The sequence below is a fragment of the Leptonychotes weddellii genome, chromosome 6 (assembly GCF_054177405.1).
Source record: "Leptonychotes weddellii isolate Sample4059 chromosome 6, ASM5417740v2, whole genome shotgun sequence".
Lineage (NCBI taxonomy): Eukaryota > Metazoa > Chordata > Mammalia > Carnivora > Phocidae > Leptonychotes > Leptonychotes weddellii.
In genome coordinates this window covers 37391628-37456855 of record NC_138374.1, presented here as the reverse complement: position 1 = coordinate 37456855, position 65228 = coordinate 37391628, and the positions used below count along the sequence as shown (strand labels likewise).

General features: G+C 51.6%; 2 protein-coding genes across 2 annotated transcripts; both read right to left on the bottom strand.

Annotated features, from left to right (window-relative positions):
• Positions 1–8449: 8449 nt before the first annotated feature.
• GDF2 (growth differentiation factor 2) lies at positions 8450–13917 on the bottom strand. Its single transcript, XM_081823937.1, has 2 exons — positions 13328–13917; positions 8450–10564 (listed from the first exon to the last, which is right to left on the bottom strand). Exons 1-2 carry the CDS (start codon positions 13671–13673, stop codon positions 9621–9623), a joined length of 1290 nt encoding a protein of 429 aa, XP_081680063.1. The 5' UTR covers positions 13674–13917; the 3' UTR covers positions 8450–9620.
• An 8374-nt stretch (positions 13918–22291) lies between these two features.
• Positions 22292–36030, bottom strand: GDF10 (growth differentiation factor 10). The gene is made up of 3 exons (XM_081823936.1): positions 35444–36030; positions 25310–26235; positions 22292–23274 (listed from the first exon to the last, which is right to left on the bottom strand). The coding sequence occupies exons 1-3, from the start codon at positions 35757–35759 to the stop codon at positions 23083–23085; spliced, it is 1434 nt and encodes a 477-aa protein (XP_081680062.1). The 5' UTR covers positions 35760–36030; the 3' UTR covers positions 22292–23082.
• Between the last annotated feature and the right edge of the window lie 29198 nt (positions 36031–65228).

Sequence of the window (65228 nt, the reverse complement as noted above, 5' to 3'; positions counted from 1 at the left end):
TCCCCTTGCAGTTGCACCATTTTGCATTCCTGCCACCACGTATGATGTTTTTGATTTCTCCACATCCTCATCAACACTCGTTATCATCTGGCTTTTTGATACTAGCCATACTAATGAGTGTGAAGTAGCTTTGATTTGCATTTCCCTAGTGACTAGCAATGCCAGCTGTTTTTTTATGTGCTTATTGGCCATTTGCAGTCCTCCCTAGTGAACTATCTATTCAGGTTCTTTGCACCATTTTTAAATTAGGTCATTGGCCTCTTTATTATTGAGTTATAAGCATTTTTTGTATGTTCTAGGAAAAAGTCCTTTATCAGATACATGATTTGCAAATATTCCCTCCTATTCTGTGGGTTATCTTTTTTAACTCTTGGTTTCAGCTCAGGTCATGATCTCAGGGTCTTGAGATTGAGCCCCATGTCAGGCTCTGCACTGGGCATGGAACCTGCTTAAGAGGCTCTCTCTCCTTCTCCCTGGGCCCCTTCCTGCCTCCCTGCTCACATGTGCTCTCTCTCTCTCTCTTTTTTTAAATTTTGTTGATGACCAGTTTACCTAGTTTTTCTTTTGTTGCTCTTGATTTTGATGTCATACCTAAGAATCCTTTGCCAAACCCAAGGTCATGAAGACTTATCTTTATGTTTTCTTTAAGAGTTTTATAGTTTAACTCCTATATTGAGGTCTTTGATCCATTCTGAGTTAATCTTTATATATGATGTGAGGTAGGGGTACATTCATTCTTTTGCTTGTGAAAATCCAGGAGTCCCAGCACTTTCTCATTTGATCTTCAGTAGTGAACCCAAGGAACAAGATACAGAGTTGATGATAGATAGATAGATAGATAGATAGATAGATAATAAAGATGATTTATTTTTAGGAAATTGGCTGGCTCACACAATTGTGTGGGATCACAAGTCTGGAATTTGTAGTGCCAGCCCCAGCAGGCTGGAAACTCAGGCATGATTTCTATGTTGCAGTCTTGAGGCAGACTTTCTTTTTCCTCAGGAAACCTCAGTCTTTCCTCTTAAAGCCTTCAACTCATTGGATGAGGCCTATTCACATTATAGAGGATAATCTGCTTTACCTTAAGTCAACTGATAGTAAATGTTAATCACATTCACTAATACCTCCACAGCAACATCTAAACTAGTGTTTGACCAAACAACTTGCACCAAGCTTTCTTGACATAAAAATTAACCATCACAGGTAATATTGTTCCCATTTTATAGGTGAAGAAACTGAGTCCTGGAGAGGTCAGAATTCTCCTCCAAGGGCACAGTAAGTAGCCAAGTGAAAACTTGAACTGAAAATTAGCTCCAAAAAGGCATTCAGTCCTCACATCCACATGAAGCCTTTCTGTTTGTTCTGGGAACAGTCTAGGCTCAGAGAACGCTTGAGTATTCTGCAAACAGGTTTCAGAAAAAAATAGTTTCATTGACCACAAATTCATGCTGCAAATGACTTGAATTTCTCTAAAACATAAATTCCTCAACCCATTGTCCCTGAATTTTTAGCCCCCACACTGCCTTATGTCTCACCAAACGTGAAGTTAGACACAGACTTTCTCAGCCCACTTTCTCCAGATGTCCAGAATGGTTTGGACTCACTCCTCCATCTGCTCTGCCATGGCCTCCAAGAACTGTGCTTGGGTTAGCACAGCCTCCCCTCTTTGGTGATCCTGTGAGGGTTTGCTTCATCATCTTCTATCCTCAGCTTTTAATAATGTACTGTGCTGTCTGTCCTCTTTCTGTAGGACTCGACAATTCTGGGGTTTGGCCCAGAGCATGAGCTAGGCTAACTAGTGAGGATGGCCCATCTCTGCTGGGCATTGTGGGTGTATGTGTGTGTACATGGATATGCACGTGTGTGCACACGGATATGTGCGTACATTTGTGTGCTCACATTTGTGTGCATTTCAGATCACACTGTGTTTTTGAGCCCATACTCCCTGCTTAGGAGCATACTCAGCCCTGCAACCTGACTGCATGGCCTGGGAACAAGCAGGAAGCAAGTCCACACAAATCTAGTCCACAAGGCCACCAGGGCAGGGCCACACACTGTATTGGTTTTCTGTGTCCTGTCACAAATGACCACAAACTGCGTGGCTTAAAACAAACAAAATTTACTCCCTCTCAGTTGTGGAGGCCAGAAGTCTGACATAAAAGTGTTGAGAGGGCCGCATTCCCTCTGGGGCCTCTAGGGGACAATGTGTCCTTCACCTTTTCCGGCATCTGGGGGCTGCACCATTCCAATCTCTGTCTCTGTAGTCACATGGCCTCCTCTTCTTTTGTCAATCCTCTTCCTTATCTCATTAGGATACACATGATTGCATTTAGGGCCCACCTGGATAATGCAGAGTATGGTCCTCCTTTCAAAATCCTTCATCACATCTTCTGCCACTAAAGTGACAGTCACTCTTCGTGCCATATGAGGCTACACTCAGGTTCTGGGGATTAGGTCGTGGCCATGTTTTGGGGTCCATACCCACCACAGGGCTGAGCTAGGCTTGAGATCCTGTTAAATGATGCCAACAGCCCTTATGCCCTGTGTCCTCTGGGTCCGGACAAGGTGTCTCACTGAAGTCCTGGGTCTGTCTAAAGGACCCCTCTGCCTTCCATCCTCTATCGGCCCCGGCTGCTGCAGTCTCCTGGGTGATGCCACTTGCCTCCTCCAAATCCCCTGTCTTTTTACATTTAATTTAAATCTCCCCAAACAAATGATGCTTACTGTAAAACAAAGAGAGAGGGAAAGACAGAAATGGTCAGAGGCAGAACATGGGAAGTGAAGAATTCAAAAGCAGCTCACATTCTGCCTTAATGGCAGCACAGTTAACAAGAATGAGGGTCGTTGTTGCCTGCAGCTGGAGGGTAATTTTGCAGATCTGATGAGCAAATTCATAGTCTGAAGAAAGAATGCTTGGTGGATCTTCATGGAGACTGACTACCAGTGTTATGACCATGCATTCCCTGGGTGGTCTGGCAGAACGAGAAACTTCTAACGTGGGAACCCCCTCGGGGGACTGGAAGCTGGCTCTTCTGCCTGTGTCTGCAATTTCAGACCAACAGATTTTTTTCCAGTGTAGCCAACATGCTGTGCATAATCCGTCCTGCATCTTAGGAGGGCCCCAGGACTGCCCCTGGACAGACTGCGTAGCGTAGTAACTCTCACAGGCCCTTCCCCTCTGGGATCCTGGGTTGGTGGGTGGCCCTGGGGCCCCACCCTCAGGGCCAGCAATGCTGTGGCTGCTGGACATATGTTTGGCATTTAGCTGGTAAGTTGGGACATATGCTTGTTTCAGTTTATTCTCTGCTTCCCGCTATTTGTGTGGCATGTATCTGTCAGTAGTTCCCCATGTAGAACACTGTTCACTGATGCTAGTTCACAATTTCCAAGAGAGGAGGTCGTGGTCAAATATGTTGTTAGAGTCTTGCCATGTCTTTTCAATACCTCTTCAAGGGAACAAGCTGTGGAAGGTTATCCTGCCGTTGTGTGTGTGTATGTGTGTGTGTGTGTGTGTGTGTTTGTGTGTGACAGCTTCTCCCAGTGGCACTGAGACACCACCCTGCTCAGTCCTGGGTTCCTGTCAGAGCCCCCCCACCCCCAACCCACATGCCAGCCCCCTGAGCTGCTGCCTGGCCGGAGCCTTGTCCAGCAAAGGAAGGAGAGTCCAGCATTGACATGGAAGACCCTAAAGGCTCTGGGAGGTGGGGCCCAGCACTGCCTCCAGAATGTGAGCATGACACTGGAGTCCTGCGACGGCCACAGAGCTCACACACTCACCGTCCCACTCTGCAGACCCAGGAATGCTCTCTGGCTCCCACGGGGAGGTCTCACCTCGGATGTTGTATTTGAACCACCCTAAACCAACACTCTCAACTCTGGTTTATTTACTGCCTTTCTTGTTCCTATTTATGTATCTTTTTAAAAAAATCACAGAAGGAAAAAAAGACCTTTATGGATAAAGCAAGATGTCTTTTTGATACTCCTCACCTTCCTGCTATTTGCCGTATGTCCTCCTCGCCCTTTTATAAACTACTTCCGTGTGTGTCTGCATGTCCCTAGGTGGGTTTTTGTTGACGTAACTAGTATCACCCTGCACATCTCACTCTGCAGCTTGCTCTTTTCCACTGCATGGTATTTTTGATATCTAGCCATCCCGGCGCACATCAACTAGTTGGCTTTTTAATTGCCCTACCTCATTTCACCATATGCGTGTGCCATCCCTTTGTCGATGATTCCCCACTGATGGATATTTGTTCTGTTGCAGGTCAGGTTCCCGGAGAAACAGAATGAGCAGGAGGCACACGGGTAGGAGCTGTGCCTGTCAGGGAGCGGAGGATGTTGGACTGGACAGAGAGAGAAGTTGAATGTGATACAGCTGTCATGGGGACCTCAGCCAACTTCGAGGGGCTCTGGAGTGGGGATGGCCCTTTAAGAATTACCCCAAAGTGGGGGTGCCTGGGTGGCTCAGCGGTTGAGTGTCCGACTCTTGATCTCAGCTCAAGTCTCGATCTCAGGGTTGTGAGTTCGAGCTCCACATTGGGCTCCATGCTGGGCGTGGAGCCTACTTAAAAAAATAAGAGTTACCGCACATCGAAGCCAGGGGCCAGACCTTCATACCCCACACAATCAGTCATTGGATGAAGGTTGTCCGTGAGGAGGGAACATAATCTGGGCGAGTTATTCCTTGTAGGCAGCCAAGAACAACTCCTGGGAAGAGGTGAGCTGTCAGCTGATGGTCCTGAAGGGGTCTGTGGTGCACAGGTGTTAGGAGCTGGTGTACAAAGCCTAGAGTTTGCAAACTCCAGTCTCCACATTAAGGCAAGTCTGGGAAAAGCCAGACCCCTTCGTGTCAGGCTGCTCTAAACCTTCTCAGCAACCTTGGTCCCCCAAGGAGTTGCCATAATGATATAATAGGCTTGCCTTTGAGAGCCTTTGGTCACAAGCTGGAGAGGCTTTTGGGCCTCCTCAGTGTGCACCAGGGAGAAGGGGGCATGGCCGGTCCTTTCACTCAGACCCCAGGGCAAGCTCTCAGCTGCAAAGCTCAGACTCCTTGGCACACTGGGATCACATCAATGTTGAGGCCTGAAGTAGCCTCCAGGGGGGCCCTGGGACTTGGGAAACCAAGATGCTGACTGCACACATGCATTCAGTGTCAGCTACACTGATGTGTGAGGCCAAACGCAGAATGAAAATGCAGGATCCTTGTTCAAAAATTATTGTGAATTTCAAGATGGCGACGGCAGAACATGAAACCAAGTGGGCCCCATGCTACTGCCCAGGCCACGCCGCACACCTGTGTGCCTTCTAGAGAGCAGGCAGTGCAGGTTCCCTGTAGGGAAGAGGCCAGTAGGGACCTCTCCTCATGTTGCTCAGTGCCAGCTAAAGGCTGGAGTCTGCTGAGGGCAGCACCCACGGAGGTAGGCTCACCCCGGACTCCTCACTACGCCCTGGGGAGGAACTGATGTCCAGGACAGAGGGCGCTGATCAGACAAGGTAGATATGTAATCACAGCCTTCGAACATGGGAAAGAAGATGTGACCTCCCATACCCGCCTATATTGGCCCCGCTCACATGGGAATTCAGCTGGGCTTGGAAAGAGAAAGCTGCAAGGAAGGATTGACCCAGGGATTCCTGCTTTCTCCCAATTTTGATAGAATTCTGGAAGAGGTACAAGCCACAGTGTTTCTGTTACCAGTAGGAGAGTCTGTGTTGTGTGAATGGAGGTCTCAGTTCTTGGATTTGCCATGAAAGATTTACATGAGGATCCGTGCTCCAGTAAGGACAGCCAGAAGGGAAGGAGCAAGCACAAAGCAGTTTAGTAAGGATAATACACCCTTAAGGTGGGAGAGTGGGCAGGCCCAGAGGTGGCATCTACCCTGAGGCTACAGGGGTCCTTTCTTTTTTGTGTGAGCTGGGTCTTGGGTCATGGACAGACAGGGTGGTCTCTAATGGAGGATGCTTCTAATCATTTGGGAAACTCCTCCAACAGGTTGGGAGGGGGTTTTTGACCCTACAAGGTTTGTACCAGAACTGTCGTGACAGCCTTCCACATGGGGGAGGGGGCTAAAACCGCAATGCAAATACATAATAATGAGTCTAGGGGTTACCCTGGGGCAGAGGTGGAAGAGGAGAGTGCCTATTACGCACCTGTGGCTCTTGGTCTGTCAGCCCCCGGGGTCCTGGGAGCCACGAGGGGTCTTGGAGGCCACAGTGTCAGGATGTTGTGTGTGGAGGCATCTAATGTGTGAACTATTTATCACTGTCCTTGCCTCCAGCTCAGGCCTAACTAATTGCCTACTTTATCACTTCGTGACCTTGCCAATAGAACGTTAATCAAAGGGGAGAAGGGTGTCCTTCTCCACCTTCTCCTGTGAATTGGTGTCTGGCTGACCAGAGATGTGACCTCCCACACCTGCCTAAGTGGGGCAAGAGAGGCAGTGACCAAGGAGGGCAGAGTCCACAGGAAGGTGGCACTTGCCCAAGAGAGCACAGGCTTTGTCTTTAATTCTTCCTGCTCATGTGTCTTTACCTTGAAGAAGGTCATCAGGACAGAGGCCAGTGCAGCAGAGAGAACTTGGGGTTAGCATCACAACCGGGGTTCAAATCCTGGCTCCAGCAGTTCCTGGCTAGTGGCTCTGAGCAAAGTGTGAAGCCTCCAAAAGCCTCCATCTCCTCTTCATTTGCAAAAGTCAGGATAAAAATGTCTTTTATTCTATGGTTGTTGTTTGAGCTAGCGAGTGCAAGTTCCCAGTCTGTCCTGCTGCTCGGGGAGCCCCCCAGCTTTCCTCCCTGGCTCTTCTCATGATCTCTCCACACCAACCCCATCTCACTGTCTCTCTGTGACTGCCTGTGGCTTTCTGCTTGCCATCCCTGAGCCTTTCACTCTCCTCTTGCTCCTCGCCCAGAAGGGAGGTCACATGAAGAACAGGGGACAGCCGATCCGCCCTACCAAACTGGTCACTTTGCTGGGCTTTAGCTTCTTCATACGTGTGATAGTGATAATATCACCGCCCTGATATGACAAAAATGATACGCTCTAGGAAATGTTACACGCGCCGCAGTAAAATCGGTCATTAGGCAGAGGGCTAACTAGCCACGTAATAGAGTGTCCAGAGGATGGCGCTGTTGCATTTCGTTCTGGGGGTGAAAAGCTTTGGGGAACCTGGTGGGAAGAATAACCAGTGAAATGGAAGCCAGACAGCATTTTTGGGGGTGCTCCTTGCAAGTTCATTTCCCAGCACATCTGTCCAAGTCAGTCTGCCCTGAACCACAGCCCATGGCAGCCTTCTGAGAGTGACCCAGGCCAGAGGCTCTCAGGCCCTGTCCCCAGAGGACGTGGCACCGCAGGAGGCTTAGGACAAGAGACGACCAGGTCCCTATGCCGAGCCCATAGCAGCCACAAGACAGAAGCACTGTAGTGCTCCTCAGAGTGGGAAGATCAGAGCCGGCGCATCAGGAGAGGGGCCGGAGGGGGTGGCGCTCGAGTCGGGCCTTCACAGAAGGTGACTTGGGCTGTACAGCTGGGAGTGGGGTGGCCAGGGCAGTCGCCTGAGACTGAGGGGGTGGCCCTGAGGCTGGAGCTGGGCCTTGAGTGGGAGTGTAGTGGGAGCTGGTGCTGGAATAGTGGAGCAGGCCCCAGGCCATTGGGCAGGGGTGACTCATGACCCAGACCTCCCTCCCCTGGCATGAGGGAGGTCAGGGAAGGCATGGGGCTGACTGTGGCCTGAGGGGAGGGGTAGGCAGGCTGCCGCATTGAGGGGCCATCAGGCCCAGAGCTGACGTTCAGGAGAAGTCCACAGTTTAGACATTTGACTTTATTTCCCAATGAAACTTTGATGCAGGCACAGAAGTACACCACCAGGACTAAAAGAGGTTCCCCGTCCATCTTTATGATTGAGCGACATTGTTGTACCAGGAATTTGCATTTTCTACAACTCCATTAATTAATTGTATTTAAATTAATTAATTTGTATTAATTGTGTTAAAGCTGGTTCATTGGTTCCATGTAAACATTTAACACAAACCATTGTTTAAAAAAATATATACTGGGAGCTTCAACCAGTGGGAAAGGTCCGGGTCTCTCTAGGCCTCTCAGAGGCTCTGCTCTGGCCAGTGGTCAGAAAGGCCATGGAGTGGAATTTTCACCACTTCCAGACTCTTCCTCATAACCCCACCCCATTCCATGTGTGGCTTCTAGAGTCAGAGGAGGAATGGAACGCAGAGGAAATGGAAACTGTCCTCTCTTGAGGTCAGTGGGGGCTGAATCCAATCCTGAGGCCCAAACCCAGGACAAAGCTGAACACACACAGCTCAAGAAAGTCAGCAGGTGTGGGCAGAGCTGGCCGTGGCCAGTAAGGCCCTGAGCTCCTCAGGGATGGGGAACCCTTACCCAGGAAGGCTGGACGTCATCACTAGAGTCACCAAGGAGTAAAAATAGGGACATAGCAAATACCAAAGCAAGAACACATTTATTCCAACAAAGTCAAATCCAGGTCCTGTCTCCCATGGAGTCCTGGTGGGAGGGAAGCCCACGGACGTGTTATGTGGGTGAGCTGGTTATGCTGAGTCAATTAGCGCAGCCATGCGAGCTGTAGGCTGCCCCATCCCTCAGGGGAGATTGTGCCTGCTCTTCCCAAACTGTCTCAGAGTTTGCGGCCACGGGCAGCTGGTGGCCCCGTGTGAGCCACCGGTGGGACAAGCACTGCACCAGCGGGTCCAAGTACCTCCAGCCCCAGCGCATACTGCAAGCCGAGGGCTCCCGTCACGCACTCTCTCCATCCTGCAATCCTGCAGTTTGTTTGGGGGGTAGTTTTTCAAGAGTCGAACATCATCTTAAAAAGCACTAGGCCACTGAAGCAGCACAGGCACTGAGCAATCAGATTGTGCCCTGGATGCTCCAAGCAGCCCAGTCATACTGGTGGGTACTGGCCAGGGCTGAGTCCAGCTTGCCCCACGCTCCCCGCCTCCCAGAATCTAACTGTTCTTTCACTGCAAGGTGACCTGATAAACTTGGATGGGGTATTTGAGAAGCTCCTGGGCTTTGGTGGTCGACGGACCTATGCAGACCTATTGGCTGGAATCATGCTGCTGACTGGTGTTACTTGAACTGCCTGCGTTTTGGTTTCTGCATGTGTAAATTGGGACTCATAACACCCATCTCAATGGGTTGTGGGAATCCGTGAAATGATGGGTGTAGAGCACATGGCTGTCCCTGTCCCCTTCACTCCCTGAGGTTACTGGAATGTGCCCCGTCCTTCCCGCCTCCTTTAATTCCCATAAATCTCTGCACCTCATTTGTCCTTACTCCCCTGCCTCGTTTCTGCTATTTTCTCCTGACTCTGGATTATTTTTCTCTTGTCCTCTTTTCATTGTCACCCCTTGCACCCCAACAATCCTCCTAGGCTTTCCTCTTCTCCCCAGTCCCCACCCCCCACCCCCAGCCGTTGCCTTCCCCTATGGTTGGACCCAGTGGTGTATGCTCGGGGCGGGCAGGCCTTTACCTCCAGGACGTGGCAACTCCTTTCCTCCTCCAGGCTGGCATGCAGGCAGACTTAGTCCCCGTCATACCCAGAGGGACACAGGAGCCCTCCACCCTGTTTCCCCCTGCCCGCAGGCCGGCACTACCTGCACCCACACTCTGCCACGCTCATCCCTTCATAATGGTACTTGAGGGTGGGGACCCCCATGTCATCCTTGTAGAGGATGGAGATGGGGCTCAGTTTGGTGGGCACGCAGCAGGCCTTGCCCACCTTCATGGGGAACTTGAGATGCACCAGGGTCTGCACAATGGCGTGCTTCGTTGGCGTCACGTCATCAGCCAGGGGGAAGAAGCAGCCGCCTTTACATTCGAAAGCATCGTACTCCTTGGGTGCGATGATCCAGCTGTCCCAGCCGATGTCCTCGAAGTTCACCCGCAGGGAGGTCTTCTGACAGTGGTTGTTGGCCCCAGCACTCCTCTTCCGTCTGGCTAAAGATGACCCTGTGGCCGTGTGACCTTCCCCATCCTCCTCATCCTTGTTTTCACCTGCCTCTGCTGGACCATTCTTGGACAACTTCTTGAGCATACTGTCCTGTTCATGGCTGATCATCTCCCGGAGCTCCAGCCTCGTCTCCTTGGTCCCATTGCTGCGGTCATTGGAGAAGACAACGAAGAAGGGCAGGTTTTTGGAGCCTGGGGGGACACTGATATCCAGCTTGTCACAGCCCTTCCTGTGACTCTCCACAGTCACTTCCAGTTTATTTTTGCTCTTGGTGGAGTCTGCTCTGACCCACCGCTTCACAGCACTGGAGACCTCAAAGGTCTCCCAGCCCTCATCCAAAATGTCCTGGGACACAAGGAATGTCTTGGTTCCTGCAGAAGCATCCCAGGCATCTGCTCCATCCAGAACATCATAAATGGCCATGTTGCCTCTCAGCTCATGGGAAGCGTCTACATGACTTTGGCAGGAGACATAGAGTCGGAGCTCGGCCCTGGTGATCTGCTCATGCCTAGGAATGGAGATGTTGAAGAGCAAGATGTGCTTCTGGAAGGGGAAGTCCTCTGTGGCTGTGATAGAGACAGCATCTGAAATGCAAGTACATAGTGATGGTCATCTTTCATGATACCAAAACTGGGACTCATGACTTGGGTCAGAGGGCATCCAGGATGACATTGACCTACTCTATCAAGTCTTTACTTGGTTTCACTTAAGCCCTTAATGTAGAAGAGAATTTCGGAAGGTATATTTGGGATCCTCCAAAGAAAAACAGAGGCAAGAGATGCCTTGCTTTGGAGTTGTCAGGCCCAGCTCTTTAGTGAGCATCTACTCTGCCCAGTATTGCACTAGAAGCTTTGCATTCTGTATTTCACTTTGTTCTTCACAGTGGCCCCGGGAGGATCTAATTATTATTCCACTTTTACAGGTGTGGAGATGGAATTTAGGCTGTTTAACTGCCAAGTGCACACATCCTATAAAGCTCTTCACATAAAAAAAAAAAAAGAGTCAAATAAACAACATAGCAAAGCATATTGTCAGCCTCAGAGTGTAGATCTTGAGTGTGTGATGTTAAAGCAGATACCCTGGGAGGGGATGGTGCATGTCCAACATTAAGACAATGTTAAAAATCGGGGCGCCTGGGTGGCTTAGTCGTTAAGCGTCTGCCTTCAGCTCAGGTCATGATCCCGGGGTCCTGGGATCGAGCCCCGCATCGGGCTCCCTGCTCCGCGGGAAGCCTGCTTCTCCCTCTCTCACTTCCCCTGCTTGTGTTCCCTCTCTCACTGTGTCTCTCTCTGTCAAAAAAAAAAAAAGACAATGTTAAAAATCTCAGCAACTTAAAGGGCATAGAAATCATTCAGAATCCTTATTTCTGAGTGAAGTGAAAGTGGATTTTTTTTTAATGTTTGAGGAAAAGAATAAAACAGATTAGCCTTGATTGCTTTGTCATGTTAGGCAAAAATGGGGCTTAGCTTTTAGCTACACAATTTTCTCAGTTTCCAACTTCTCCTGGCCGGCACACAGCCGTCAGGACATCTCTGTTACGCCATGGCTTTGTCACAATTACGAAGTCACAACATGAGGGGAGTCTGCGTGCTGCTGTGAAATCCAGCAGTGTCTGACAGACTGCAGTGCTAATCTGGACTCGGCCCCTTCCTAGGCTTGTGACCTTGGAGAAGTCCTGAGTCTCTCCTTGCCTCAGTTTCCTCATCTGTAGAATGGGGCTCATCCTACCTGCCTTCCAGGGTTAGTGTGAGACTTCCACAAGGTGCCATACAGAACTTACTAACACTGTCCCTGGCTCATAGTTGATGCTCAATCAATATTTCTGTGTTCTCTCCAGGCCCTCCTCCCCAACATGCATGCCCCCCTCAAAGCACATGGCCCTCACCCAGCACGGATGTGCCTGCCATTCTAGCTCCAGCAGAACATGTGTGCATAGTGAATGGGGTCCATGAGCATTAATGGCCTACTGTGCTCTTACTGTGCCATGCTTTGAAAATCGCTGTGGGACCACATCCCACATCTAGAAAGCAAACAGCCTCCCTACCTGAGCTGCACTTGGACCATCTATGGAGGGAAGCACAAACTGGCCATCACAAGAGTGCAGGTCACAGGCAGAGCTAGGATTGAGTCAGAAAACTTGTTCTGGGGATATGGACAATGCTGGGCAAGGGAGGGGATGATCATTGAGATGGCACCAAACGCTGGACTCCCAGACTATGGGATTTGGTGAGTAGGTCCAGACAATGAAGCTCAGCCTTTTCCTAAAGCACAGGCTACAGTCATGCCCTGTGGGCATGGTGAGATGTTGGCAGCATCTGGGTAATCTGCAGATTGCATTTTTTAAAATTAAGCTCATATTTTACAAATCAGGCAAGTTCACATAAAATCCAGAGAAATCTGGATTTTTCTTCTTCTTCTGGGCAATCAGAAAATTCAGCACTGCTGGGCATCCATCATGACTATGGCATCCTTCAGACGGGGCATGTGCTCTGCAGGCTGGGCAGGTCTGGCCTGCGGTGGCACTGAGCCAGGCCTGTTAGGGGTTTGCAGGTGTCAAGCCCAGGAGGAAAGAGGCCCCATGTGCCTGGGTGTTCAGAGGGACAGCAGCAGCAGGAAAAGCCCGAGCTTTGTAGGCATGTGGGGCCTGTGTCGGAATCCAACTGCCGAACCACTGTGTGACCTGGGCAAGTTCCCTCAGCATCTGCAAGGCTTGGCTGCCATGCTTACAAAATCATTTCACCTACGTCGTGTGAGTTAGAGGACGTAAGCCCTAAATCGATGTTTGTTGTCTTCCAGCCCTTTCAAATCAGGTAAATCATTTTATATTTAGAAAATCACTAAGTTGTCCTCCACTGTTTCTGTCTCAGAAAAATTTATCAGACTTGTAGATACTTTCTGATGGGGGAGAAACAGACATTCTTTCAAAGTTAAAAAATACACCAATTGATTGAAAGCTAAATTAGTTGTCTGTTTCAAAGTAGGGAAGGGGACGAAGAGAAGGGATGGACGAAAGGGAGCTGGCATTCTTGTGGCTCCTAATGTGTAAAATTGGCACTGGGCCCAGGGCAGGAGAACCTTCTACAGCAGAGCTGTCCAGTAGAACTTTCTGCCATGATGGAAATGTGCTATACTCCGCACCATCCGGTAAGGTAGCCATTAGCCACACATGACCATGAGCACCTGAACCCAAGCCAGTGAACTAAGTTATTAATTTTATTTCATTTTAATTCATTTAAATTAAAACTTAAAGGGCCTCATACGTGCAGTGGCTACCGGACAGGGCAGCGCAGCCCTGAGCCCTGTGCCCCCCACCCCACCCGGGGGTGCCCTGACGGAGCCGACTCTACCTTCCACGCTGAAGCTGCGCACGATGTTGGACGCGGGCGTCGTGGACTTGTCGGTGGTGTATCTGTTGTACAGGTCGATCATGTACTGGGGTGGCTCCGCTCGGGTTTTGTCCTGGGAAGGGACACCGCTGAGATTGAGGCTGCGCAGGAAATCCACCTTCATGTTCTCCAGGAACATCCTCAGGTCGAAGGTGCCCCCCTCCCGCTCACCTCCGGGCCCCCCGAGCAAGCGGTGGGCATCTCCCCCCGCCGACGCCCGCCCCCGGCTCTCCAGGGGCTTCCCTGGTGCACAGCCTGCCAGCAGAGAGAGCACAGGCAGGGCCACCCAGAGCGCCCTGCAGCACATCTTGGGACGGCGCCGTCGCCCTGGACAGGAGACTGCGGGTGGCGGCCGCGGGTGTGTTAGCGGGCGCAGGGAGGAGCCCGGAAGGAGCGGGCCCGCATTTTCCTGCCCATGGCTCTGCACGAGCCCCCGGGCCAGTTCACAGGCTCTCACCCGCAGTCCCCGGAGTGGCCTCCCCTTGCTCTTATCTGGCTCTCGATGCCGTGCTCCCACCTCTTATCTAAGGGAGCTCTCCGTTAATGAATGCTCTATAAACATCTGACAAACACACAGGGCTTGTGGGAAGGACACAGCCTGCTGCAGAGAATCTGAATTTCTCTGTGGGGTTATCACCCCCTAATTAGGATCCTCTCTCATTTCCTTGCCAGCTCCGTTCTGAAGAATCTTAAAGACAGGGTGACACATGCTCTTATCTCCAGGGCCATACAAACAGAGAATCCAGGAAACAGACAAGACCAAAAAGTCCTCCAAATATAGAGACAACACAAAACTCTCAGGAGACCGTGGCAAACGGTGGGTGGGGTGGGTGACGGGCAGGGTCCCCTGGGGTGAGTAGGAGGCCTGAGAGGAGGGTTCAAATCCTGGCTCCCTCATCTACTGCCCACAAGTGTCGTTTCACCTCTCTGAGTTTCGGGTTTGGCAAAGACATGTGAGAAATCAAAGATGATTGTGTGCTAAACATCATGGCAGTCTCCACAAGCCTGGGTCAGCTGGGCAGGCGCATTCTGGCTGTACCCTGCGCCTCCCCAGCCCGCTCTCCAGGGGACACCACACCCACCCTGAGACCTGCTGCCCGGTCCCCAGAAGAGCTCTGTCCCTCGTGTCAGCTGGGTGGCTGCTTGGGCCACACTCGTCAGCCAGGAGAAGCAAGCAGTCTGGGGAAAGGAAGGAAGGGGAACGGGGAAGCCCTGAGACCAGCACATGTCCAGGAGCTGTCCCCCTAGCTCAGGGAGGCTGACAAGCTGCAGCGCAGTAGGGGTCTGTGAGGTCCCGGGGTCTGTGTTATGCTAAGGGCATCGTGCCCACACGTAGACTCTGTCCATTCCCATTCTGTGTGGGTTTGACCGAGCTAAAGAAAATGGGGATAGTTACAAATGTCAGGGGGTCTACTCAGAGGAGGATTTGAACATGAAGCTTTTCTGTGCTGGCAGGCCTCCCGGGGAAAGGGAGCACTGAGCCGAGCAGCTTCAGGAAGATGGAGGAGAGGCCACGTCAGGCCAGGGGGCAGAGGTCAGGGATCCCAGTGTGTGCCCAGCATTCTTCCCACCCCTCATGGGGGAAGGGTGAAACCAGGAGCCTCAGCGTTGCAGGGCCTGGACAGAACTTGCTGTCCCCATTCTTTGGGGACACTGTCGAGGGAGGGTGGATGGGAAGGGATGCAGCTTAGAAGTGCTGCTTGGATAGGGGGCAGGAAGCCTGCTGGGCGTTGAGCCAGCTCAGTGCAAGAACTTGCTAGGGCAGGAAAAGGATGAAGGGGTGCAGAGCCTAGAAATGGAGCTGCAGTATGCATCAAGGAGGGCCTGGGAGGAGCTAGAGAGCCAAGCCGGCATCCCCCATGGTGCTCCAGTTCCTGGGGGCAGCCCAGAAACAGGCCACATTCAAGAGGTGGAGCCAAGGGATACATGGGGGTGGCTGAATGTGGTCAGGGGAGCGTAAGGGACTGCTACCTGATGTTTTCTTAAAAATATGGTAGATCTTATTTTCTGATTGTAACAGTAGTATATAGTGCAGATGATCTGGGAAATGCAAAACATTATAAAGAAGGAAATAAAAATAACCTAGTCTCACCAGTGACGCCCACAGTTAATATTTTGAAATCCAGTGTATGCACCTCCGCAATCCCCTATTTACAACCCTTTTGTCCAGGAGTATTTTGAGATTCAGAAATTTGCAGATCTTGGAAATTTGGTATGGCATATATGCTGTAATATTCCCAGTGGGGTTGGGGACAATACCTTATAACCAAATACATTGATGTTTCTGCAGGGAAACAAATAAAAACACAAATACCCATTCGGATCAAGTTTTGCCATGAAAGGAGTCAAAAGGAACTTCAGGTTTTCCGATAGTTTTGGATATGAGATCTCGAATAAAGTTCCGTGGACCTGTTTAGATGTGGGGTCACCACATTTGGCTGTGGAGGCTGCACATGAGCCCTGCCAGGAGGCATTGGTCACGTAGACTATAATGTGGGTGATGCCCCCAGGGCTGTGTACTTCTGGAGTTATCTGCCCAATAAGCTCAGGGTATCAATACATCCACCTGTCCTTCCTTTACTATTTTTGACTAATTGCATCAGGCCTCCTGATCCATATTATCAGGAAGTCTGATCCGTTTCCTACACTGTCCAAGTGCCCTACAGGTTTATTTAGTCCAAAAGAGGTGGAGGTGGGATGGTATCAGTCCAGCTTCTTAATGCTAGAAGTGGTGAGGAAGAAAGGGGTTCTAGCAGGTCCCACCTGCTGTTGCTTCTTAATGACACTTGGTTTTGCTGTTGGACATGGGTCCCGCACATCTAACAGCTGCTTGAGAACAGCTGCTGGGATGCCCTGGCTTCTTCAAGTTTCTTCCCAGGTCTCCATAACGTCCCGCACTTTGGGCACCGAGATAACAGATTTCTTAGGCACACTCCCAGGCTTACCATTCTTCAAAAGGCGGGTAGCTGGGGCGAGAGAAGCCATCTGCAGCCACATTCTGATCCCATTCTGCCCTTTCTCACAAACCTCTCGGTTCTTGTAGGGAGCCTGTGCTGCCAGCTCAGACTCCCACTCTCCTCAAAGTGGTGTGATTTCAGAGACCTTGTTCCGAGGGGGAGTGGGTACAGAATTCTAGGTTTGCGAGATGGAAGGACGCTGCAGAGGGATGGCGGTGGTGGTTACGTAACCGTGTGAATGTGCCAAATGCCACTGAGCTGCAGATGGTAAATTTTATGATGTGTATATTTTACCACAATTTAAAAAAATAATTTTAAAAAAGTATATCATTTAGAGTTCTTTTTGTGGTAGATTGCAGAAAAGCAGAATCCAGACGGTTTTAAGCAAAGTGGATTATGGCTAACTAATGAAAGCTGCAAAGTCCAGGGAAGGTTTGCCTGTAGCACAGCCTGGTCCAGAGTCCAGGCAAAATTGTAGTGATGTTTTCTCCACGCCCAGAGCCGCCTTCACTGTGTGGTCTTCACGCTCCGCCTCCCTGTTTTGGCAAGATGGCGGCAGCAGGGCCACACTACATCCCGTTCACACGGGGACGGGGGCGGGGGCCTGGGGTGGGGGGCCGGGAGCAAAAGCCTCCTCTCCAGGAAGATCCCGTTAGTCTCAGAGTGGCTTCTTGGTCCTGATTGGGTGATCCGCCCATGCCCTAGCCAATCACGGTGAACGAGGGGAATACAATGTGCTGATTGGCTTAGACGGGGGTGATGGCGCTAGCCGCAAGGAATGAGAATCGGCTGGGATAATCCCCGAGAGGGGTCTAGATCTGGTCCCCGGCAGAAACCACTGCTAAAGGATGGTGTATCTTCCCATGCCATGAAAAATTTTCATATGCTTCATTTTTTTTTTAATTTTATTTATTTATTTTGACAGAGAGAGAGCGAGAGAGGGAACACAAGCAGGGGGGAATGGAAGAGGGTGAAGCAGGCTTCCCGCCGAGCAGAGAGCCCGATCCCAGGACCCTGGGATCATGACCTGAGCCGAAGGCAGACGCTTAACGACTGAGCCACCCAGGCGCCCCCATATGCTTCATTTTTAATGACTGAATAATATCCAGCAGTATGGACCTATCCTAATGTATCCAACATTCTCCAACTGCAGGACAATTAGGCTATTTATTAAGATAATGTTGCAAGGCACATTGTTATAGGCTATATTTTATATTATTTTCTTAAGACGGTTCATCAGAAGAGGGATGTCTAAGTCAAAGTGTATGCAAACGACTTCAAAGCTCCTGGTAAACACCGCAAGTTGCTTTCCAGAAATGCTCTTTTATTATTCACTTCCACTAGCAGAGCCTAAGCACCTGTCTTCCCACCCTCAGTGGTTGTTCTTACTAGTCTTTAGTAATGTGATGAACAAAAAATGTTAATTTGCCTTGCTAGCTGAGCTGGACTCTATTTTCTCCATGTTTTGATGAGCCATACCAGAGCCTGGACTTCAGCTTTCTGGAAGGTACAGTGGTAGCTGCCTCGTACCCACATCTGTCCAGGGCCGTGCTCAGGAATCATGTTTGGTTTTGTGCTGTGTGTCCAGAAGAGGGCCAGAGTGATCCACAGAGGCCTGGGTGCTCCTCAGGAACGCCGAGTGCCCTTATTACGGAGCCTGACACACAGTGAGCATTCAGCAAGCACTTATTCTTGCTCTTGTCTATACACTGTCTGATCTTCCACCCCTGTCTTTGTTACCGCTGGAGTGGCTCTGCCCTTCCCTTCTGCAGAGCTCCTGCTTTGGGTGTGCTTTCAGTTTGGAATGCTCTTCCCCACTGCCCTCCACCTGGGCCAGTCCCCCCTGCCTTTCAGTGCCTGCTCAGGACTGCCCTCCACCACACAGCCTCTGTGTTCTGAGTGACAGCACTCAGACGTTTGGATTCATCTGACAACCACTATGACGGGCCGTGGGACCCCTGTCGGCTGTTGGCTTGAGCTGGCACATCCTTCCTGCAATTTGACATCGTCAGAGAGCAGGCCCTGTGTCCATGGTGGATTGGATGCCTCCTCTGGGCAGGCCTCCATGCTCGTCTCTGCACATGTCCTTGAACACCTCAGGGTACTCCAGGCATTGTGTTGGTCAGGCTGGCTCTGCCCCAGTGGTTGCTGACCCAGCCTTGTCTTCCTGTCCGTAACTGATGCCCAGATAGTTTGGCATTACTATGCTATGGTCATGTTTAACCAAAGCCCCTGTAGTACCATCTCTCCCACGACTTGTGAATCACAGAAATAGAGTCATCACATGCAATTGCTGTGGAAGTCCAATTCAATGAATAAGAGAGGCACACCTGACTCATCCATTTATTTCAAGGACCGCTGAAGCTCATCTCTCCAGCAGACAGACTTCAGCCTTCATTTATGGAGGCGGGACAGGATCAGCCTGAATTTCTGTGTTACAGCTGCCTCCAGGGGGTCAGGAGCCCCTCTGGCCCAGAAGGTATGCCAGGAAGACACCTGTTTCTGTGAGCTGCTCAAACTCCACACTCACCCACACATTGCCCAGAGAATGAAAACTGGACCCACCTTGAGGCTGTAAGGAGAGAGAATGAGTCAGGCAGAGCAGGGGCTAGGTCCCTTCCCAGCTCTGAACGTAGCCTCTGTGAGACCCTGCTCACATCTGGCACAGACGGCATCAGTCTCAGGACTGTGCCCAGCTGGTCAGCACATTTACTGGAACAGTGGTTCTTAAAGTGTGGTTCCTGGCCCTCCAGCAGCAGCACCTGAAAACTGGTTAGAAATACAAAATCTTAGCCTGGGTCAGCAACTCTAGAAGCAGGGCCCAGCAACCTGGTCAAGCCCTCCATCTGATTCTGATGCACATTCAAATCTGCACATTGGATGTGATAAAAGAGGAAATGTGTACAAGCCTTCCAAGAGATAAAGTATGTCTACACTGCCTAGTACGGGATGGGGCACACAGTAGCCGCTAAATACTTGAACAAACAGGTGCGTTCCCCGCTCACCCCTACTCATACAGACAGGACTGCTGGCACAGACCGAAGGATTTAGGGTGGGGTTAGAATGGAGAGGGAAGGAAAAATACTGGAAAGCTGGAATGAGCATCATTCTCTCTGAGAGTAAGAGAGAGAAAGGGAATAAAAATCTCAGGGGCACCAGTTTATCAGTGAAGGATTTTATGCTTCCAGCTTTTGGTAAAAGGAAATAGCCTTGAACAGCCAGGGCCGGCAAGCTGGTCCTGTCCTGCTGGTCCTCTACCCAGAATCCTGTCCAGTCCCTAAATGCATTTTGCACAAGCTGGCACCTACATTGTCTTTATGCCACCAGCCAGTCCAGCTCTCCCATCCTGCTGGAATCAACTCCATTCCTCTCCCGCTGGAGCCCCCTCCTCATACCCGCCCACCCCCACCCCAGACTTCTGCAGACTCTTCCAGCCTGGGCCTGCATGCATCCTGGCCACGGAAGAAGCATTAGTTACAGGCTACGGCTCGTGTGGCATTTTATGAGTGACTTAGACATACAGAGGCACCTGGTGGAATGCCTCAGGCTAGACACTTGGTAGCCCCTCGACTCAGTTTCCCCATTTGTTAGGAAAAAAGATTACATCAGAAGTTTTCCAAAGTTTCCCCCCTGCCTTAAAGTTCCTGGCTTTCAGTTGTCCTGTCTCTATTTGTCACATGAATTAATCTACGAGACCCTACCCTTTCAGAGCATATAAACAGTCCAGAATCGGGCTCACTGGCAAGCCCCCACACAGCTTCCTCCAAACTGACACAGATGAAGTTGGGTGATCTCAGGGACCCATGCACGTCTAGGCTGTGTGCTGGAGCCTTTTGCTTTTATGACAATGTGATGCTGCTATTTGGCTTTTAAGAGGAAGAAAAAATTATTTCATACAAACATTTCTTTCTAAACCTTGCTTTACTATAAGGTCACTCAGTGCCGTTGGGAAAACCCTAATTGGCTGGTGGCGGAGGGGGATGGTCACTGTCTGGGAAGCTGGGGAGCAGCTCCAGCCATATAGGCCTTGAATCAGGCAGCCTTGGGTGTCAAAGCTGACATGGCCCACGGTCTTGGTAAGACATTGGTGGTGGCCATATTATTTACCTGTCCTGAGCTGTTTTTCTGTGGCACCAATTGGGTAGTTAAGTTGCAAGGTTGCTGCGAGCCTAAACAAGATGCCGTATCTAAACTGCATGGCGCTTTATAAAGGTCAGTGGTCACCGAAGACACCAGTTCCTTCCAGCACACTCCAAAGTCATCACCGCTGGGTAACATCCATCCTGGCACAACCGTGGAGCCCCTGCATGGCTGGACACAGGGGTGATCCTCCCAGCCCATCCCCCATCCTTGTAAACCAGAAATGAAGACTCTCAGAAGCCGTAGGATTTTGTGGTGACCCAGATCTCCCAGAAACTGCGAAGGCCAGAAAGAATAAGACAGAACTCTTATAGGACCACCCCAGCTTCATCAAGAAATGGAAGGGGAGCACTGTATGAGAAAAAAATGAGGGGGGCAAGGAAAAAGGAAGAATCTATATTGAGAAGAAAGGTATTGGGACCCTTATCAAGTCGCAATATTTTTATTCATTTTGCTATTAATTTATATCTTGTTATGTTCCAAAAAGGATTAGATGTGGCGAGCCAGACGCTCCATATGCAGATCAGTTTGAGACACCCCAGCATCCAGAGAACGGATCCTGTAGGCCCAGCCCAGTCCCTGCAGGAATAAGGCCGCGTGTGTGCTAAGGACCACCCCCTTGCCTCACCTGTGTCCGCCTGGGCGGGGCCGCTGTCCCCACACATGTCCCAGGATCAGCTGGAGCGCCTCGGAGGAGACACTGAGCAGACTCTGCTGGGCTCCGCTTGGTGCCCTGAGGACCCCCTCCCCACACCTACCTGTTCTGTATACTCCTTCCAGTGTCTGTTGTTCTGCCTCCGGCTGCAGCCACCACAGCCTTCTTCAGAGGCCACCTGGGCTTCTGGAGCTCCCATGAAGAGAGCCAGAGAACTGGGAGTTTCCATCTCCCCACCTGGGAGCAATCTGGAAAAGAGATCTGAATGTCCAGCTCCCTTGCTTCAAGGCTGGGTGAACCCTGAGCTATAATTAAGCTCCAGAGCTCCCCACAAGATCCAGGATCTGGGATGCCTGGCTTCTTGGCCTCCCGACCAGCTTTTCCCCTTGCCTGTTTTTCCTGGGAGCACTTCCTCATCTATCCCTTGCCCAGGCACGCTCGGCTCAGGAGCCTGACTTAAGATAGACATCATGGGCTTCTTTTCTCCTCCTAAGTTCCCTCTCAGAGGACTGCTCATGGCTTCTCAATCTCCTCCAAGTAAGACTTGGGGCTCTATCATTCTCTCAGGTCCCACCTGAAGGGCTGTTATACACCTGCCCCAAATCGGAGCCAGATTCTTCTTCAGAAATGCTGGTCGATCAGCTTCAGGCACTAGAGTTGATGCCTGCTTGGGGTGATGTCAGCTCGGGGGTAAGGGAACCATTTACGGGAAACTTTTTGGGGCTGGGGCTGCTGACAAGGAAGCAGAAGCCCCTGGACCTCAGGAGACACCCCTGACTGCTTCCCATTGAATCTCTTGCTTGAACTACCCCAAGTAAGAGGTCTCTACCCAGGGCACCACAGATGTTCCTTTAAATGTCCCAGACACCTTTCCATCGCTCAATGTCCCCTCTGAAGCTAAGGATGTGAAGAAGCTCTGTGAGACCACTGTGCCTGCCTGGGGCCCTCTGCTGCCTGGATGAGCCCAGGATGGCACCTACACAGCAAAGCGGGCGTGGGCCGGATGCTGGAAGGCATAGGACTAGCTGGTTTCTGGAGCTTAGGATAGAGACAGGTGTGAAGAGGCCTAGGGGGGCTCTGCTCCTAACGGAGGCCCAGCGGCCACCAAGACGTCATATTTGTAGGTGGGGCTCTATCCATATTTTGGAATGGTTGACATTCAGTTTTTCAAGATACCACTGTACCTTTAATTTATTAGCTTTCCATAAAAACACATAACATACACAATCTACAGGATAGAAAGTATAATTTACAAAAATATAAAAATCTTGGTTATTTTTTAGTATTCCAACATATTACTGCATGTGTTATTTCAATAAACATGTTTAAACAATGCACACTTAACCAGCCTGATTACCTCTGTGGGGAATGGTGTCCACTCCCTCCTCTTTGTTTTAAAATAAAATATATATTAAGAAAAAGAAACCACGATTGGTTATATGTGCATACTGTATGTGTGAAAGCTTTTGCAGCGGAGTTTCAAAGTTCATGCCATTATTTAGGTGCTGCGTTTCAGTATCAATATGTGGCCCAACGTGTTTTCAACGGACTGTTTAGACAGAGGTTCTTCCCTTGTGAAGAGAGCAGGTCCCCTCACATCTTCAGCCTTCTTTCCCGGTGATGAGAGGATGGGTCACAAAAGCCAACATGGTGGACCCGTTCGGCTTTCAGGTCTTCAGAGCAGAAGGGATGGACAATGAGCAGCCTTCAGGTGAGGGATAATTCCCGGATTCCTTCAGGAGATTCAGACTGGCGTGTAGGGGGCTAAGTCATCAGCAATGAGAGACCCCGGGATGGGCCCCGGGGGGACAGATCTTTCTGGGACCCGGCAAGGGTGCCTGTGAGCTCTGCTCGCATATGCAGCTGTACCCCTCACGAAGCCCTCATCCCAGAAGGCCCTGAGGATGCTGCCCTGCTGGGTGTGGAGCGGGACGGAGTTTCCTTCCATCCCGGAGTGGCTGGTCTTACCGGCAGGCACAGGTCTCCACAGACATGTTGGGGTACACCTTCAGAACCACGTTCCGGTTCTCATCCAGGAAGAGGACCCCAAGAGAGTTCATCTTGTCGGGAACACAACAAGGCTCTGGGATGCCCGGGACAATGCCCACAGCCCTGACGATGCTCTGGATGGTGGCGTGATTGGATGGGCGGACAATCTGCAAGACAAGAAAGGAGCACGGTCACCTAGGCGCTCTGCCCTCACCCACCCACTGTGCTACCTGCATGTCCTCGAGGAGGCCACAGAAAAGGTGTTGACCTAGGAGAAAAGGTGAGATTCCAGGGCTGGGCACACACTTCCTCTGAAGTCAGCCACAGACTGAGTCCCAGGGAGGTGTGCAAAAGCCTCAGGCCTTCCTGCCCTTTGGATCTCCCGGAGGGAAGTTACATCCCTACATGATTGGCCACTTGGGGGCACCTGTGCATCACTCATCCCCAAGGCGTCCCTGGACCTGGGCAGGAACTGTGCAGAGGGCGATGCCCAGTTGTTCTGCCCGGGCCACAGCTGCCCACATTTCCCAGTCCCGGGAGTTCCGACGCGCTTCCCGTGTGAACGTGTCCTTAGCACTGGAGGGCAAGGCCCACAGGTGTGTGTGCACCAGCATGATGGGGCTGGACTGCTCATTTCCCAGATGGGTCTGACTGTGGGGTGTCAGGGGCTGCTTCACCTCACCACCCCATCTTGTCATAGTATCAGTCGTATGGGGTGGGATTACCTTTATTTTACTGGTGAAGAAGTGGAGGCTTAAAATGTCTAAGTAACTGGACCAAGACCCCTCAGTTAGGAAGCAGCCCAAAGTCATGGCAAGTTGGAGACCATGCTCGCAGGGGCCGTGCGGGCTTTCTTTCCCTCCCCAGGCAGGCTTGCACACCCAGAGGAGTCAGGATCCCACCACAAACACAGAGAATGCTGTTCTCAAGCACCTCCAACAAGAGAAACAGGTCCAAGCCACAGGAGTTACCCCTCATCGCGGGCCAAAGGAAGTTTTATATGTAGTGCGTTGCTGAGAAAGGCCCCTTGCATGGGGAGGTGGGGAGGACAGCAAGGTAGGGGCATCTGATTTGCGGGCTCAGCCCGCTGTCAAGGAAGGCGGCAGGCTGTCAGCCAGAATGGTAAGGTAAGCTCTGGGTCAGCCGGCTGGAGCCTGCTCACTGCTCATCCGGCATCTGCCCAGGCCTGTGCTAGGCTCTGCCGGCCCACACCTGTCACTCTGTCGGGCACCTCCCTTCCTCTCTCGCACATGCAAGAAAAGCCCCTTAATTCCCAAGCAGGTTAATGCTGCCCCAGGTCTGTGGCTGGGAAATCCCAGCCGACTGATTTATTTACATTCAAATTGGATTTATGCACAGACTCCCTTTCTTGAAGGGGAAAGAATGACCTGAAACTCAGCAGAGGAGCTAAGCAGGAGGGAAGCGTGTGCTCTGTGGGGAGGGCCGACCTCGCCTGGCAGCCAGCCCACCGCAGCCTGGCCTTGGGGAGATGGACAATCAGAGCCACAACCCAGCCCGCAGGGAAGGGGAGACTCTGCAAACCCTGGGGCCAGCACGGCGGATAGAACAGCTGCATGCTGTCTTTCCTGCAGACTCATGCACGGTGAGAGCTAGTCGCCCCGTGGATCCCTGTCCTGTGTGGGAGACAGGGGCGGGCGGGGGTGGGGAGGAGTCCCTAGGAAGCCACTGAGGCCAGCTCTGTACTGGTCACAGACCCCGGGGTCCTGAGGTCCAGACCAGGAATAGAAACGAGAGCCTCGGTGAGGAAGGGGCTTTAGAGGCCTGTCTTGCCTTCCGGGGGGCCGGGGGGGCAGCATGTAGTCCAGCTCTGTAAGGCAGCTGCTATGTGGGAACACACACCTAAGGAGATGGATTCTCCTACTCTGGTTTCTCTTCAGATCGCATAAATCTCCTGCTTTTCAAAAGAAGACATGTTCGGATTTAAAATTCAAACTCAGCTAAGTCAGCCCTTTCAAAAGCCCAGCCAAACCACGTCCATCTGTGGGCTGTATTCCCCTGACAGGCTGCCACTCTAGGACCTCTGCCTACTCATCCCCACCTTGAATAGATGGGAGGTGTTCTAATCCCCAGTTCACAGCCGGGAAATAGGTCACAAGGCAGAGGGACTTGCCAGTAAGGGCAGAGCTGGGACTCGCAGCCAGACAAGGGGCTGAACGCAGCGCTGCTGCTCAGCCAGCCTACCTTGGGCATGGGGAACTCGCACACCCCCGCACAGTAGTAGGCGTCGAAGGATTTGGGCAAGATGATCCATTCATTCCACCCGATGTCTGCGAAGTCCACCTTCAGATACCTGCGGGAGCAGACCCTTGGCTCGGCCCACTGCTTCCTCCGGGCTTTCTGCATCGTCTTCTCGTCAAAGTCCAGCACCCTTGAGGAGGCCGTGAACATATCTTGGCCCTTCTTCCTGCGGTCCTTGCGCCCTGGCCGTGGCTTCAGGGCCCGGAAGGGGCCAGGCCACAGTTCGTGTTTGTGGTAGTGCTGGGCGTGGGGGGCGTGCGCCGGCCTCTCGTCCAGACCTGGCAGCTCATTGTCCTGGAGGGGCCCGGTGGCCTGCGTGGCCCGGCGGACCCGGGGGTCTGCTGAGCTGTTGGGGGCTGCGCCAGGCTCCGGGTCTCCAGCCTGGAAGGGGTCATATCTCTGCAGCGTCACTGCCACACTATTGGGCTCTGAGATGGCCAGGTCATCAGCGTAGATGAGGATGTAAGGTGCGTGGGGGCTTGGCCTGGACACCCTTGGGGCCTTCTCCCCAGGATCCAGCTGGGCAGAGAGGAGCAGCTCGCCATCCTGGCGGGCTGCCTTGATGATGGGGGAGATGTCCTTGGCCTGCCACAGGCCCCGTGGCGGGGGCGCCAGGGCCATGGCCCCGCGGAGCAGGCCCTGCGTGGCTGTGTTCTGCGAGAGACTGCGGAAGAGCAGGTGTTGGTGTGCGGGCAGGCCCGGGGGCAGGAGGCGGCAGGGTGCGTTCTTGGCCCGCTGCTTGCATGGCACCTCTCGTGCCCGGGGCCACCGAGGTTCTGAGTAGAAGTGGAATGTGGCCGAGAGGATCATTTCTGAATCCTGCATAGAAGTCAGGTTGAAGAAATACACAGCCTTCTGGTCGACCACTTCTGTGAGGGCAGGACAGACCACAACAGGTTAGGTTCTTTCTTAGATCGGTCCCGGTGCTCACAGGATCTCCCACTCAGGGTTGGGATGATGAATGCCCATTTAGGGAGCCCCTCCAGGCCAGCCAGGCTTTCCTCATCTTGGCTCATCCTCACAGTAAACTGAGGAGGGCCCCCTTACTTATCCTCAATGAACAGATGAGGAATTGAGGTCAGAGAGGCTGGGGATTGTCAATACCCCATTACAAAAAGGAAGAGGTAGCAGACGGGGAGGTGGGTACTCAGGCACCTCCCTGTGTCCTCTCCCTGCACTCCAGGGTCCTCAATGCACAAATGCACAAATACCACTGTACATCTCCATGGAGAAGATAAGGTAGAATCAGGCTTGGGGGATGCTTTGAGTCAGGCGCAAGCCCTGTGAGAACGCCCTCCTGTATGTACCCAGCCCTCTACTTCACAGATACTAAATGCAGTCGTTCTTCCAAACAAGGTGAACGAAGCAGAGCGCCCCTGACTCCCCTGTGTTCCGAGTGCCTTCTGAGGGAAACTGGACTTGAGGGCACAGCTGTCTGGGCATCAGCTACATGTTTTGCCCAAGGGCCTGCTCCCGCAGGTATCTCTTATAAAGCCTTGTTTGACAAAGGAAGAGCAATATCAGGGTTGCACAAGGCCACTCAACAAAATCTACAAAGACCAGGTTGCTCTCTAGAGGCCCAAATCATGAGAAGGACTGGCATTCCTCAATCAACCCATCTGCAGCTCGAGAATGCTCTGGCCCCTGCATTCCTGGGGCTGTCAAGCACCTCTTCCTTCTTGCCTGGCTCTACCAGGTGTATCCCAGGGCCACGGGGCCGAGCATCCTCATCTGTGGCCCTAGGAAGCTGCCCCGAGCCCAGGCAGCATGAGTTCTCTGAATGGCCAAGTCCTCCAGAGGGTCCGGGTGGGAGGGACGAGTTGTTCCCCAGGCCTCCCTGTGATACTGCAGGCTGGCGGGAGACCAGAGCTGCCAGGCTGGTTGCCTCCTTCCTACTGCTCCCCTTCCTGAGGCCAGGTGTCTGCATGCTGGTACAGACCGCTGGGCACAGTTGCCAGAGGCACAGAGCTCCGAAGCACAGCACTGTGCATGTGTGCAGGGACGCTGTGCCCAAAGGGCATGGGCCAGGCTCTTAGCTTCCCTGACACCTGGACCCACAGAGGCAGCTGGGATTTGTTTTTGTTTGTTTTTGTTTTGTTTTTGTTTTTTTAATCAAAATCTCCCTTTTAAGGATATTCCCTTCTATTGGGAAGAAGGCATAATGCGATTAGGAACTGTCATGTCCTCTCAAGGGACCATGAAAGAGAGCAAGGAAGGAAAAAGCATATCCACAGAGGGCCTGATGAATGTCAGGCAAGATTTAGATGACACTCTAAAGACCCTGCCTTATCTGACCCTCAGAGCAAACCCAAGGAGAAGAGCGGCAGCCCCTCAGCGTGTTCCACACATAAGGGATAGGGCAGGGCCCTGAAGGCCAGTTAAACTTGGCTTCTGCAGACACTGCAGCTTTTGGTGTCCTGGGCTCAAGAGCTGCATATCCCCAACTTCCTGCTCTCTGCCTTCCTCCCCTGGAGATGCTGATTCAGAGGGTCTGTGACAATGGGGCCAAGGGATCTGTTTCACCAGTATCCTAGAGGACTCTAAGCACCGGGCAAGTTTGTGTATCTAGGGTTGATGTGCGGATGGGGCGCAAGCTCACCAGCACTGCAGCCCCCCGTCCTCCAAGCTAGACAGGGCCCTAAGAACCAGGTCCCCAGGCCGCATCAGGACCACACTGAGCTCATCTGCCTCAGGCGGACAGTGAGGGTCTCTATTTCACATGATTGTTTGCAGGATTAAATAAATAGCATATGTAGTGTGCTGGGCACCAAGGAGGAGCCCCTAAATGTGGTTCCCTGCCACTTCCACCTAAAGGACCAAGGCTGGCAGAGCAAGCAAGCTCTTCCTACACCGACTCGGTATCCTTCCAGTGATCCAAATTATCTGAGTTGTAACCCAGCTAACAAGGCAGATAAAGTGTTTTTTTCTTTTATCCAATTGAAGTCCACCGTTCTTCTACAGATTCCTTGCTAGGAAATGCGCTAGGAGGCTCTAGGACAGACATTTCTGACACTTTCCAAAGAGTTGGCCCACTGCGGCAGGATGCAGGCATCTCTGGCCTAGGAACTTACAGCCTTTGGTGAGGAAGGACACAGCAGACTGGGGCAACAGAGATAGGCCTCCCCAGAGGAAAGGCACCTCAGCCTCCCTCCCAGTGATGAGCTAACGGACCAGAGGATCTCTGAAGAAGGACGACTGTGACCACCATGCCAGGGACAGCAGCCTGAGGCAGGTGTGGCCCAAGGAAGGCGCTGGGAGGCCTGCCCTCAAGGAGCAAGAAGTGCCTGAGAGGAGGACTGACCTTCCCTGAAGGTTATTCCTGCACAGGATGCAGGAGAGGGACAGCAAATATTGCTCCTCTTCAGACAGAGAACCACAGAGAGTGTGTTCTGAGACTGACGCCCAGCCTGATCAATCCCACTCAGGACAGGAGTCCTTCCTCTGTGTGGCTTCAACACCTTTAGCCATAGGGAGCTTGTCCCTCATGAGGCAGCCTGCTGCCTGAAGACCCTCTCTGGGGGAATTGTGGGGTGGTGATGGGCCACCCCCATCCGCAGCATGTGAAGGGCCACAGGGTAGCTCTGCTCTCTGTGTCTACATGCATGCAGTGCAGGGGGCTCCAGGCTGTGACGAGAGAAGGGGAACCTGCAGGAAGTCTCCCGGCTTGCATGAGCCCAGGCCTCAAGAGAGAAACCCCTAAGAGAAGTCCCTATTTCCTATTTCCCATGTCTCATGGTCAACAAGAAAAGATCCTCCCACCCTCCTTCCCTCCCCCCACCCTCCCTCCTGTCTTTTTCCTTTCTCTTTTTCTTCCTTCTCTCCCTGCCTCCCTCCCTTTCTCACTAAACATTAGGTAAACTCCTACTCTGGGCTCAGTGTTGTGCTGACTGGGGTCCTGGAAAAGGTGACCAGAGGGGCTCCGCCCAGGGATGAGACAGATGGGCCATCGTGATGACGCCCTTCTGCTGCCCTGTCACTGCTTTACAGAGCACTGTCCAAGTGAGGCCCGGGGGTGCTGGGTGCATTCACTCACAGGCCACTGCCCTGCTCACAGCTCTCCATTGCCCCGAAAGCAAAACGGAACCCCTTGCAGAGGCCCTGCTTGACCTGGCCTGCCTCCCTGCCCGCCCGCATCTCTGCCCCAGCCACCCTGGCTTCTGGTCCCTCCAACACGAAGCTTCCCCGCTCAGGGCTCTGCCTCCGCTGTCCCTTCTGTCGCTGCCCCTCCTCCTCCAGGCCCCGCCCCCTCCCCTTCGCTCTCTGCTCTCCGCTCAAAGGACATCTCAAATACAGGGCACCCTTGGCTCCTGTGGCCGGAAGAGAAACCCCGTCACTCTGTCCCCTGCTTCATTTGTCTTCGTGTCACTTCCCAACTTCCTGATCCGTATTTCTTTGTTATTATTTCTCTTCCCCCCGCTAGAACACCAACTCCAAGGGAGTGGAGCTCTGGCAGCTCTGTGCACTGCTGCATCCCTAGATCCTAGCCCAAAGCCCGAGTGAGAGGTGGTGCCCGGAAGTAAGTGGTGAATGATGGGGGAAGCGTGGGGTCTTTGCTAGATCTGTCTGCTTCAGTTAACGAAGGGGGATCCCTGACCTGCTGCCCTCGGGCTCAGCAAACACATCCTGAAAGTCCAGAAAGCCTCATTCTTTGGGAAGATGAAGCTCATGATACACATCCAACTGGAGACACTGGGCAGCAGGATCTTTGTCCAGTTACTTCTGCTTGAGCCTCAGTTTCCTTGTCTTTAAAATGGGAATAATATCGTTTACCAGTGATGGAGATCCAAGCCCCAAACATGTATGTGTGCTTGATTCCCCAAATTCACAAAGAGGAGAGCAGATGTGTCATTCATTCTCTGGGAGAAGATGGAGCTTCAGAAAGGGTATCTAACTTGCCTAAAGTCACCCAGGTGGTTAGGGGCAGGGCCAGGGCGTACACCCAGGGCTGTCTGACCCCAAGGCCATGCTCCCCTGTGTACTTGGATTAGAATGGTGATCTACCTAACAGCAAATGTCACAAAGACCATGTGCTGCGAAGCGCAAAACATTTTGCAAACACAAGTCATTACGTGGATGTTTTAGAGTTCTAACTCTCCGAGAAAGAAAGGACTAACTTTATTTAGATGAGCCATTCTTTCTTTGGATTTTTGGAAATCTCAGAATCCTAACTGGGTTCACTCTGTGGGCACTCAGCCTCCTTCTTGAGGGTAATGGGGATGGGACTGGGTGGGGGGGGGAGGGAAGAGGTGGCTCTAGCCCAAGGGTCCCTCCAGGCACCTTGCTGACCAACCTTCAGGCCAAGAGGACTCTCAGAACAGAACCTAAGCCACATGGAGATTTGTCCCTTCATCCACTGCCCTGGAAACAGCCATCAGGGGGACCAAAGATTGAACTAAAAGGACTAAAGCCCACACCAGAGTGGGGCTAAAGATTCAAGCACCAATGGAAGGTGGAGGAAGGGAGCCATGGGCCACCAGGGGTATTGCACAGAAGGGAAGAGAATGAATATGTATCAAGCGTCTATTTTCAGGCAGGTCCCAGAGGAAATCCTGCTTGCATCACTTACTAGCTGTGGAGCCTTAGGCAAATCATGGAGCCTCAGTTTCCACATCTGTAAGCTGCGCAGAGTTTTTTGTAGGCATTTCCTAAAGTTGTCGGATCATCTCTGCAGAGCTCACGCCATGGTGTCTGGTACCCAACACATGCTCAGAACATACTGGCCATGCGGTGTCACCAGCTACTACGACACTCAGGGCACCATGTCCTTGTCGCCTGTTCTCATACCCAGCGGGAGGCATCGGCACCTGTCCACCCCTCCAGCAGGAGCCAGAGGGTCCCACGGCCTCTCCCCTCCTGCATCTAACCAATCCCAGTTCCTGCTGGCTTCGCATCCTGTTTCTTCACAACCATCTTGAACTCTGCATCCCTCCACCACTGTCTTCACTCATGGCCCGACCTCCACTGCCACCATGACATGAGGAAATCATCTATTATAGATGAAGAGTCAATATCCTTACTATACAGAAAACCTCTACCAGTCGGTAAGAAGTCAAGACCACAAGGAGGAAGCCATTTCCACAGGAAAAGTTGCAACTGGCTAAAAGGCATGAAAAACAGTTCAGGATGACCAGTAATGGGAAAAAGAAGTAACTTTAAATGAGGATATAGCAAATTTTACCTTCCCATTAAAGATATGCTCCTCCTAGGGTAAAAAATGATATATATATCTAACATATAATATATATACTATATACAGAATATGGTAATATATTTATATAACCTATAATATATATTATATATATTCCACTAAACTATTAAGTCTAGTTACATTTGGGTTTGTAATTAAGAATGACTTCTTTTCTCTACGGTGATTTTCTATGGTTTCCAGAGAAGTACGAATTTATTTCATACTCTCTTCTCTCTCCACCTCCTGCATCTCTCCTTCCCTCTTTCTCTCCCCTCCCTCTTCCCTTTCCCTCGCCCTCTACCTCCACCACTGTCTGCACACCGTATACTGCCCACAGCTGCGGCCAAACTCAGGCCCCTCAAGGCGCTTATGGCCTGGTTGGGCCTGCTGGTCCACCTCTAGCTCCTGCCTCTCTTCTCTCATTGTTTCCTCACAGAAACCACAGTGCTCACAGTCCCCAGCACACAGTAGGCTGCTTCACTTCTACACCTGGCCAAACACCACCTGCCCTTCAGAGTCTATCTGGAGCCTTACCTTCTCTGCGAAGGCTTCGCTGGCCCTTCCCCACCGGCCCTCCCCGTGCCGGGACAGTGTCAACCCTTGGCTCCCAAGCATACACACAGCCCCTCCCCATGGCATTGTGCCCCCTGTTCTGCTGCCCATACTCTTCCGCTTACTTCTCCCTTCCCCCCAGGTCATGCACTTTTCTGGGCAGGGCCAAGAGTATGCATCTGTGGGTCCTCTGAGCTTACAGCACCTGCCACCTAATGAGGTGCTCAGGAAATACTTGGGGAACTGAAACGAACGTGGCCTTTGGCCTTGTTGGCAGATAAGTATGTATTATTACTCTCATTTAGAGATGAAGACATCAAGCTCAGAGAGGTTAAGTAAATTGCCCAATTTCACACAGGTCAGTGGAAAAGCTTAGAGTTAAACACAATTGTTTAGGACGGGGGAAGGTTTAACCTTAAGCCTCAGGGTCAGGCTCGGAAGTGTCCTCCTCTGCTGTAGACTTAATAGGTACCAAGACACACTTCAGGAAGCAATGGAAGGGAGGGAAGAAGGGTGGCTAAAATAATAGTAATAGCATCTAATAAATTACTGAACCCATGCCCAAGGCACTGTCTTAAACACTTGATATATCTCAGTTCATTTTAAAAACCCTATAAGGAAGGGAGCATTACTAGCCCCATTTTAGAAGTGAAGAAAAAAAGGGCGCCTGGGTGGCTCAGTTGGTTGAGCGACTGCCTTCGGCTCAGGTCATGATCCTGGAGTCCCTGGGTCGAGTCCCGCATCGGGCTCCCTGCTTGGCAGGGAGTCTGCTTCTCCCTCTGACCCTCCCGACCCTCCCCCCTCTCATGTGCTCTCTCTCTCTCAAATAAATAAATAAAAAAAAAAAAAAAAAAAAAGAAGTGAAGGGAAAAAAAAAAAACACTGAGTCCTGGACAAGTTTAGTCCCTTGCCCTGGTCATTGACTCTGCATCTGGACCTCAGCAGTCTGGCTCACAGCCCACACTCAGAACTTAAGCCATGTTGCCTGGTGGCAGGGACTACCCCACTGAGGCTGCAGAGGCCACTGTCATGCCACAGGATGGTACTAGTATGTTCCAGGACCGGAGCTAAAGTCCCCACATTGGTGCCTCCTCCATAAGATGAGGGGTCCCTGCCCAGGCTCACAGCTCCTCACAGCTGGGTCGCTGGCTCACAAAGCAGGCATCTCTGAGGGCTGACGAGGGGCTGGGTGGGAGCCACTTAATAATGTGAATCAAGGGAGGAGGTGAGAAACCAAACCGCCTGGGCCGATGCTGTGTCAGGCAAAAACCCACCGCATCCTGCTGAACCACACTCTGCGCTGTGTGCACAGAAACCCATGCTCAGAGAGGGAAAGCTGGTGGGGCTGGGCCTTGGACCCAAGGCTGTCAAATGGTTCCAAGTAAGTCGCAGACTGGTCCGGAATAATCCTGATCTCTCGGAGAATGGTCTGCTCTATCCTCTGTCTCCTAAGCCCTGGGCTGAGTTCTGATGGAGGTGGGGAGAGATGCTAGCAGTAGGAACAGCACTGGCTTGGCACATGGGAGGTGCCAGCCCCTGCCACTGTGAATGGCCCCCTACCCCAGCCTCAGTTTTCTTATCCATAAAATTAGATGGCTGGATGTGAAGTACTGTCCTCAGCTCCTTTTCAGGGCTAACACCCTATGCATCAATGTTATTTGTGCTACCCCTGTTCTGTGCAAATGGAAAGACAAGACCAAGCACCTCCATGCCGGGGGCTGCAGCAGTGAATGTGCTCAGTGGCCATGCTCGCCCCTGTTGCAGGATGGACCTTGCTGACCTTGCTTTCCTCAAAGACAAGGCTCTGAGGACTGAGTTAATGGATGCAAAGTCAAGTGTACACCTATACGAACACAAATGCTTTGTATTTCCATGGGAACAACATGCACCAACACCTAATCTGGCCAGTGTTAGGCTCTGGGCAACCCCACAGGAAAGATACTGGTAAGACCTGCCCATTTTGTAGATGAGTACAGTAAAGTCCACAGAGGTTTAGTGATTTGCCCAAGGTCATGTTCATGCTAGATGATTCTTGACTGGCTTAATTTAATAATGATGTTCCAGAAATGGACTCCATGTGATGAATCAAAATTACCAGGGAGGTATGGAGTTAGGCCCAGTTGGCATGGAGCCCCGGAACAGTACCAAGTGGTCTGCTCAGTGGAGGATGGGGGCCCAGGCCTCTCTGTGGCAGTTATTCCTCAGTACACCGTTATGCAAGGCCAAGCTTCCCAGGTAACAGGTGTTACCTTGAGTCACACAACCAGCAGTCAACAGGTGGCCGACCTGATCCCAGACTGTCTGGCCCCAATGTTGGGCTTGCTCCTCTCCACCTCAGGAGGGGTCGGTCCCTAGAGACCAACAGTTTTTGTTTTTGTTTTCTCCTGATGAATGGCCTTTTCCCCCACTGGGGCTGCTGTGGACCCCTACCCACACTTTCTAGAACGGCATTCTGTGACCACGGGTGGTCTCCATGACAACCAGGGTTTTCCGCCACCCCTGCCACCAGTCTGCGCCTCCTCTCTGCTCGCCCGGGGCCCCCAGGGGTAGGCCAGCGGGGCTGGCAGGTAGCTGAGGCTGCAGGATGGAAGTGCTCTCAGAGCAGGGCGGGGAGGTGCTCTAAGTGACCTCTGTACAGCTCCATCCAAGGTGTGAGGACAGGGGAAAGGATCTGCCCGGGGGGGGGGGCAAGGGTGGGAGGGGAGTATGATGCCCCCACTGCCCAAGCTTCTGGACCCTTCCTCAAACCCCCATGGTCTGAACATTTCATGTTAGTGCCTTGCAGGCCTCAGTTGTGTGTACCCAAGACCAGACACCGGAGGCCCTTCTCAGTTCACTCTGTTTGCCCAGCCCTGGAACCTACTAAGTGCCCCCAGCTAGAGGTTCATGCCCCCTGCCTGGGTCGGTATCTGGCACTTTTATCCCGGCTGTCTTATGCCCACCTGACTGTTCCCACTCAGTGCCCTTCTCATCTGTCAAGAGCCAACACAACTGAGTCCTATGACATGCATACCACTGGTCAGGAGCTTCCCCAGTCCAGGACCATCTCCACCCTGTGCTTAAAGCCTTGTGTATGGGGTGGTCTAGACCAGCCAGTGTGGCACCCTCCCAGTCTTGGGAGCACCCTAGGGGCAGGAACTCTGGGTCACTGCCACTCTGGTGTCCCCACTGGAGGTTCAGGGCCTGGCATAGAGTGCTTGGTGAATAGTGAATGAATGAACGAATGAATGAGTCTATGAATAGAAGGAAGAGAAGAAGTGGGTGCAGTGGTGGGGAGGATGAACAAGTGAGGAAGGGGGAGAAGGAAAAGGGGGGTGTCTGGGACCCCCTCTACTTACCTAGCCGGGCGCGGAAGCTTCGAACCGTGTTGCCCCCTCCCGGCCTCGCGCCCCTCCGACTGTATTTCTCATAAAGCCGGAGCATGTGGACAGCGACCATGTCTTGGGCGCCGGGGCCCAGAGTGGCGGCAGCCTCCCCCGGGGACCGCCAGGGGTCTTTGATCCCAGCCAGGCCATCAGCGGCTGCAGGCGGGGCGGACCGGGCGGGCGCCTGGGGGCTGCCGCCTGCGTCCCGGAGCAACAGCAGAAGCAGAGGCAGCAGCGCGAGCAGTTGGGGCCCCGGTCCCGGGCTCGTCCGAACAGGGCCACGGGCCATGGTGGGTGGCGGCGGCGATGGGTCGAAGCCGGGGAGCAGGAGAGAACGCGCGGGCGCACCGGAGGGCGCGAGGGCGCTGGGTGCCGAGATCCGCGCGGGGCGCGGAGTGGAGGCGGGCGGGAGCCGAGCGCTCAGCGCCGCCCGAGCCCCGGGCCAGCGGTCACGGCCGTCCGGAGCCCGGTGGAGCCGAGCCAAGCCCGAGCCGACGCGACGCCCCAGCGGACTCGCGCAGCGAAACTTTGCAGCCCACAGCTGGGCCCGCTCGGCGGGTTCGAGGGGCGGGGCGGGGCGGGGCGGCCGGCGGCGCCCTCGGGGGGACCGGCTGTGCGCCCCGGAGCACGCGGGGCCGCCGCCGACAAGGCAGTGCCTGGCCCGGCTGCGGTGTGCATGCGCCCGTGTGTGGCGGCGGCGGCGCGCGCGCGCAAGGGTGTGCGCCCGAGTGTGCGCCCAGGAGTGTGGGGGGGCGTGGGCGTGGGCGAGCGCGCTCCCCGCTCCCCTCGGAGAGACGGAGACCCAGGACCCGGCCGGCTCCTGTGTGTCGGCGCCGCAGCCTGGCCAGGGTTGCGCGGGGGCTGGGGCGGCCTTGGGAGGGGGGCCCGCCTGCCGGGTTGCCCCTGTAATGGCATGTGATGACTATGTGGTTGCAAGATGACAGCTCCCCCGTGAGGACCCGAAAGGGGATGTGTGTGCGCCCGGTTGCCTCTGCGCCGGCATCCAAAATGCAAGAGTGAGGGGAACACGGACCGTCCCTGGGCAGCCTCTGAAAAGAGAAATCCTAACCCCAAAGTTCAACCAACCCAGGGCAACTGGAACAAGATCTACATTAAAATTCAGAATTAGCCCATTAACTGACCCTGTATTTGGCAACAATGATCCCAGTCGTTGAAGAAGCACATCAAATGTCTGTATTAATCTTTGGACATGTAGCCACCAGGATTGTCCGGGGTGGCGGGGAGGGGGGGGGGAAGGGTGTGGTTTCAAATTGCCTTACAAAACCTTTCCAAAGCGTCAGGATAGAAGAAGAGAAAGCAGTAGTAGCTTTTCCGAGGTTTCACAACAAAGTGAGGGTACAGTGAATCCCTGGCCCACTTCCCCTCTGCTTAGCCCTGGGGCAGGAGGTCCTGAACTTCATCATGCCTTTAGTGCGGTTTCTTGTCCATGGATAGAATTTCAGGGGTTCTGCGAACTTGGATGGGGAAAATTTACATTTTTATTTTCAATAACCTGTAACTGAAACTTAGCATTTCCTAATATTAGAAATGCAGGCAACCAACCACAGGGGTATTAACTATGCCTGTGACTTCCATGAATTAATAAAAAGGCAGATATATTGCTATGTTGCAAAGTTATTTTTCACAATATTTGGATAAGTTTATTTTAATGTAATTGGCTTTCTTGGTAATATTGTATATTAAAAACATTCTTTTGAAAGGGGGTCCACAGGTTTCATCAGACTGAGAAAGGGGTCCAAGGGCCACACGAGATATTTACAAATCCTTGTGAGGGAAGGAAAGGACCTCTTCAAACCCATGTTCCTCCAGAACTATCTAGGATACTGCCTATGCTACATTTCAAAGGACTGTTTGCAAACTTGTGAACACCCTGTTCCCTTTACTTGGTAACTCTGGGCTCGGTGAGCCAGAATCGTTACTTTTCTTGGAGGGCTCACAATGCAATAATTGAAAAATTGCTGGAAAAAGCTTCTGTTGGTGTGTAAAATACAACCTATTTTTAATTCTTTTTAAATCTTGCAGTGTCCAATTAGAGGTTATCCTATTGAGAGCCTCTGAACCTCAGGCCTGTCTCATTTGGAAAACTATAGAGAAGCATTTTATTTATTTCGATAATTATCTCACATGGCATTCAACTTCCCGTTAATGTATATCCCATTTGTTCTGTGAAACAGCTCTCAAAACTGCTTGCCTGGAGGTGAGATGATCAAGTCACAGTCTTAGACTTGATGAATCTGTCCTTATAAATGATCCGCACCGACTTTTACTGCTCCCTTTCCCCCACCCCCACGCCCACTCCCCTCCTTCTCCATGTGCCCCTCACTTCCCCTCTCCCCTCCTCTCCCCTTCTCCCCCAGAATGCCTCTGACCTGTACCGGCTGGGGGTAACCTCTGCTCATGGGTAGTTTTGTCTCTGCTGGGGCCATACACAATCGAGGCCTGTGAAAAGGAGGGTTAGTCTGCAGGAGGCCGGGACAAGCTGGGCTATTCGGGATCTGTGTCCATTAAAGCCTTCTTGCTCTCCTTAACTCATTCCCCCTCCATTCAAGCCAGCCTGAGGGTCAGGCTTTAGCCAGCCCTAAAACCTGTAGGGTACAGATTCCCTGAATTGTTGGGAAAGAATTAAGGCATCAGCCAGGGACGGCTAATATTTCTTGCCTCATTTTATTGCTGAACAGCGGGACTGTAAAGTCTTGAACACTGGAGCACTATGGTCCCCTTTCATGTAGCCGAGATGATGGGATAAAAATGTGTTTGGTGAAGCAATTCAGATTACCACCGGGTCACATCCTCGCTGGCTCCCAGCACGGCCTGCAAACAGCATCACCGAGACAAGAAGCAATCGCTGTGCAATTCAGCTCATGCAGAACAGTGTTTCTAGCGTGGAAATGAGGCTAATTGTGGAGCTTGCCAATGAGAATGTTTTGTTTTTAATAGCTCAGGCTGTAGCTCAAAATACGAGTTGAGATGGCGGACTCAGGACACAGTCCTGAGAGCTGTGAGTTCTGACAGCTTCCTCCTAAAATGATCGGGGTCCTGGGAGTGTCATACACTATTCTTACCAGGAGCACTGGGGTCTTGGACTTGCCAACTGGGACAGGAAGGGCTCTCTCCAGAGAGGTGAGGGGTTGTTTGGGGGGCCTTTAGTCTTCCAGGTCTCCCTGCTGCACACCCTGGGTTCCTTACACTCAGAAAACCCCAAGGAAGAAGTGAAGAAGCTCAATCGTTAGGAAGCCCCATGCCTGGACAGTTCTGAGAAGCATGCTCATTTGCTTTCCTCCGAACCTCTCCCCAAATAAACACCCCATGAAATGTTCCTGAGCAACTGTCTCATGATATTGTCCAGGTAACTTGGGGTAGAGTCAGTTTTCAGCTCTCGCTAGCTCTGCCACCAGCCCCATTGCCTCTTTGGAACCCCAGCAGCTTCCCGTTTACATGAGAAGGCTGAGCCCTGGGCTCTGTTTCATCTCCAACACTGTATACCTGGGTCTGTGGCCTCATGTCAACCCATTCCTGGAAGTGAGAGAGTCAATGTGACCCTTTGGAGTCAATTGGGACTAGGTTTGTGTGCCTGTCTTCACCACTACCTAGCTGTATGGGGACAAGAGCAAGATATTCTGAGGATCATTAGTAAGGGTTTAGCATGAGATTGTACTAAATAGCATTGCTCCTTGTGACTACTCTTTTATTTCTTGTGTGTTCAAAAGAGATTGTAGCCTATTTGAAGTGGACCCAGACTCTGGGAGATTTGGTGAGAGGTTCAGCCCAGCCTTGCTCTGCAGAGGAAATGCATTTCTTAGTGCATAGTGCCAAGAGTTAAAAAGAAAGGAAGGAGAATGTTTCCATGATTGGGAAGTCATAGACCTCTACCTGCGGTATCTGTGGGTCCCTGTCCAGAGGTTGGGGTGGGGGGGGAGATGACTGACAGCCCTTCATCTAGGCTTCCAAAGCTCTTGGCCCTCAAGGACAAAAGAGATGTGAGCGAGTCCCTGTTCCCATTTGGGGTATGAGCTGTGAAAAAGCAGCTGAAGGGTTTGCAGGGGCACTGGAGACAAGAATCCCAGGGCCTCCCCAGGCCGCCGGGCCCGAGCGTAATAAATCTGCGAAATAACAAGCACAAAGGACTTTATAATCAATGACAGATTTTATTTTTGCTCTGGCAAAATCCATCCGTGGAGCTAACATTTTATAGGGAAATAACTACCCACTTTGTGACTCCTTCTCGGCCCATATTCTCTTTCTTAAAGTCGGGAAAAGCTCGGAGAATCAAAGTCAGCTCCTCCGAGAACTGTGGCAGGAGAAAGCATGCCTTACCCTGGGCGGGAACCCAACCCTCCCGTTACTTCCTAGGGTGGCTCGGGCCATTCATTTCTGTTTTGCTAAAATACCCGTGACATGTGAATAAACCAGGATTACAGAACATTGTCTCGGTCAGTAATCTGAGCCGGCATGGGCTCTGGTTTGATGAAATATGGTGCTCTCTGAGCAAACATGGGAATTGGTATTACTTCTCGTTAAAGCTGAACAGTGGGACTATTTAGAACTGTTGCATGAATGCTGCACTGTGGGGAGTGACAATTTGAAGGGAGCCGATTTGGGGGAGGGGGCCGTGGTGTGTGTGAGTTGGCCAGAGCAAGGCAGTTAGGAGACGTCTGCGGGGGAGGCAGCCAAAGAGACACTTGGGAATTAGGACCCCCTTCGGGGCTGCCTGGGCTCCTGACAACCCCAAAATAATCCTTCTTAGAACCTTTGCAGGAGGGACAGAGCCTTACATCCTTGTCCTAGCATTCGAGCCCTTCTGGTCTGGCCTGACTGTCCCCTCGGTCTTGGTGGACGTCTCTCCAGTCTCTTCCCACCAGTTCTCTCGTGCCCCGGATTCAGAAGGACCCGCAGTCTCTCCATACAACTGCTAACCGCCTCTGGAGTGGCACTGTGCTGACCACCTAGCACCCCTTCCATGACCTGGGTGCTCGTTCCTCTGGCTGCCAGGATAGTGGTCTGCTGCTGGCCCACTGCTGAGAACGTCTCCAGGGCCTGCCTCACCCAGAGCTGTCCCCTTCCCTGGGACAGCCCCAGTGCAGCCACTAGGCCCTGAAGGGTGGGGAGGCCTGATCCCCTAGCCCCAAGGCAGGACGGCTCTGAAATCTCCTTAGCTCCAGGATTTGCTGTGGGCTCTGCCGGGGTCCCTGTCGCAGCCATATCACATTTGCCTTCCTGGTCTGATGAATCCCAGTTTCCACAAGCACATTCCCACGAACCTCTGCATGCACAGTTCTATCTCAGAGTCTGTTTCCCGAGACACCTGACCTATGATAGTCGGTGCCAGGAGAGATCTGAAGAAGTGGGCTCTAATATGAGACGCGGGAGCAGAGCTCTCTACTGCCTGATGGCAAAGAGGACTCTCTTATGGCAAAGAGGACTCTCTCTGACTGGTGTGGCTAGAGTCCGGATAGCCCTTGGCGTGCATAGTGGGGAACCCCAGGGTTTAGCAGCTTAGCTATTGAAGGTTCGGGGAAAGTGATCATTATAAAGACAATGGAAAGGGTTGGCTCCTGCTGAGTGAGACGGATTCATGGGAGATAGATAATGAAAGCTTGAGGGTGATCAATCACTAATTTAAGCCAAAGTGTGCAAATCAGAGAGCCTTCCCAGCAGCGCATAAAGAGCCCCTTGCAGCTGGTGCGGCTGAAGATCAGGCCCAGGACTTAAAAAATGAAGGTAGCAGAGCTCAAGTGATGGTTGAATTTTCAACCCCAGCAAGTCTGTTATGCCAAAGTCCGGGTCCTAGTTGGGAAGGAGTGGGACCCTGAGACTTGGGATGGGGGCATCTTGGTTGATGCACTCGAGAACCTTAAAACTCTACCCCTTCTCGCATGCTCTGGGCCTGAGGAAGTAGCTCACACTCCCCTTGCTTGAAGAAGATGCAGATATAACATGTGTCCCTTTCGTAATCTACCCATACCTCCCTTCCTGGCTGCCGGATGAATACTGGTGTCATGTCACCACATGTCACCACATGTCACTCAGCCAGGAGAGTGCTGGGAGCACCGACAGGGAAAGGTACTATAGATTGGAGTGTTTTAGTACAGAGTCAACATGCACCAATAGAACATGATTGGAACTGGATCTTGGGGGTGCTGCATCAAGGGGGAATATAGAGTTGGATAGGGGAGTGTTTCTCATTACAGAAGCACTATCCCATGCTACAGGATTTACACCATGGCAAGGGCCCCAGTAGATGGGGCTAACATACTTCTGGGTTGACTCTTGGATGCTTGGGCAAAGCAATGGCATGCACTAAGTGAAGTACCAGAGACAAGTTGCCATAGTAAATGATGGGGGAACAGAGGCCGCAGTAGAAGTATATAAGGCTAGAAAACCACAAGCTTAAGTGTTCCAGAGAAGGGCTCGGAGGGCTCTGCATTTCCCAAAGTGACAAGGAATTCTGCAGTGAGAAGAGCACCAAATCATGAAAAAGCTCAGTGATGGCTGTTCTCTGTGGGCTAGGGCTCAGGGCAGTAGATGGCTCTTAATGAACTAAGGTCTCTAGCAGAAGTGGGACAAAAGGATCCCCAAATAAGGGAATGCTTAACTGTCCAAACTGAAGTGAACACAATTTTCAAAACAAAAGGCATGTTTGGCATATTGTTGGAGTGCTTAACTTACCCGGAGCTATGAAGTACTTACTAAAACACGGAGGCCCTGGGGGGACAGATAGATGGACAGCGAACCCCAGTATAGCTTACTTGTTCAATCAATTTGTACAGTCAAAACTAAATCAAGGATGGATGAATGAGGCTGAGGGCAGCTACCCCAATAAAAGTCACACTCCCTTGCCTAATTTCTGGACGTAGACCAATTTTTAGGCCACTTTGATGAGAGAGGCTGGGTCTCCGGGAAGAAGGAACCTGCAACAGCACAAGGATGAATGGTGATGATTTCTCATCCTTCCCCAGAGGGACCTATGGCCATTTACTCAGGGAACAACTATACATGGGGGAAGGGAAGCATCCAGACACTTCAAGGATGGATGGACACAAGGTCCAAGTTGACATTGATACTGGGTGCCCAAAGCATAATTAGCCCTCTGTTAGAGTAGAGTTTTATGGGGCCTAGGCAGGAAATGGATCCTGGTCCAGCCCACCTCACTGGGCCCATGGTCTTATGCAGTAGCCACCTACCCAAACCTCAAATACATAGCTGGAATGAACATCCTTGGTAGCTGCCAGAATCACATTGGTTTCTTAGTCTGTAGCGTAAAAGACATGGTAGTGGGGAGGCAAGTGAAAGTTTACAGTAGAGAAGCCCAAGTGGGGGCCCCTGAAATTGTTCCCTCACTCCCGCCCTGGCCAGATTAAAAAATCAAAATCAGTATTGTGTCCCAAAGATTAGTATCCTTCTTAAAAACATCAAGGATGATTCTTCGCCAGATTGGTCCCTATAGAAACCAGACAGATGCTGGAGAATGACAGCGGACAGCCACAAACTCAGTCAAGTGCAGTGTTAATCACCCCAACTGCAGCAATGATGTCTCAGCCGTATAGCTCAGCTAGAACAGATCAACGTGGCCTTGTGTACAGGGTACGCAGCCTTTGATCTGGTGAGTTTGCTCCTTTCCATCTCCTTCAAGAACGACTTAGAAGCAGTTTGTATTTATGTAGGGAAGGCACCAGTATACATTTACTGGTATGTGTATTTCTTTCTTTAGGGCCATGTTAACTCTACTGTCTCTGTCACAATAGATCAAATGGACCTGGATCATCTAGATATTCCACTGAGCATCCCATTGGTCCTTTGTATTGATGACATAGTGTTAATCAGATTGAATCAGTGAGAAGTGGCAAGTACTTTGGAGACCTTGTGCTCCAGAGGGTGGGATATAAACCCCATGAAGATTTAGGGGTCTGCAACATCAATGAGACTATTAGGTAATAGTGGTTTGAGCATGCTGGGACATCCCCTCCAAAGTAAATGACCCATTATTGTATCTTGCACTGCCTATCTCTGAGAAGGCAACTCAACTCCTGGTAAGCCTTTTGGGTTCTGGAGACTACAAATTCAACTACTTTGACCCAGAGGGACACAGAAAACTTTCAGCCTTGAGTGGGACCCGGAGCGGAAAAGTTTTCCGTAGCCCTACTGCTTAGAACGTGTGACCTATCAGGGCCTGTGGCATTAGAGGGAACTAGAGGAAAAACACCGTGTGGAACTGAGGGCAAACCCCAAGAAAAGCAATGTTTTGGAGCAAGGGTCAGCCATCTGCAGCCAAGAATTATCGGCCATTTGAACAGCTGCTCCTGATTTGTTGCTGCCCATGGGTAAGGGATAGAAAGCCTAACCATGCGACATTGGGTGATCATACAACTACAAGTGTCCATCATGAGCTACGTTCTCTAACCTCCACCAAATCATGCGTTTGGGTGGGTGCAGGAGGAATTCTTCAAAGATGGAAGCGGTCCATCTGAGATTGGGCCCGAGTACTGAGTAGTGCCAAGGGTTCGACAAAGCTGCGTGAGCAGGTGGCTCAGACCTCCGTGCCACCCACCACCGTTGCACTGGTCTCTCTCTTTCAGTTCGCACCTGTGACCACTTGGAGTGATCAGCTGATGGAGAAGGAAAATGCCTGGGCTTCGTCCATGGCTGCGTAGGCTTGGGTTGTGGGTACCAACTGATAATGGATTCGAGCTGCCCTGCAGCCTCACTCAGGGCTGGCCCTGAAGGCCAGGAATGAGAGGGAGTCCTCCTTATGGGCAGGGCTTTAGGGGTCCCAGCTGGTCACCACCTTGTGCAGAGGAAAAGTGACCTAAGGTAAGACTGTAGGTAGATTTGTGGGTGGTGACAGATGGCTTGGTTGGTCAATTGGGGACCTGAAGAAAACAGACTGAAATATCAGGCATAAAGAGGCCCGAGGAAGAGACATGTGGATAATGTACAGGAGGGGGCAGGAAGTGAGAAGACCTTCGCACTGTGTGTCAGCGTCCACCAGAGAACAGTCACTGTGGAAGAGGCACGAAACAGCCAAGGAGACAGAACGGCTTGGTCACTCAACATCAGCTGGCCTCTGTCATCAGGCACCCCAGTGCTGGAAAGTGGGTGCATGGACAGCGTAGCCAGGGCAGCAGTGGGGGCTCTGTACACCGCAAGAGCCTGAGTGCCCACTGGCCACAGCCCGTGGCCCACTAGGACACACGGTGCTCCTGAACCCTTAGCTCTGGAGGTCCTGGCACCCAGGGGAGGATCTCTTCTACTAGGGCCACATAGCAGGATTCCCTTTCCATAGCCAGCGACAGGTGCTACCCAATCCCTCCCAGCTTCTGTGCTTAGAGGCCAGTGGGGAAGGATAGGAGTCACCATCCTGCACAGGTAATCGGTCCTGTGCTGTCACACACTGGGGCAGAGGGGCTCTGTTCAGCGCGCAGGTGGCCCAGTGGGACAGCTCCTGGTAGTCCCTGCCCAATTCCGATGGCAAATAGCCACTGGCAGGAGCCACAGCTTGAGAAGGACATGGTGGTCTCCTAGGGTGAGCATCTGGGTCACCCCGCCAGGCAAGGCCCTAGCCCAGCAGAGGTGCTAGCTGGGGTGCGAAATCACGTAGAATGTGTAGTAGGGGAGGAAGATGATGATTACCAGTGGTCCTAAGCCAAGCTAACTTTCCTTATCCCTGTATCCTTCTTACAAGGTTTCCCAGGACAGGAGACCACACAAAATCCTGGGAGCAGTTCCCAGATAGGGTAGAATTATGCTAAGAAGCAAATGGACGCAAGCTCCTGAGAAGGCCGACTGTAGATGCTGTCGTGCTGCCCAGACCCCCCTTCAGGACCCAGCTCCTTATTCCTCCTGCTCTCCGGAGCGCCGTCCGCTGCTGGCTCACTGCTGACACGCTCCCCAGGAATCGCCCCAGTGGCCTGAAGAGCTGTCCCGCCCCTGGTTATGCCTCTTTATCCCCAGGACCACCTGTGTCCTTTGGCTGGTCCACGTGATGCTACGAAGGCCTGGGTTCCCTTATCTTCACCTGGGACCCTTTCGAGGGGCCATCCCAGCTCCAGAGGCCCCCATGGGAGCAACGGCAGCCCCCACTGTATGGGCTTCCCGCTCACCTTCGCGCTCTGGCCAGCCCGTCTCCTCACCCCTCGCAGGCCGTGTCCCCGAGTGCCTACTGCACTAGCATCCAGCTCTGCGCCTGGTTCCTGGGTGGCTGGACAAGACACCACCATCCTCAGGCGTCCACAGTGGCGTCGTGGGTCCCCGTACATAACAACGGCTCGCTTTTCATTCCCTTTCAGCCCTTAGAGGAAAAATATTTTTCCTCTCTTATTTCCTTAGCGCCTCTCGCAGACAGACTCACTAATTCCTCTTTTTAACAGAGAAGAGCAGGCCACAGGTTCAGATCTGGGAAGGTATAAGCCCAGGTAGCTTTTATTTATTTTTATGGTTTACTTCTATTTATAATAAGGAATGCAGATTTTCTACTTATACTTGAGACAGAAAAGTTCTGTTTAAAGTAAATTTAAGTCAAAAGGAGTGAGTTGGTTTGAAGAAAAAAATACTAAGTAAATGATAGTTGTGGCAGGAGCGGGGAAGGTGGTTTGTTGAAGGTAGAAACGTGGTAAACACCTGCTTCTGTGGCGTCTCGTGCATGGGGGGCCACCCCTCTGCGTCCGGTGAGTAAGGGCCCCACAAGAGCCAGCCCCACGACTCCATTCTTTGTGAAGTCCTCGGGCCCTGCATTAGCAGAGATGCTGTGTGGAATGACCTGCCTCCATGTCTGATTCTGCAGCTGGTCAACAAGGGCCTCGAGCGCCGGGTCTCTCTCTTATTCCCTGTCCTCACGCCAGCACCCAGCGTGGGCTGAGACCCCGGGTAGGTGTGGTGGGCAGAATTCTAAGAGGGTCCCAGAATTCACCTCCTGTGTGCATGTCCTTTATAATCTCACCTTTTGGGTGGGGGTAGGGCCTTTGGAGGAGGCATGTAATTCCTATAATTAGCTTTCATTATATGGCAAAGCTAAAGAGATTTTGCATATGTAGCAAAGGCCCCAGTCATTTGATTTTGAGATGATTGACAGGGAGATTATCCCAAGTGGGCCTGCCTTAATCAGGTGAAAGCCCTTTTAAAAAAGCCCTGGGCCCAGGGTGCCTCGGTGGCTCAGTTAGTTAAATGTTTGACTCTTGATTTTGGCTCAGGTCATGATCTCAAGGTTTTGAGATGGAGCCTCAAGTCGGGCTCCACACTGGGTGTGGAGCCCACTTAAGATTCTCTTTTTCGGTCTCCTTCTGCCCCTCCTGCCACCCCTTCCCCCCACCGCCCTGTGCTCTCTCTCCCTCTCGCTCTCAAAAAAAAAAAAAAAAAAATTAATTAAATTAAATTTAAAAGGCCTGGGCCCTTTGCAGAGAGAGCGCGCCTTCTGCTGGCCTTGAAGAAGCAAGAGGCCATGTTGTGAGGAGGGCTGTGAGGGAACCAAGGGGAAGCTCAAGGAGCCAGGGGCAGCCTGGTTGACAGCCAGCAAAAGAGCCGGGAACTCAGTCTCCCACCACAAGAGGATGGGAAGAGGCCTTCAAGGTCCAGAAAGGGCTGCAGCCTGGCCAGCACCCATGCGGCCACCCCAGAGACCCCGACTGGAGGACCCAGTGGAGCCATGCCAGACTCTGGACCCGTGCTAAAGCCGTGAGATCATAAATGTGTGTTACTTTAAGCCACTGCATTTATGGAAATGCAACCATAGCAAGCCAGCCCAGCAAGCAGCCTTGGGAAACAGTGGCTGCATGAGCAGAGGAACTGGGCAAGTCTCTGCTCACCAGCCTCCGGTCTGTCTTCGGATTGCTGGGCTTTTCCCACCAGGGGAAACGGGGTAGGTGAGAAGGGAAGGTTAGTGTCTGCAGTATCCTGTGAATTGCCCCCTGAGCTTGCTTGGTGTAGATGAGGAACGGGCCCGAGCATTGCTCTCCATCATTTCAGAAGGGGCCCTCTTAGCCCCACCCTTGGGCACTGGCCCGTGTGCCCACTCCATGGCTCTTTCTGGGGAAGACATCCCAATCCCATCTCTCCCCCTGGCCTGCCCCCCTCCCCTTAAGGTCTGGGCTGGGAGTGGAATGTGCTCACCACCACTCTTGTGGACCCTCCGAGGCTGGAGGGCCTCTCCCTCACTGTGCCAGCCAGCCCTTCACCCTTGACCTTCAATTTGAGCACCCAGGATGGTCTGGCCTCTCTGGGACGGTCCCACCCTCCACCATCTACCCTGCCTCCAGCCAGCAGCACTGGACCTGCCCCAGGCCACCTGCCAGTCCCCCCCTGGGTTTCTCAGAGCCCCACACCAGGCCCGGGCCACTGGCTCCTAAGCCCGCCAGCCTCACCCCAGCATCTCCTCTCTGCTCGTCCCAGCAGGTCTCACCCCTTCTGCATGTCCTCCAGCTCCACAGCTGCCCAGCCTCCCTTTCCCGAATGGGAAACATGGCTGTTGCTGCCATTTTCGCTGTCACAGAGAGACGCCCGTCTCTAACAGAGGAGACCCGTGCCGGCTGAGGGAGGAGGAGGTGGAGAGGGCAGAGATGAAGACAGGAGGGGAGGGGAGGAAAGTGATCTATTCCTGCGTGACAAATTACACCCAAACTTACAGTGGCTTAAAACAGTACACACTTAGCTCAGAGTTTCTGTGGGTCGGTCATCTGAATGTGGCTTAGTCCAGAGTCTTTCTCGAGGCTGCGCTCAAGGTGTTGGCTGGACCACAGTCATCTCGAGGCAAGTAGGGCAGGATCTGCTTCAAAACTCCCTTGTGAGGCCCTTGGCAGGACTTAGCTCCTCGTGGGCTGTTGAGCCGAGCGCCTCTGGTTCTTGCTAGAGGCCAAGCTCATGCTTCTCTGGCGTTCCTCTACTTCTCTTTCTGGATGCCTCTGACCATTCCCATCCTGCATGTCCACCCAGACCTAGGTCTGGATCTCACGTCACCTCTTGCTTCTTGTCCCCATCCCGGCCTTACCCCTTTCACTCCCCTCCTCCTGGACAACACAGTAATCCTCCTCATGTCAGATTTGACCCCGTCACTCTCCTATTTATAAAGCATTCCTTGTTCCCCTCACCCCTGGCACAACAGACCCTCCCAGGCTAGTCCTTCCACACCTCCCGCTTTCCTCCACACCCTCTCTTCTTGGCACCCTGGTTTTGCTTCTCACCCTTGCCTATGCCCTTCATTCTCCCAAGCAAGACTTCCCTCAACCTAAAACATCTTCCTGCTCCAGACCCACCTGTGCAATCTTCTTCCACCTTCAACATTCATGGTTAAGTTCCATGTTGCCCCGGAAGCCCTCCCAGAGCCTTCCAAGCCTCAAAAGCCCTCTCTTCACCCTCAGAATAGGACTTGCTCCAGATGGCTCTGTAAAGAGGGGTTTGTGCTTGTGCCCTGTACACTAGGGGCTCCTGGGGAGACAGTGGCTGCCAAGAGTCCATCCTATGGAGGAGATCAGGGGCAAAGATGGGTTTGCTCCAGGGCTCTGGGAGGGGAGAGGGAGACCCAGAGGCCTGGGGGTGATGCTTCTCCAGTCACTCATAGCTCCCTGCCCCCTGCTTCCCTCTTGCCTCCCCTCTGAGCCCTTGAACACAAAGTAGGAAGGAAGAAGAGTAAGGGAACAGAGCTTCTCAGCTCTGAGCATGTTGGTAGTTTCCTCTGGTTCTAGAAGGGGTGCTAGTCCTCCATGATTAACATTCTGGTTACCATCTGAACAAAGGGTAGGCAATTTTTTTTCTGTAAGGGTCCAGATAGTAAATATTTTAGGCTTTGTGAGCTGTATGATCTACTCTGCCCACGGAAACAGTCATAGACAATATATAAGTGAATGGGCATGGCTGTGTGTCGATAAAACTTTATTTATAGAAATAAGTGATGGGCCGAATTTGGCCTATAAGTTGTAGTTTGCCAACTCCTGGTGTGGACATTTTCTTTCTGGCTCAGATATCAGCTCATTCTCTCCTATGCCAGAATAATGCAGGGGAGGGGGTGGGAGTGGAGGGGTCATGGGTCCAGCAGCGGAGCTTATGGCCTCTCTCCTCCATAGCTTATGGCCAATGAGGAAAGGCACGACTCTCTACCAGCCCAGTTTGAAAATATTGGTGGAGGACTTTGGTTTGGCTTGTCAGTTGCCCAGCTCTGGAGCAATCTCAAGAGAGACCTGTAGGAGGGGTTATCTGACTGCTTCCTGGTGGTGGGGTGAGGTACCATGTCTTAGATGAAAGTATATAAAATGCTTTGTTTGAGATATATAAAATAATCAATGTTCAGTACATTCTATATCCCTCGAACATAGGTCAGCTTTTGTGAAACCAGTCTTGATTATTACTATGACATGATTTTAAAAACCCAGATTTTTTTCACCTGTCATGTCCCATCATCTATGTTTTCCTCCTAAGAGTTTAGTTGGTCCCCTGACTACTTTCCACCTTTGTAAATACACCTCAGGCTATAGTATGTTTCTCCCAGTTGGTATTCTTTCATCCAGATGGACTCATAATATTGGTTTCCTGAGGCCTACTTGGTTTCTTATTGACATTTCTTCCTTTTCCCCTAGCCTTTCTCCAGGTCCCAATTCCTGCCTTTAATAGGTCAGGTTCTAGGGGACATGAGGAGGCTCCTGTCCAGTCAGACCCTACAATGGCCAAAGATGTGCTCTGTGACCTTCCTGTTTCTGACCCTGATAGTAGACTCCCCAACCCTCACCCCCACCTGTGGAGCTAGTGCAGCCCAGTGCAGATGTGGGCATCTGTCCTGGCCCAGGCGAGCAATGCTGTGGATTGAAGCTGTTGGTTGAGCCCCTTGGCACCTTAGAGTCCCAGGAGGAGACCCTACCCTGTGTCTCCTTCCCTGGCTGCCTGAGGTCCCCATGCCCAGCTTACCTCTGGGGTCAGCCCACCTGTGTGCAGTTTCCTCTTAGGCCTGCCTGTCTGATCTGGCTGCCTGCTCTCCCTTCTTTGGCTTCCATTCACATCTGGCCTCAGCTTAGACCTCAGTGTGTATTACTTAAATTCTGGTCCCCTGGGAAGCACCATGGCCCATTGGAAAGAGACCACGTTGGGATCTGTGGACAAGGGTCTGGCCCCTGGCTTCATCCTGGAGCAGGTGAGGGACCTTGGCAAGCTCTGTTTCCTCTTCTGTTAAATGCAGATAATAATGAACTCTCCTCACAGGGAGGTTGTGAAGAGATAACAATTGAGATAACATGTACTGTTCTGGGCTCATCACAGGACAAGGGCGCCATGTTGATTGGCCGGGGACTTCCTGGTTTTAGCAGTAAAAGTCCTGCCCCCTGGGGAACTCTCAGTCCCAGACAAATGAACACTGCAGTACATACTGCAGAGCTATCAATTCTGGTTTCCTCCTCTCCCACTGCAGCCCTTCCACGGGGACCGATGTCCTCGCCCACCCCCATTTCCAGCTTCGAGACTTCCCCAGGCCATCCCATGGTGTCCTGGTTGCTGAGCTAAGACCTCAGAGACAATCCCACAGTATGGTGTCCTCTGTGTGCTAGACTCAGCCTTAGCTTTCCCTCTAGTCTGGCCTGTCCCAGGAGGATCCAGGCCATGCTGGAAGGACTGAGGCCATGCCGGCTGCCACTAAGCGTAAGTCCAGGCTCCCCCCGTGTTCATGCTGATGCTCACTCAGGCCTCCCTGCCGGGAGACAGGGTGAATGTGCCGATGGAAACCGCCAGCTCCCAGCCACCCCTCTGTCCTCCCCAGCATCCCGCTGCATTGCCAGGGCATCGTGCAACCCATCTGCCCAACCAAGCTCCGTCTGCACTCCCTGCCTCCCCTGGAAGCCAGGTGCTGCATCTCAAGGTTCCCTCTGGTCATTTGTGCTCCTCTGTGACACCTAGCTATTTTTAGGGAAGAGTAAATGGTTTGGTGGGCTTGATATGGGGAAGCACTGGGTGAAACAGGATGGGAAGGACAGGACCGACAAGGCAGCTGGATGCCAGGCCGCAGCTTCTGTGGACGTGGGAGCCATGGGAGGCTTGTGAGCAGGGACGGGCTGACCAGGAGGGGCTTGGAGGACTGACTGGGGAGAGCCTGGGCCTCGGGGGCCCCAGGAGGGAGGTAAGGAGGGACTGCCCCCCCCTCCCGCCAGCACTGCCTGCTCCCCGGAAAGGACTCAGACTCTAGGCCTTCTGTCCTCCCCTGTTCACAGTGCCTGGGGAGGGCTGTGGATGCAGCATATCACACCAAGTTACAAGGCCCTCAGTTTCTGCCACTTCTGCTATCTCCAGGGCTGAGTGTGACAGGGTGAAAGCCAGTGTCCCTCGAAGCAAACGAGACTCACAGGCCGTTCTGGTGCCAGGGTGCCCAGAGGTGCCCTCGCCTCAAATTCAAATTAGTCAAGTTAACCTTTTGTACAGGAGAGGATCACCCCATACGAGACTGGCAGTAATGTCTTAGGAGTTTTTCCCTGATTTCTGCTTTGTGAGCATTTGTTTCTACCCAACCTTGAACTCCAGTATTTATTACATTTGTCTACTTCAGGTAAAATTCATCAGATTTAGTGCTTCTCAATATGTGTTCCTTTGCGAGGTTTAAGGCTCACTCGTGCTCACTTTTGTGCATGATGCAGATCTGGGTGTCCGTCCCTGCTCTTGGGGCGGCCTTTGTGACCAGGGACTCCGAGCCCACGGCTGTATTGGTCCCCACTCAGCACAGCATCGGACTGTCAAGCAGAAATGCTGACATGGACAGAATCCTTTCAGCTTTGCTGAGAAAAGGTATTTGCTTATTTATTATAGATACACTTAAAACTCATTGGCGAGCATATAGAAAATATAAAAAGCAGAGATAAAAGGAATGCCCTATTTTTGAAACACCCAAAGTCATTGTGGATGGGTTCTTCAATTCTCTTCCATCCTTACTTTGTGAATGTCTTCCTTTTCACACAGCTGAGATCCTTCTGTGTTCACATCTTTGGATTTTCCTTTTGTCACTAAACATTGGAACGTAAGCATTTCTCTATATCACAGAGAACTTTTCAAAAGCAGATTTTAATTGACTGCGTATTTCACTGGTCAGCTTTACCATCGTTCGGCTAACCATTCCCCCCCCATTGATTATTGCAGTTTTTCCTATTATAAACAATACCAAAAGGAACATCTTGGTGCAAAGTAAATTTTTCTCCACATTTAGAATCATTGTGGTTTTGGCAAATAATTTGCTAAATAATACCAAATAACAGATTTACAGAAGTGGAATTAGTTGATCAAAGAGTAAAATATTTACAGATCTTACACATATTTTAAACTGTTTTCCCCCCAAAAGTGACATTACTAAGATTTGTTTTTTTTAATGTACCACATTTTGCATTTTTTATAAAATCAGGTACCATTGATGCTTCTAAGCCTGTCACATCCCTCCACCCCCATAGGGGTTAAATATTGACTTATACTTTCTTCCAGTGTGGTTGATTTTATTTCATTTGTATTATTATATATTATTTCACTTGCTGTTTGGTCTGGGTGAGATTTCTCGTGTGACGTGAGGCTTGTGGGCTGTGATTGCTGGCTTATCTCTTACCTGGGGTATGGAGGTCAGAGAGAAACCGACTTCCCAAGCCACATTCCCTCCTCTGAGCCCATTGTTCAGCCTTTGCACATCCTCCCTGGTGATGCAGAGGCCTTCCTGTCAGGGTTGTAAGGAAGGATAAGATGCTGCCATGCTCCATGGAGTCCTCCAGCAGAGCTGTGCCATGGAACGGGCAGCCTGCACACCCCTGTGACAGAGGAGGCCTCCCGCCTGTGTGGTCTGCCTGTCTCTTCTGCCTCCTCCCACCCCGCCTCATTCTGGGGGTCCCAAAGGTCCCTGAGGAGCCAGGCTGTCCCCTCACCCCCAAATCCCGGGCAGCCACTCTGCCAGTGTGGGGTCTGGGGGGAAGTTCCAGCTCTGGTCCCACAAGCAGATGACAGGAGATTGGTGCCAGGGTCAGAATGCTCCCCACAAGCAGCTCGGGGTGATGCTGGCCCTACCCTCACCCCAGCTGGCCCTTTGGAGTCCTGCTTCTGGACTCTCGCTGCGCTCAGTGGGATTTAGAGATTTTTCCTTTTATGTACCCATTTGACAAGGTTTCCCAAAGGCCTACAATTTGCTGAGCACCGGGGCGGGTAGTTCTGGGGATGCAGAAACAAAGAGCAGGGAGCTCAAGGCTTTAGGCAGTGTGGCAGCTTCTAGGAACTGAGGCATGGTGGGAGGGGGCACAGATGAGAATAGAAAGGTGGGTGTGGGGTAGGGAACAAGCCTAGAGATCTCACTGGGAGACCCTAACTGAGGCTGGGTGAAGTCCAGGAGGGCTTCCTGGAGGAGATGGTGGCTGGGCTGAGAAGGAAGCAGCATAGGGAATGAGGAAGAGAAAGCATTCCACGTCAAGGGCCCAGAATACAGGGAGACAGAGACAGGGAATAGGCATGGTCTTCCCAGGAAAGGCAAATAACTGGGTCAGATGAGAGGCAAGAGTACCCTTGACTCTTGCAGGCCTTTCAAATAATCGCAGCCACCAGGACCACCGAGTTGGACCATTGGGAGAGGAGGAGGAGGCGTGTGGCATTGCTAAAGCAGAGGGCGGCTTTGCAGTACATCTCAGAGGAACACAAGGACTATTCGTGGGCGGACGCATAGAGCTGGGGTCCTCCTGCAAGGCAGTGAACCCAGGGATGCTTAAAGCAGGACTTGGGTCCGGTCTTGGCATCCATCCCCCTCCATCCACAGCCTTATCAGGGGCTGGGATTCTAGAGCTTTCTGCTCTCACTGGGAAGGGTGTCTGGCCTCTCACAGACCCCGAGAAGGTTGTCTGAAGCCTGGTCCATGGAGGGGAGGAGGCAAGGAGAATGGCCATCCCTACCAGACAGCAAAGGGTGGAAGACAAGCCTCTGCTTGCCGTCTGTGTGACTTTGGACAACCGTGAACTTCCCAAGCACAGTGTCTATGTTTGGTGGGCTCTGCGCCTTGCTGGTGCATGCCAAGGTTGCAACATCATTCCCGCAATCACTTGTGGTGATGCCACGTCTCTTCTGCCCCACAGACAGAGGGCAGCCAGGTGGTGTTCCTGAAACCTGCCACCACAGCCTTACCTTGGCAGCCTTCTGTGCCAAGGTGCCAGGTGTCCAGGGATGATCCTGTGGAGCTGGGTGTCACTGTGTCCTGGACCCTCACCACCTGTCTCGGGCTGGTCAGCGCCTCTGTGGCCAGCAGAGACATCCGGCAGTGGGCTGGCAGGCAAGTGGCTTTTATGTGCCCAGTTAGGGTTTAATGGCAGGGCCAGGCGGATCGGTGTCGACAAGGCATACGGGTGGCTGCAGGCGTCTGTCTGAACTCCTGGCTGGCCTGCCCGGAGAGCAGAGGGCCCCAGGCCATGCCAGCAGGCCCAGCGCAGTGTGGCACAGCCACAGAACAAGGGCACCAGGCCCTCCCCGCCCTCCCCGGCTGTGGCTTTCCTCTCCTTAGATACTCGTTTCCATTCAGTCATGAAAGAGCTAGACTGAGCCGGGCCCAGGAGTGGAGAAGGGGGGGGGCGGGGGGGCGGGCGGGTCCCAAGTAGGGAACTTGCTGCATCTTCTTGTGCAGGCAGAGGGCAGGCTCCTGGGGGCCTGGGGCTGATGGGGAGCTTCAGGGCTGCAAGCATCTTAGAGCAGGGGCGTGTGTGGCCATTCAGCCAGGTTTCTCCTACCCCCCGCCAGGGCCAGTGCTGGGCCCCGGGCACTAGGGACAAGCAGAGGGTCCCGCCCCATGAACTTATATTCCAGTGGAAGTAAGCAGACAAAGTACAAGATCTTTTCCAGCAGGGCAGGCTTTAGGAAAGGCTGGAAGCAGGGCCATCTGGAGGGGCCTGACGGTGGCCAGGTGGTCTGGGGCCTTCTGGGGAGGAGAGACCTGCAGAGACTGGACGAAACAGAGAAATTATATTAAACATATCAGAATGGATGTTTATGGGGGATGGGATGGGGGAGAAGGACTGCGGATTGCGGATGCAGGGAAAACAGACTGACACAAAGAAAGCTTGCATGAGCCAGTGGTGGGCTCTGAACTGGCGACTTTCATTACTCAAATTTGTCTTTCTAAAATCAGAACCAAACATGAAACTAACACCCAGACTGAGGCACCAAAACTGATCAGAAACTCTGGGTACAAGGAGTATGTGGGGGTGAGGATTGGAGCTGGTCAGTGGAGGGCCTTCCAAGAGGTGTGATCATGTGGAGACCTGGCCGTTCCACCGGGGGACCCAGAACGTCCTCTCCGGGGACGGGTGCGTGTGGCTGCCAAGGCTGAGCAAGTGGAGGGGGGGAGGGGCTGAGGACGAAAACTTCACCTCTAGAAGTCACCCCCTTTCAGTCAGGTGACTCACCCAAGTCTGTGGCAGTGACTGCTGTCCCTGAACTCAGAGCTGCTTCCCCTCCGTTTCCCCAGAGAGGACGCTGCGTGTGTTCTGAGGGAGGGCCCCTGGCTGTGCGGGGTGGGGCGAGGATGGGACAAGAGAACCTTCCCTATTCCGGGTTTTCACAGTACCTCTGTCCTCAAGCCCCACTCCTCATCCTCACCTTTACCCTACTAGGACCTCCAGCTCCAGAACTTTCCCCATGTTTTATTGTGAGATAAATCAGTGGATTTCTTATTTCTTCACTTCTCTAACTTCCCCAAATTCTATTGACATCCCTCATCTGCCGCCATCCTTCTTTTTCTTTTTTCCTTTATAGGTTGATGGCTTTCATTACTTTTGGCCATTTTATTGGAATTTTGGGGAGTAAATGGACACAAGGCCACGTCTACCCACCATGTTTGATTGAAGTCGACAGCCCAACATTTTCTCCCTAACATGGGGGTGATGGCATCACAGTCAAATGAGCTCCTGGAAGCAGCTGGCTGCAGGGAGGCCGGATGGGATTGAAGGTCAACGTTCCTGGGTTTAGGTCTGGCCCTACCACACGCTAACTAGGTAGTGTGACCAAGTCCCCTACCCTTTCTGAGCCTCAGTTCTCCCAGTTGTCAGAAGGAGATGGTAACACGGCCCCTTCCCAAACGAGCAGGCAGATGGTAGGTGCTCACTAGATGCTGTTTCCCTTCCATAAGGGACACAGAACCCAGATTCTCAACACCGTCCTGGAGAGGTCTGTGACATGTCCCAGTCCTGGCAATGTGATCCATGGCAGGGCAGAATCTGCTGGGGTTGCATCTTTTGTCTTTTGTCTCGTGGAAAGGCTGCTGGTTTGCTTTAAGCGATGTCTCTCCCAGCTGTTCTAGCCCCTTACTTAGGGGCAGAGGCAGATTCCAGATCCACCATCTGAACTCTGGCGCCTTCAGGGATTTCAGGCAGAAGGTGGGCTTGTTTCCACGCAGGAACTCATGGGGCTGACTGTCATGGAGCAGGATGGAGGAATAAGGAGTTTCTTTCCTTTATGTGTTCTTATGTGGAGGGAAGGAAGGAGTAGGTGGCCCACTGGCTGGCAACCGATGACAGAGGTTCCAGGGTGAAAATTGGAGCCCCTTGAAGAGCCCAGTGATTCTAGAAAGACTTCACCATCCAGAAGTGATATATGAAGCTCCAGGTATCTGTCTCTGGGTCATTTTCCTGCTGGACTACATGCATGGGAACATTGGCCCTTTGCTCCCCAGGATGCCAATAGTAGGATACATCTTAGACCCTGCCCTAGTTCTGTAAGGCATTTGAGCCAGCCGCTCCCCTCCCCCCAAGCCTCAGTTTCCCCACCTGTAAGAGAAGCAAGTGCACAGCATAAAGACTCCTCAAGGAGGCAGCTCTAATGATCTCTAGCTCAAGGGGCCCCACTCTCTGTCAAATCTCCAGCTGTCCTAGTTGGAAATGAGTCTTTGTGTTGATCAGTAGGAGATTTTGTAGCTAAGGACTTTGCTGATGGTTCCTAATCCGTTAAGAGACAGATGCTCTTTTGGGGACTATAATATTATTTTTGCACAAGTCTGCAGGGTCCGGAAGCACACCCAACTGAAGGACAAAAACATCCTCCTTTGGTGGGGATAACAGGAAAATAACAGTGGTGATGAAGAAACCAAAGAAGCGTGCCAAGTTCTGCCAGGCATGAGTCATCTTGTCACTCCTCTGGCACAATGGTCAGGGTCTCTGGGGATGGTAAATGGAGCACATGTGACAACTGTGCCTCTCTGTCCTGGGGCCAGACCCATGGAAGAGTGAGGAAATTTTTCATTCTATGACCGTCCACCTGAGGAGACAGAGGTAAGACCTAGCGGACTAAACACACCTCAGTCCACTGTCTGGGTCTGTCCATGAGGGGCTGTATCCAGAGACACCCAGGAGGGTAGCCACATGGGGGCTGAGCATCACCCCTGGAGAATGGTCAGGTTTCTCTGGGGCATTGTGGGGACTTCTGTCAGGAGGGCAAGGTGAAGCTCTGACCAATGGCCACATTGTGGATCTACACCCTTGTCCTCAGGAAGCTTTCTATGGATTATGAGTCTTCAGGTTCCTTTAAACCCCATCAACATGCAAACCTTCTGCATTGAAAAGCTTCTCTATTCCACCACCACCACCACCACCGGCCAAGGGGCCACTTACAGAGGCATGGAAAGGCTGCTGGTTTGCTTTAAGCCTGAAGTTCCTTTGCAAAACATCAAAATAACTATCAGACATATCCACTCATTGGAGGCAGTTTGGAAAATACTAAAAAGAAAAATGTAATCATCATTCCTATCACACAGTGTTGACTACCACTTTGATATGATTCCATCCTTGACTTTTCCTGTTTGTGTTTTTGTCCTTTTATACAGTTATGATTATGCAATGGTGCACTTTCATATCATGATGTATTTTTTACAAATGTTCCCTAGATATCACATTTAATGGCTGAGGACATGTAGTAGTTTAGCCAATCCCGATTGTTGGTTAACTAATGCATTTCAAGCTTTGGCTGTTATAGGTAATAGTGTACTGACCATCTTTGGGTATTTTAATTTTTAAACCTGGGATCAATTCTTTAGGGTCAGTTCCCAGAGTGGAGCTGTTACATCAAAGGGTATGAACACTTCTGGATTCTTCATCTCCTGTGGGAAAGGCTGACCTTAAGATTCCACCTACCATGTGCCCAGAGGGACAGGGAGAGTCCTCTGTTTGCAAAACTCTTGTCCCTTTGTCCTAGACCAGCCAAGTGGCCTGAGTCTGACCATGATGTACTCCATAAGACCCTCCATCTCTCCCCCTTCCCTCCCTTTTCCTCTGTTTTCCATGACTGTGGGTAGCCATGGTCTTGGGAAACCTTGAAGAACATTCTGGCCTGGGGGTGCTTGGTAGTGTTGGACAATTCCTCCGGAAGCCACTGCTCCTGAGCGTGCTGGTACCTGCCCGTGGAAAGGTCTGTCGTGCTAACACACGTGAGCAGGCATTGCCCCACAGAATCTGAGTGACTAACCAGAGTGCCTTCCTGTCTCCTCAAAGTTCAAGCCAGGAATCCTGGGTTCAAAGAGCTATGCCTGACTCATTTTTTTCCCATTCCCCAGAGGCAAGTACAATTTGAAAACACTGAAAGCACCTCCCACCTTGCCCAAACAGAAGCCCATCCCTGGGGCTGGCTTGGTCCAGGGTCCAGGCAGGGCTGGCAAAAACAACATCCAGGCCAGGCCAGGCACTCGCTGTGGCCCCAGCTCAGGGGCTTCGCCCCAGCCTGTTGGAGATTCTCCTTCCAATCTGCCTTACCCCTCCGCCATCCACACCAGGTGCTGCATTTTCCACTCTTGGCTTTAATTTTCCTTTGTGTTTGGGCACTGGAAGGAGGGCTGATCTGGGAGTCTCTCTGAGTCTGATAGGGGGGTCAGGAGCCTGAGGTCACTGGGTCCTGGGGAAGGATCAGGAAAAGTGAACTTTACTAAAGGGACATGCATTTTTCAGGAGAGAAGAAGGTTCCAAACCAACTTTCTAACTTCACAAATATGCATGGGTAGCTGACGGCGGGCCCCGACACTTAGGATACTGAGGAGCAGGTAGCAGGTGGGCCCTCTGGGCTCCGTGGGGACACCCCAACGGCTGTCAGAAGTTCTGTCTGCACTTCCAAGCCGAGGTTTGGAGGTCCTCACCGAAGAAAGGCCTTCACTCTGGAGGACATGCAGCAACCACTCATAAGTCTCCAGTGACACAGAGCCTACAGCCTCCCAGAACAGCTTGCTGCATTGGGCAACCACCCTGCTCCTTTCATGTACTTTAAATCTTTTTAGGAATACGGGAGGGCATAAGTAAATAAATTCGTTCTTCCTTATTGGAGCAAATCATCTCTCTCCCAGAGAGCCCACCTCCTGGCCACTCTCCCACCCAAAGGAGCCTGCCGAGTGAGGCTAGAACTTCCTTCACATGCTGTGACTCCAACATTTATCAGCTCTTTTCAATAAAACACTCCATACCTCCAACTGTTTCCACGAGGCTTGGTTCCTACCTGTTTGTTTATCTTGCTTGGGACAAGCTCCGCTTTTCAGTTTCCCTCTGAGAATGTGGTGTGGACAACTAAAGAGTCATTCAGATGAGGCCATCCTCACAGGAGCTGTTGGTACCCGTGTTCTGGACACCCCATGCTCCAGACTCCATCTGCCGCATCGGGCCTTGTGGGCAGCCACCGCCCAGCCTGGGCTTAGGCCTAGCTTAGAGTCACAGCCCTGACCATGAACCGCCCGGCCACGAAGCCAAGATAAAACATGACAGGATATTCGGTGTATCTCAACTCTACTTCATCTCAATTATGTTTTGCAGACTGGTTCTATGAGACTGTCCATCTCTAGGCCCCGAGGAGGGCCATCACGTGTGGTTCCCAGAGCCGCTGTGAGGCCCCTGTGCCCAGGAGGTGAGGGCCCCACGTGAGGATTCTGAGCTTTGCTTGGGGGGGGGGGGCGGGAGACCATGCTCTGTGCGGTCGTGACTCCTTTATAACACAAAGCACCAACACTGATCTGCCACAATTCTCTACTTATCAAGGACAGATTCTATGTTTTAAAGAAACACAAGCAGATGAAGTCAAATAAAAACTTCCCCTCAAAATTCAAACCTTTTCACACGGAATAACACTGAGGGCTTTCTCTGTGTGGTTCAAACCGTGCTCACTCACTGTGCCCGCTCAGAGCTCCGTCTTTGCGAGGCCCCCAGCCCTGCGGTGGCGCCAATTAAGAGAGTGCGGACAGGGGCGCCTGGGTGGCTCAGTTGTTAAGCGTCTGCCTTCGGCTCGGGTCATGATCCCAGGGTCCTGGGATCGAGCCCCGCGTCGGGCTCTCTGCTCAGCGGGAAGCCTGCTTCTCCCTCTCCCACTCCCCCTGCTTGTGTTCCCTCTCTCGCTGTCTCTCTCTGTCAAATAAATAAATAAAATCTTTAAAAAAAAAAAGTGCAGATAGCCTGCTTTTCCCTCCCTGCTAACGAGGGGGTTGGAAACAAACAGTTATGGGATTTCTCCTAGGTAACAACCCCAGCTAGGCCTTCTATGTGCCTGATTCCTCCCGATCCTCACCACAACATGGTGAAATGCATTCTTATCTCCGTTCCACATATGGGAAAACCAAGGGTCATGGAGGTGAAATCCTTTGCCCTTGTTGACAAAGCTGGTAATGACAGTTTGGACTGGAGAACAGACCTGTTGACTCAAAGGCCCGTGCTTTGTCTATGGCCTCAGCTTCTACACCAGCGCCTTCCAATAGAAATAGAATGTGAGCCACAAATATAAGCCAGATATGTGATGTTGTATTTTCTCATAGCCACATTAAAAAAAGGAAAACCAGGTGACTAATTCCAGTAACATTTTTTAAAGCTCAGTGGATCCAAAATATTGGCACTTGGACACAGTGATCGATATAAACATTAATTTTGCATTCTTTTTTGGGAGTAAGTCTTGGAAACCCATTGGGTAGGCTCCCACTTACTACACATCTCGGTTTGGACCAGCCACATTAGAAGTGCTCAGTCACCAAACGTGGCTAGTGGCCATCATGTCAGATAGCTTGGCTATTCAATATACAAATACTGTTCCATTTTCTCTCTCGGCCATTCTTTAAAGAGAATTACATTTTTCTCTTAATGCTCTTGAGTACATTTGCCCTTTTTATAAGAAACGGGCAATGCATTCCTAATAAAAGTGAAATGAAAATGGTTTCTTACTCGTCTCAGTCTGCTCGGGCCGCCATAACAAAAGACAACACACTGGGTGGCCTAATAACAGATATTATTTTCTCACGGTTCTGGTGGGTGCAAGTCTGAGATCAAGGGGCCAGCACGGTTGGGGTCTGGTGAAGACCCTCCTCCAGGCTTGTAGACAGAGACCTACTCTCTGTCCTCATGCGGTGGGGTGAGAGAGAGAGAGAGAGCAAGCGAGAGAGAATTAGCTCTGGTGCCACTTCTTATAAGGGCACTAATCCCACCATGAGGCTCCACCCCCATGACCTCATTTAATTCTAATTATCTCTCAAAGTCCCCGTCTCCAAATACCATCATATTAGGGCTTCAACTTATGAGACCTTGAGTCTATAGCATCACTGAATAAAAGGTAGGATGAGAAAATTGCTCAGTGCTCAGTGTCCTTGGAGGTACCTCTGAGGACAACTTGGAAACTCCTCTTTGTGTGTACTGTGAAGCTTGCATGATGCAGAAATGCCCCTGCAAAGTAAAGACTTGCATGCAAACCCTGTTCTTCGTGACTCTTTACATGTTTTCTCCCACGGTCTTTATATAGCAAGGGGCAGTATCCTTAACCTAATGTTTACGATTCAGAGCTGGAGGCTCTGAGGTTTGGTGATACGTTGGCAATCAAATGGGTAAGTAGAACAGGAACCGGGCTTAACCCATGGCCTTCTGAGTGTAGTGTTCCCTCCTACAATCTGCTCTGCTCTTGCTGATGACCTATTGCTCTTGCCCAGGGAAATTGGGGTTACCGTGGACCCCGTTCTGCGCACTGTCTTTGTGTCCTTTTTTTTTTTTTTTTTAAGATTTTATTTATTTATTTTGAGAAAGAGAGCACAAGCCGGGGAGAGAGGCAGAGGGAGAAGCAGGCTCCCCGCCGAGCAGGGAGCCCGACGGGGCCCCGATCCCAGGACCCCGAGATCATGACCCGAGCCGAAGGCTGACGCTCAACCGACTGAGCCACCCAGGCGCCCTGTGTCCTTTTTGAGCTGTGAAGAGCTTTAACAGGTGTTGGATCATCATCCGTGCCAAGGGTTTGGTGGCTTGGCCCATAGGCTTCTGTGCTGATGCCCAGGAGGACAAGATCCCTTTGCACATGACTGGGGGAGCTTCTCGGGAGGGACGCTGTGGGGAGCAGACACTTGAACAGGTTTCACCTTGTTATTGAAGCTGCTGGTCCATTCCTATATCCTTCAAACCCTCACTCGAACCTGCCAGATCCTGGCTCATTTGGGGGTGCATAGTGATAGCGTGGCCGATCTTGGCTTTCAGCAATCACAGGATGGGGACACGATGAGGGACAGAGGCAGATTTGCTACTACACAGAACCTGTGTCAGCAAGGCGTTGGTCTACCAGCAGATGACAGCAGACAGGAGCCCCTGGGGCTCGGGGTAGATGGTGCTGGCCACCGAGGAGGCAGAACACCAGGATGGCCTCACTGAGGCGGACACACGTAGGACAGGAGCAGAGTAGATTGGGTATCACCCTACCTGGAGATGCCACCTCAGACAAGGAGCGTCTCTTTCCCACCTTCATGGCCCCTTTACACTCAGAGGATAGCAAAAGGAAATACGATAGGACAGTCATTTTACATACATCACTGGTTATGGGTTAAATTGTGTCCTCCAAAAATTCATATGTTGTAGTCCTAACCCTGAGTACCAAAGACTGTGACCTTATCAGGAAATAGTCATTGCAGATGTAATTAGTTAAGATGAAGTTATCGGCCGCTCATCCATTACACTGTCCTTATATAAAAGGAGAGATGTGGAGACAGATACACACACACACATAGGGAGAACCCCACATGCAAGTGAAGGCAGGGAGTGGGGTTATTCTTCCACAAGCCAACAACATCAAAAATTGACAGCAAACCACCAAAAGCCACAGGACTGGTATGTCACACATTCTTCCTTAAAGCCTTCAGAAGGAACCCAACCGGCTGACACCTTGATCTTGAACTTCTAGGCTCCTGAGATCAAGCCTCAGGCCTCTATCTGGCTCAGGTCTCCTATGGTGTAACGGAGACAATGAGTTTCTGTTCATCAAGCCCCCAGTTTGTGGCACTGTCTTAGGGCAGCCCTGGTAAACTAGCAAAATCATGTCATGAGTGTCCTTAGGGAACTTATGGAAGGGCCAGACCATTCCCTCATGAAAATACTACTTTCTCTTAGGAACCTTCTCCAGATTCTTTTGAAAGGCAAGACGACCCACTGAGAACAGGAGCTCTGGATCACTTTTCAGGAGCCCAGCTCCTGGACAAGCCAGCTCCACTGGTCCCCCCGACCCGGGCAATAGACCAGCAGTGGACAAAATATTTATCTTGTTCAGGCCTCCCCCAGATGGAGCTGTGCTCCTGTCTCAGGACCCGCCCTGGATGGAAGTCCCTTTCTGACGGCAGAAATGTCCCTGACACGGATGAACGGATGCCCCGATCGTGCGTGGTTCATGAGTTTCATTCACTTGGTCCCATTACAGGCACGCGCATCTTTTCATCTTCTCTACAAAATGGAATGGAAAGTGAGGCTAAATCTCTAAAGAATTTTTATTGGCCCTGCCTGTCATTTACTTTGGCTTCATAAATCAAAGAGATGTCAGGTTGCGAAATACAGGGCAGCCCCCTAGTAATATTCCATCAGGATGTGCTGTGGGCACTGTATGTTGTGCTTACTGGGTCAAGCAAACATCTTTTCAGCTGTCTGTGATTCCGTTTATTGCATGGGGGCTTTCTTTCTAGTTAGTTTCACTCCTCTGATGGCGCATTAAGGGACCAAGGCTGTTCTTAACAAGTTAACTATTACTCGTTTCAGTGTTTCCCCCATTAGCTGGACCTAGACTCAAAAGCAATTTTTCTGAGGCCAAAGGAGAAAACCAGGTGCCCCTTTAGCATCCTCCACCTACCCTTGCAGGAAGACATAGGACACAGCGGAAGATCCGACCCATACTCAGCCTCATACGGGGCAGGTTCACAAGGACACATGACACTGTTGGAGTACTCCTGGTGGTTTATCCCTAAAAGGATATTCCTGTTGACTTCAATTCCTTTCTACTTCTAATTTTTCTGAAAAATTGCAAGAGCTCAACACGCTCATTTTCTAATATTACCTGTTACAAAGGCATATGAGTAAAATATGATCGTTTTGAGGAGAAATTGAATCATACCATAAAGAATATTTTGCAATTGCTTTTTTTGTTCCACTGAATAAACCAAGGAAACTTCTAGATCCGTAGAGATTATTAACACCTTTGAATTCCTTTTGTGTTTTCCATATTTTGTTTAACCATTCCCCTGTTGGTGATATTTAGGTTGTCTACAATTTTTGACTCTTATAAATAATCCAGCTATCAACATCTGTGTGTTTTGTTCAAGTGTTTCTATAGAATAAATACTTAGAATTAACATTTTTGAGTAGAAGAAATTCCCACTTCAAGTACTGGGAGATGCCACTCACTTTCCAATCCAAGTCATACTTCTTTGTTTTCCCCAATGCACTGTAAGAGAGCCTGCCTTCCACCCTGTTACACTGTGAATATTATGTATTTTTTACATATTTTGCCAGCCTGAAGGGCAAAAATGATATTTTGTTGTTTTAATCTG

Excerpts from the sequence above, each read along its gene's own strand:
- GDF2 (XM_081823937.1), bottom strand. The coding sequence starts at position 13,673 with ATGTGCTGCAGGGCGCTCTGGGTGGCCCTGCCTGTGCTCTCTCTGCTG. Across the intron at positions 10,565-13,327 it reads GCGCAGCTTCAGCGTGGAAG|ATGCTGTCTCTATCACAGCC; the intron begins GTAGAGTCGGCT and ends CTTGCATTTCAG.
- GDF10 (XM_081823936.1), bottom strand. The coding sequence starts at position 35,759 with ATGGCCCGTGGCCCTGTTCGGACGAGCCCGGGACCGGGGCCCCAACTG. Across the intron at positions 26,236-35,443 it reads AAGCTTCCGCGCCCGGCTAG|AAGTGGTCGACCAGAAGGCT; the intron begins GTAAGTAGAGGG and ends CTGCCCTCACAG. Across the intron at positions 23,275-25,309 it reads GCGAGTTCCCCATGCCCAAG|ATTGTCCGCCCATCCAATCA; the intron begins GTAGGCTGGCTG and ends CTTGTCTTGCAG.